This window comes from Dermacentor variabilis, chromosome 6 (assembly GCF_050947875.1).
Source record: "Dermacentor variabilis isolate Ectoservices chromosome 6, ASM5094787v1, whole genome shotgun sequence".
In the NCBI taxonomy this organism is placed as follows: Eukaryota; Metazoa; Arthropoda; class Arachnida; order Ixodida; family Ixodidae; genus Dermacentor; species Dermacentor variabilis.
The window spans coordinates 172,497,221-172,569,020 of record NC_134573.1 but is presented as its reverse complement, the minus strand read 5'-3'; the positions used below and the strand labels follow the sequence as shown (position 1 = coordinate 172,569,020).

Here is a 71,800-nt window from a genome sequence, read left to right as displayed (position 1 = left end):
AGAAGTGGCTTGACATTTTCAGAGTTGTATTCTGCACATGCTATATTGTAGAGGCACTATAGTTGTCAAAAACTGTTCGTTTTTGTCAATCAACCAGTAAATTGTATTGTGCCAAATGGATCATGACAGGCATATAAATGTGGGACAGCAGAACCATAAAATTGTAGGAGGGGTCCTTGTACTGAACATATACCTGTATCGTTCACATGCATGAACCTAAACAAGTGTATTATTAAGGAAAAAATGCTAAGTAATACATAATAAATGATGATGATGAATACGTCGTGAACCTAGAGCACATTAATGAAAGTGCAGAATGTGAACATGAAGCACCATATTGAAGGCTTTAGGCATTTCTGATTGCTGTTTTTCTTCTTGAAGGTACTGGAAAAGCTGTACTGCGAAATGTGGGCCCGCAACTATGGCATTGGCGCCCTCATTATAACGCCAACACGGGAGCTGGCTTACCAGATTTTCGAAGTGCTCAAGAAGATTGGCGTGCACCATGACTTCTCAGCTGGTCTTGTAATAGGAGGAAAGGTAAATGCAAGAAGGCTAGACGTACATTGCCAGTAATTTTGTTGTTCCTATGCATTCGAAGAAAAGGTATTGAACCTGTTGCTGAAAATGTGGTTTCCTCACAATGTGTCCATATTTTGTGCAACTGAAGGGTGTAGTGTTGCACTTCTCTGAATGGGGGACGATCATGTAACATGCCCGAGTTGCTAGGAAGTGTATTTCTTTTCCTGTCTTGTATCTCCTGAAAGCTTTTTGAATTACTAGATGCCTGCAGCTTTCCTTCCAGGAACTGAAAGTTTCATATCTATTCCACTTGCTTATTCTCAAACAGGCAGAGCTTGCATTTATATTGCATTGTCACAACCACTTATCTGCTTGGTTGCTGGCGTGCCTGGCTTAATGGTGTTTGTTATTTATTACTACAAGGCTAACTCACAGTCCTTGGGCAGGAGTGGGCTATAAGTAAATTTCAGTCCAAGCAAGTTTCTGCAGAATGAATTATTGTAAGGGAAGGCAGGATTCGTCTACAGCACACTGGCACACAGAACAGCAAGAACAACAAGAACAGCACCGACACCATTTGATGTCCCAGCTAAATGTTTTGCTGCTGCCTGGTATTGAGTAATGAGACATATGTATTTTGGATTTCCTCTTCTTTAGGACTTGAAGTTTGAGAGCAAGCGAATGGACTCGTGCAACATTGTCATTTGCACACCAGGTCGCCTGCTGCAACACATGGATGAGAATCCATTGTTTGATGCCACCCAGCTACAGATTCTTGGTGAGTGATCTGCAACATTCAATGTGTGTGTACAGAAGTAACCATTTTGAAGTGTCGTTATAGACACCCTGTGCCACAGCTTTCCACAGTTGATAGCAGTGCCAGAACACACAGCCAAGAGAGGGGAGAAAGCAAAACTGGCCAGACACCATTCAGAGTTGTGATAACACTTTGGAATATCTATTGCGAGGCATGGAGTGCTCGATATAGACAAATATTAACGTATGTTCAACATGTAATGTTAAGACAAGTGATGAAGCATGGGTGCATCTCTTGGCATTTAAGTCATTTAATTTTCTCCAAAGTCCCAGTGGTTGGTGTCGGGAGCACTGGTGTGATAAATTAGTTGAAGAACCCTCTGGCCAGTGCAGTGTGTCTATAGTAAATCAGGTCCTGCATATACTATGCTAAAAATTTTGTGTAGTGCAATTACAATAAAATAAAATGAATAAAAAACAGCCTTATTCGCTAGTGTTCTTCAGAACTGTGTAATGGTCTGGATAGCTTGCCAGCAGAATGCAAGTGTTGTGGTGTGTTCACACTCCAATACCACAACTTTGTGTTTTGCTTTGTTTTCAGCATTTTAAAACATCTTTTTTACTGCATAAGATGCTAATTGCAATGCTACTGTGTGCGACTTAGCAGTACGTAGTACACTTACTCACATGCTGCAGACAAACGTGCAGCAAAAATGCATGTAAAAACTGTTCTGTGTATTTTGGCAGCATCATACTCACAATTGCTTGTTTTTGAAAGAGTGTGCAATTTGTGTTAAATTTTTGGCACCAAAATGTCAGCTGCACTTTTTCATTTATTTGGTTCTTCCAGACAAAATTCACGCTTGTGTTTTTAATACTAGCAATAACGTGTTCTGACTTCTTTCAGTACTGGATGAAGCAGATCGCATTCTAGACCTGGGTTTTCAGCAGACGGTCAATGCAATTATTGAAAACATTCCACTCGAACGTCAGACATTGCTTTTCTCTGCAACACAAACCAAGTAAGTGAAATACTTGTTGCCATTATATTAGTGGGTGTTACTGCGTAGATTTAAAGCCTGTTTTTCCATTTTCTCATGGCTTACATAAGGCAAAGTACTTTTTTTAGCTGTGCGCTATTCAACAATTAATTTTATTCCTTAGGTCAGTCAAAGACTTGGCAAGGCTGAGTTTGAAGGACCCAGCTTATGTGTCAGTTCATGAGCATGCCAAGTTTACAACACCTGAAGGCCTCAGACAGGTATGTTGGTCAATTTGGTCATTACAAGTGCTTTTTCATATCATACTTTCGGCGTTTTTGTTTGGGTGCTTAAGCAAGTTAAGCTGTATACTGCACTTTCAAGTAGTACATATTCCTATGGTGTCCTGTTTCTTCTTGTTTTGGAGATGTAATGGGTGGCCAGCATTACAGATCTTATCAACTTCTTTTAAACTTGCCTTGTGTTAGTTCACTTTTTCTTGTGCATTTGGCAGGGATACATATTTTGTAAAATAATGCGAGAGTAAATAGTAGGTTACAATGTAGAATTTTAAAGGAGCAAGGCTCATTTGTTTTAGTTTTGGTACTTGTACAAACTTGCATCTTTGTTCTTACTTAGATTAAGTACAATTTAGGGCTTGCATTCTGTTTAACGTATATGTAAAATCTGTGATGTGAATCCTGTTTTGTCTTTCCTGCAGAGCTACGTTGTATGTGAGCTTCATAACAAGCTGAATCTACTCTGGTCATTTATACGAAACCACCTCAAGCAGAAGATTCTCGTCTTCCTGTCCAGCTGCAAACAGGTATTTAGCAGCTTGCATTTGTTTGTTTCATTTTCACATTCTCTTTTTGCCTGTTGCGTGGCTATAGTAGTTCCATGCATTCATTGCTACACTAGGGTAGTGTAACAGGTAAAAATGGAATTTTACTCTGCACACTGCAGTTACAGCTGACTTGTTCTAAAAATCTCTAGGTTTATCAGATGACGAAGTCATGACAAGCATTATTCTAATGTGCGAATAGTAATTAAGGTAAACCTTCTTTTGTGCTGAGCCAGTTCTCACACGCTTCTCTTCATTAATGTGTGCAATCGTCCTTTAATGCTTGTGAGACCAGTTTAATGAATGATTATTTGATTAGTCTAGCTTCAAAGCTTTAGGCATGCCATCTTCTTTGGACAGGATTGAAGGTTCGCCACACGAGAAGTGATACGCACTTGCGCAGCCACTCCAAAATGGTCTTAAGCCACCGCATCTTTGACCAGAGCTGCTGCTGAGTTTTGTGGCAGTACCCCTACAGTATTCTTGCCATTTTAATGCATGGACAATGAGCAAAATAGTTCTCCTCACTGTCTAGAGTTTTGAACATCTGGGATTTAATAGAGGCTGCGTAGCAATCTCCAGTAGCGCCTCTTGTCCTGCACTCAGTTGTTGTGGAACTTTTGAAGAGGGTTTTGCGTGTGTTTGCCAAGTTTTTCATGCATTTAATACCAGGTGCTCTAGCGCAAACAGGGAAGTTTGTATCAATAAAAACATGAGTCAGTCCTATATAATGTTCACGTGTGCGTGCCATTTGGGCCTGATGACCTGCTATGTTCTTACGAAGCGATTAGCCCAGGAGGATATCTTGTCAAGCCGCCTGCTATAAATTTCTTGTGTAGTAGCTCATTATATCACTGTTCTGCACTGTCCTTATCCTTCGCTCTGCTCTGTTCAAGCACTAAGACAAATTTCTGCTTAAATCTGCCTCTTCCCGTTATACAGTGAGCTAGGAATTGACTACTTGCACTTTCTTTTTTTGTCTTTGCTGCTACTCAGGTCAAGTATGTGTACCGAGCCTTCTGCCGTATGAGACCCGGCATGACCATCCTGGAACTCCATGGCAATATGTTCCAAATGAAGCGCATGGCCGTGTATGATGAGTTCTGCCGCAAACAGAGTGCTGTTCTGATCGCCACTGACATCGCAGCACGGGGCCTGGGTAAGAGGTTGCAGGTGTTGAGCCCTGCCTGGCTGGGTTGTGCAGTGAAGGGCTCGTCGTATAGTATTCCACTTACCAGTTCATCATATTACTTCATTCTTTCCTCATTTCTATCCCTAATAGCTAATGTACCTTGTTAGGCTGAATGTATGCAACCTTCAGCTATAGTTGGATACAACTTATGTCTGTAGTGAAGCCCTATCCACGCCTTCATAACTGCCAGCCACTGTTTCTCCGTGAGGCAACAAATAGTTTGTACTTCAAACTTTCCCTGTCACCTAAATAAGGGGGTAACCACAAAAATAACATTAAAAGCGCCTAATTTTGTACGTTTTCACTTGTCTATTATAGTGGAATGGTGAAAGCCTAATTCTTTATTGAACTGAAGTAAAACGCATACTTTGCTTCAACTATTTATTGTCAAGTTTCACTTCTGTTGGCAGTGAAGTTTCACGAGTAAAACGGGGTCAGCAGCGAAATGAACTGTACCGCGGACTTTTGGAGAGTGAAATGCTCAGACTCCATACACTTCGTCCATGTCTGTTGCACACGTCATCACTTCCACCAATGAAGACTTTTCAAGAATAGCAGATGCTCCAGAGGTATCAAGTACGACACCATTTTGGAATCGTCGCATGGCGACATTTTTGTTTACTTCTGTGTTTGGCTGGCGGAGTAACAATCCTGCACTGTCCACGTGCATTGGTTGCCAACTGCTGTTTTATTTAAAAGTTGTATCCTACTATAGACTGAAATGACATAGTACCCGATCCCAGATATAGTCAGGGGTGTGCGGATGTAATAATTGTTCGAAAGGGTGAATTAACTTTATAGCTCGAGGCAGTTGGTGAAAGTTTTAACTTGACTGCACTAATCACAGCAGCCTATTGTCTATTTAAAATGTGCTTAATTGGTGGTGCTGACTCACTGATTTTACTAAATGTGGTATACTATTTTGTGCACATTGAATTGTGTTTAGCTAGGCCCATGCGACATTGGGTATACCGGAAAATTTAATGTGTGTTTGTTGTGTACCATTTGCTCTGAGGTGTGCAATAGTGCCTACTCTGTAATTACAATACTGCACTGTGCAAAATTTCTTGTCATGTTCTTTTCTCTCATTCTTATAGCATTTAGGTTTGCATGAAAATTGTTTCATCTTTTGCATACCTTTAAGTCAAACTAGTTATGTTTGCCCTCTTCAGATTTTCCAGCCATCAACTGGGTGGTCCAGTTTGACTGTCCTGAAGATGTCAGCACTTACATTCATAGAGCCGGAAGAACAGCCAGGTTTGTGCTAGTTGATTAACTTGATTAACTCATTGAATGAATGGTGGTGAAATTTTAAATTCAAAGGAGATACCTCTCATCAGTTAGTTGAATAAATTAAGGAATTAAAGCTGCAATTTTATATCTCAAAGAAAGACCTGGGACATTAGTGATGCCAAGGGCTATAGAATCATTTTGACTATGTGGAATGATTTAATACACACTAGAACTTCAGCACACATGAATATTTGAATTCCAATTTAAGATCTGATTGCTGCAAGCAGGAATTGAATTTACAAGCTTGTGTTTGGCAGCATGATTCCATAGCCACTAAACCACTCTGGCATGTGTCCATGCCAGCTACGAATTGTTGCTGTACAACTGTGCTATCACATTTGAAGCCTTTTCTATTTATCTTGCTTTCTTTTCTACCATTTTCTTTTCTTGCCCCATCTGCTGTACTGACTCGAATACTTACACATTTTTTAAATGCAAGTTAACCGCTCTTTTCTGTGAATGTGAATACCACCTTTATTTGTGGCCATTGCAGCACAGCTGTGAAAAGGATTTTTCACTGCGCCTCGTACGTTTTTCGCCTGCTTTTATTTTTGTAGCTTTTTGTATTTGTATTTCTTTGTATGTGGAATGTCTTTAAGAAAGCCCGAAGGGGACTGCTTGCTGAAACCGATGTAGGAAAAACGTGTTATAGCATTAATTGCTTATATCCTTGCAATCATACTACCCACTCGCTTCTTTTTCTTTTTTTTTTTTTGAGAAAGGAATTCAGCTGATTTGCTGATTTTACATAGCACAGTTGATTTTTTGTAGCCTGAATGTATTTAACATGTTTTGTTGGTGTGCCTGTAGGTTCGAGAAAGATGGCGAAGCATTACTGATCTTGCTTCCGTCAGAAGAGCCAATGGCGGAGCAACTGACACAGAACAAAATACCAATATCAAAAATACAGTGAGTACGATGAGCTTAAATTTTCTAATGGTATGTGTTTTCGGGACAAAAGGATTACGTTGTGCACTTTGCTCTGATGAAATCTTACTCTGGTCATAGAAAAAAAAAGCAATGTGTCTCAGAAATTGCTGTCTCCATCACTTTCATCATACTACTTTGTAAAGTAGAAAGCCTCTGAAGATTTTTCTTGTGGTTACTGCCAGGTGCTTGCACTGTTTGACCAAAAAAATATTCATAGAGGGATAAAGGTGGTTTACTAGAAGATCTTGATAAACTTGTGCTCTGCGCTGTTCTTCTGTTCAGAGTCAATCCCAAGATGTTTGTGAACGTACAGAAAAAGCTGGAATCCATGTGTGCCAGAGACGTTGCACTAAAGGAGTGTGCACAAAGGGTGAGTACATTTATATGTACACATTTTTCTTCAGCTTGTCATGCCTTTTGAAAAATAACTTGATTTCTGCGAGAGATTTGTTTCATCTGTTTCATTGTTTACAAATTTTCTTTTGCAAATGGTTTTGTGGTGGACTATGTATTATACAGATGTTATTAGATATACATAATAGATTAAATATTCTTTTTTTATTATATTGACGCGTGGACTTGTTTATCCTTTACGGGTGAGCGCTTTTCACCGTCCAACAAATGTTATCGCTCAGTGCAGGATGTGCCCGCATGTATCGGAAGTTTCTAGAATGTTATCAATGGTTCTCTTATCACCAAAGCTTGTGTAATCTGATTGCATGTGTGACACAAATTGTGTAGAACTTTCAGGAAGACACGCGGGCACCATCGATTACTCTGGAACCTTCGTTGAATCGCATATAAAAGCCGATGCGCTTGACCGGCAGATCAGATTCTCGACAATCGCCAACTGTGTTCGCCGTTGTTGCCATTCTTTGAGTGTAGCCTGTTTTTAAGGGCACAAGTTTGCCCAATAAAACACTAGTTTCCTGATTCCCAGGTTTGCTGCTTTCTTCACCATCACTATTATGTGGCAGTATAATAGCATATTTTCTAGCATATTCAGGCTAAATATTTGTGTTCACATTGTGACAGGGCGTCAAGGGCAATCTGTGTCCCACAAAAATATAATTTTTTGTAACTTCCCTCTGTGAGGTTTGTAACTGCCTTGTCTTCTTTTTTCTCTCTCCCACCAATGCAGTGCTTTACAGCTTACTTGAAAAGTGTATTTCTCATGAAAGATAAGACCGTGTTTGACGTCACCAAGCTTGACCTGGATGCATTCGCAAGGTAAGACTTGCAGTTCATGAGGTGGCAAAGTGTTTGCAGTTGAAAAGCTTCCAAGAGGCTGACAGCGGGGGGGGGGGGGGGGTGCTTTACATATAGTTCTCTGAAAATTGCGAGCTGATAGACTTTCAACATTTACAAATGTTATTAAAACTGTTCTTTCCTCATTTTCTCAATATAAACTATCTACATACATTTTACATTGCTTGCAGATCATGTATATAACCTGCTGAACCTAGATATGTAGCTCTGAATGTTACATCTTCCCAAGCCTCTATAATATCCTGTTGTTTCATCAGAATGCACTGTAGATGGCATCTTATTTAATCAGTGATGCTGTTACATATTTGTTTTTGCTTGTGTTCTCTATTCACTCCTGTTTGCTCAAGTTTTACATATATTTTTTGTGCTGTACAATTATTTTCAAGCTAGTCTATGATACTGATTAATAAAATTCCAAATGGTAATATGTACCATGCATTATAGTAATATTTACTTTATATGTAGTAACAAGAAGTCATTGTTGTCTCTTGCTATTTATTTACAAATTCATTATGCTGCTTGAATATTATGACATCATGTTTACTATGCGAGCTTCTTCTAGCATGCCATACTCACTTGCAAAATATGACCTGAAAGTTGCATTAGCACAGTGCCTGTGCTCCTTGCTGATAAAGCTTACATTCTTTTATGGCCACACAGACTTTAATCTGAAATGTATAATTTTTACAGCAGCTTACATTTATAGTTGCCATGTATGTGTAGCATACATTAATGCAGAACCTTTTTTGGATCAGCAATCTTCTTCTGGTCCCTATCTTTTGCATTTCAGTTTTGTGCATTGCATCAGGAAATACTGTCTCGCCGGGCAGCCCCCACTGTTGAACTATTGATAGCAGTCTGTTTAATTTGCTGATATGAGTATTTCTGTTTTGCATGTTTCAGGTCCTTAGGGTTGGCCATGGCTCCCAGAGTACGCTTTCTTCAGAAGCACCTGAGAGAACTTGAGGCAAAGGAAGCCAAGCAAAAGAAAATCATAGAAGAAAAGGCAGCAAAGGCAAAGAACACAAACATTCAGGCAGGACAAGATGTCTCCACAAAACCTGTCTCACCCATCAAAGGCCCTGACACTGAGCCATTCCAGTTTGACATGACAGATGAAAGTGAAGACGACATTTTCACAGTCAAGAGGAGAGTGACATACGAATCTGATGTAAGCAATGTGAATCTTGTTGTGCTTGGTAACTTAACTTTGGTATTTTTAAAACCAGACTGATGCAATGTTTACTGGCTGCATACTTATAATTAAGATCCACTTTACTAGCTCACAATGTTTATGCCATTCAACTAATAATATTAAAATATTAATAGTGTTGTGTTCACTGCAGCTGGAAATCTCTGTACAGGAAATATAAGGGCGGAAAAGACCGAGCAGGTGAATGGGAATGTTCCTTTCTTCCATTTGACCTTTTCTAATGATTTTAATAATCACACTAGACCAACTAACCTGGCAGTCTGCCCTCATCTGTACCACAAGAATAGGAGTAATGTTTAAATTATTACGTTAGTGCATTTGAGCTCATGTAACTCTAGTTTTTACTATTCTTTGTAGGAATTGTGAAGAGTGGCAATGAACTTCTAATGTGTGCTTGTATCAGTACAAATTGTAAAGTCTGGATTTACTTTTTCGTTTCTTTGATTTTTGCAGGCAGCTCTGTAGTATTGCCTGCAGAGAGCGTGTGTGTCACATGATTAATGCCACATGATTAATGGCATCTTTCCTTTATTTAAACGTGCAGGAACATCAATTGCAATCTGCACTGCAAAATTATATTGGCTGTTTCTGCATGGGGCTCTTGTATTGCTCATTCAGCATTCTTGTCCTGTAGTGGGTTGCTGTGGTAGTGAAGGAAAATCAAGCTAGGAGTGCTCATTTCCTATATGTACTGGTGACTACAGAGAGGCTTGTGGTTTTTCATTGGATGTTGACTGTGTCACAGATGAAAAAAAAAAATACATAAAGGTTCTCTTATCAATGAAATTCTCTACATTGGAAGATGTTGACAAGTGTTCTACTATCCCAGTGAGATTGCACTTGTTGCTTGAATCTTTGCCTCGTCATGGTTGTTATGAAGCTGCTATGGCATTGTACTACTGGGAACAATGTAGCTTTGCTTCCCATTCATACTGCTCATATGCTCATATGCCAAGATTTTGGTGCTCTTCAAGGAAACTACAGGTGGTCAAAAACACTCTGGACCTTTCCTCCACAATATTATTCATAGGTCGGCCTTAGCTTTCAATTATTGTTTGATGTGCAAGCATAAAATAACAGCCACAAAGAGGAAAGAGCTTACTGACAGTAAGTAGCATGCGAGCACAACTTCTGATGCAATCATTCACAAGTTTTAAATCCTTGTTTCTTCTTCTTTTTCTTTTTTTGCAGGATGATGACAAGGATGTGGCTGCTGTGGTGTATGAAGAGGACACAAAGAAGAAGAAGAAGATTATAACCAAGGTTGCCCTGGCCAAGAAAGTGCTCAAGAAGAAAGTGGTGCCAAACACAAAAGTAATCTTTGATGATGAAGGCGAGGTAAGAATCCCGACAGCATTTATTGCCACTGTTTCTGTAGGGCCAGTGTTATGATCTCCCAAGAGAAGGCCATCTGCTTGTAGAGAATGTGAACACCTTCAGTGATGCTACAAAAGTCTTAAGCGTTACTGTAACTTCTGGATTAGTAGTTAAAACTTGAATCTCTTTCATTTTCATGTTCATAATAAGCAAAGTTGGGGAAATGTGCCTATAATGACAAGTAAACCATTGTATTTTCGCGAATATAGCGTGAGATTTTCTTTTTTTGTTAAATTATTAGCTCAAGAAAGCACTTTTTGTTGTACTGCCAACCAAGCTTAGAGATTGAGCGACAAATCCCCCAGTTATTAAAGTCTAGCTCAGTCACCACATATCTGAACTATGAAGGAAAGCCAACTTTTCAATTCTGCAAAGCAAACACTGAAGCATATGCACAAGAAGGGGTATGTGCCTGCTAGGAAGTGAACTTGGGCCTGCCTTTACAACATCAGGTACCTGCAGATGCAGCTACCCAGTGAACACATTTCTCGACTCTTTTGGCATTGCATCATGGTCCCTCGGGAAATTTATTGTGCCGTGTTACTTAACTATGCAGCTCTCCTTGTTTTGCATTTTGTTGCATTAGTTATATCTGCATTAAGTTTGTACCTGTCTTGCAGTGCTGCATTGATATGCTTCATTGATTGTGCAAGGTTTGTAACCTTGGTGACCTAAAATACTATTGTAATCATCCACAGGCTGTTGAAGGCATCAATGTCCAGAAGGCAGAAGTGGTCAAGAAATTGCTCGAGGAGGAAAAAGCACCCTGTGGTATTGACCTAGAGATCTCAAAGAAGATTCTTGAGGAAGAGGACAAATTCGACAAGGAGCGCTACCGAGAGCGAATCAAGACAATGCACAGGGTATGGCTTGATGTGTCACTATAGTTTTGATGCAAGTCCCTTATTCCATGGGCTTTCTTTATTTCGAACTTTGTTAAATTTAAAAATATTTTTGAGTCCCTTTGAGTTCAAATTAATAAGATTCGACTGTACTACGTGTGACCTGGAGTTAGCTGTGAGTGCCACATGATTTTCATCTGCTCAAGATTTGTGTAGCTCTTCACTGGGACTTGCAAGAGAAGGAAAGCGCAGACGAGGATGGCAGAGAACTAGGTAATGTGATGAGATGAGGAAGTTTGCAGGCATAAGATGGGGTCAGCTGGTTCAAGACAAGATCATTAGTGATCGCTGGGAGTTGGCCTTCATCCTGTAGAGGACATAAATCGACTGCTGCTCCTGATAGTTACTGGGAGTGCCACAAGTAAGCATAAGTTGAATCTGAGTCCTTGTGCACGAAACCTTTGGCAACTCCACTGCAGGTCAGAGTAGTATGAATTTGGTTTCTATTCTAATTTGGATATCGTAGCTGAAAAAGAGGACAAGCGAAATGTAGGAGCTCAAACCAAATGTCTGAGTCCGTGGCTCCAGATGAATGCAATTCATGATTACATGGTTATTTCTGCCTGTTAACTTTTCTCCTAGTCATTGTTGGCAATTTGTTAGATGCAAGGGGTGTCTGTTAAGACCAGTCTTGTTTGCAGTTGACATATCACTTTTGGGAAACTCTCTTACAGGACCGATTTATAACCAGCATCAAGGGCAGTTTTGTTGTCATAATTCTTGGCTCTCTTTGGCTGCTTATCGCCCTTAACACTTTTTTCTTTTTTTGGTTTCAGATAAAGCGATTGAAGATGCGACAAGAGCGCAAAGAGCAGAGCGGCGAGGCAGGGGCAGAATTGGTATGTGCCACTTTGTCTCTTCTTGAACACTGCAGTGACTGCTGATTAAAAAATATATAGCAGAACCTTATCGGTAAGCTTTTAATGGGACCGGGGGAAAAAATGTGCCAGCCAGAAAAATGTAACCGTTACGAAGGGCGCAGATTGCTACAGCACAACGTCAGAAACAGCCCAAGTGGCTGGCAGGGCAGTTATTAGTTGTCTCAGTGTTTGTACTGTGACTAGGAACCATGTGTGTGTATAATTAAAGGACACGCACAGTGGTCCATGACAGTGAACCGCGAATTGTGAAATGCAAATAAGATCCTTGCCGGCCCCAAAGAAAATGTAGCCTTGTAATTGTTCCTGGTAGGTTTTAATAGATGCACACTTTTTAGGATACCTTGCGAACTGCTCTGTGCATTATTTGTCCCAATGTTTGTGCATCGCCTGGCTTGTGCAACTTTTATAGTTTGCAAACTTTGGTCCCTTGTTGCAACGAATCGGTCGCTTGTTGCAATATGCGAGAGCCAATTTCTTCCTGCACCGTTATATTGACATGGCGGCCACTTTCAAATGCAACGTAACAGGCAGGAATATTACAGAACATTCCTGTATCAAATGGGAACATAGTAGAGAGGAGTCAGTGGGATTTAGGTTGGGGCCCCGAAAACCTGATTTAGCAGCCAGGAAAATGCAACAGTGAGAAATGTATCAATGGGGTTCCACCGCATTTGTGTGTTTATTGTGTGCATGTACACCATATTGTAGAATGTTAGGAAAACCAAGCTACAAGGGTACTCTTTGTTCCTAACAGGATGCTGGCAGCGGAAGTGAACATGAGGGTGAAGAGCAAAGTGAAGGAGAACAGGGTGAAGACGAGCAAGAAGCTGCATCTGATGCAACAGATGCAGAGGAAAATGAAGGCACAGAGCCTAGCTCTGAAGATGATTTGCCCCAAAGGTTTGTGCACTGTTTCTTCCTCGCATCTCTGTCCTCCGCATGCGTGTTGCACAATGCATTGTTTTTACTTTCCTTGCTCTTGTTATTTCACTTTGCACCTGCAACAAAGTTTATCATGACATGTGTTCAAGATGAGGTATGGCCACCTTTTTTATGAATGGGGAAGCACTTGTTGATGTAATTATGCTGTTGGATAGGTATCCTTATTGCTTTGTTGCATGAGCAACAATCATGTGTTAAAAATATAGGTGGTAGGGAGTGGTGATGCTGTCTTTAAGTTCTAAATATCTTTCGTTCTCTGATATTTTCAACAAATTTACTTCACATCTAATTCGTTTGGGTCTGCTAAATCTATACCTTTTTCTTTCATGATATCAACTTTATATTTTCACTTTTAGAGGAAAACGGAAGGCCAGCCAAGATGCCAAGAAGTTAGCACCTCGGAAGAAACTAGCAAGGAGACGGCCACAGTATGCAAGCAGTGGCAGTGAAGAGGATGATGACCTTGGTCCCATGGATACTGGTCTTGACTTGGAAGGGGATGAAGCATTGGCTCTGCATATGCTGTCTAACCGGTAATTTATGGATCTAAATAAATATTATTTCTAAGGTTTACACTGTAGTCTATGTATGAAACAAGACTGGCATCGCCGAACACTTTTCCTATTTGCACTGAAAGGCATGTGCCTTGTCTGATACCAACTTGCTCATGACAAGCCTGAAGCAATGCTTTCTTTTCAACAAAGCTGCATGAACTCATATAATTCAAATGCTAATTAAATATTTGTTTCGCTGTGCGATTCCTATTTACAAAAGTAATCTCCTATCTTGATGCTGATAGTGAAAGTAAGTCTACAAGATGGTGCTCAACAGTTACTCAGAGTTTTACACCGAGTGCAACGATAGTTTGTTCTTCTTGACTTGTATCACTGAATTTATTACCCCTGACCTCGATAATTTATTTACCATAGTGTTCAATCCTTAGCCAATTCAGATGCATTGTCAGGATGCCCTCTGGATTTTCATAATTTAAATACACTATAGGATGTTGGCCTGTGATGGTCTGAAAGTAGCCCAAGTGGATGCCAACCGTGTCTAGTCCCTGTGATAAACAAAACGGAAGTGACGCTGACCAAGTGAGCAAATAGACTTTATTTCGGAGACCAAGCTGTTGATGCCCGAAGGTGGGTGTCTACCTTATTCCAGGTAGCCATGGCCCTGTTCTGATAGGCTGGACCTGTTCATCAGCCAAAGTGAAGAAATTATTTTAAGCTTAACATTTTGGCCTCCACATGACATTGTTCACAGTCAGTCCCTGTGACCTTGTTCTGTGAATCAATTTTCAGGATTGTTTCCAAGCATTGACTGAGTGGTATTGTATGCACTACAGAGAGAGAGAGAAATAGAAAAAGCAGGGAGGTTAACCAAATGCACGTCTGGTTTGCTAGCCTGCACTGAGGGAGTATGCACTACAAGGTGGTAGAAAAATATGGTGGTGCCTTGGTTTGCAGTCACTGCCTTACTGGTCCTATGTACCAGCTGCTGGTAGTTGGTTCCCTTTATGCTGGTAGGAAGGCAAAAGGCACCTCTTTAGCTAGGAACATGGGGCCTTGCACCTGTCGCTAGCGGAGTCTCGTTGAATGTCCTATGAGAGAGTCTTTCCTTTGGGAAAGAGGAACAGTTCAAGCATGGGATGAGTGCCATGAGCGCTGGGGGACAGTTATGTGATCCATTAGCCGATCTGCATTTGACATCAAGTCACTGAGCAAATTGAGCTCAACTGTAGTAGTTGTAATTGTCATGTGCTCTCAAAGAAACCATTGGCTCCCACAAGCACCCAAAGGCTCTGTGCTTTGTCCTGTTGTGCATGGCTTTAGTTCGAGGTCTCTTACCTAACACATGGGAAAGGAGAACTAGTTTTTCTCAACTACCATCACTGCCCCGAATTTGATGAGGTTTGTTGCTTTAAAAGAAAAGGTTAAAATATAATAATTGTTGGAATCCAAGCTTTAATTTAGGCCGTCAATTTTTAAATAAAAATTGCTATATATTACAACATTTAGAAAAACGAAACTATCAAATCTACAATTGTTGCTCAGCAATCGGAAAACGATAACAGAATTCTGAAAACTGCATTTATTAATACATATAAAGTGGACGAAATTGGCATATTATATGCCTCTGTGAAAGATATTACTATTTTGGGAAGAGGACTTTTACAAAGCTCTTGTAAACATTGTAACAAATCCATGTGGGCTGTAAGTTAATATACTAAATTTGTCTGCTTTAGATGCGCTAACAGATGCAGTTTACAGAACTGTGATATCTTTCATTTTTGGGTGCAAAGCTAAGAATTGTTAACTAGATGGTTCTATTTTTGTTTTCAAAGCTTACCGATTTCCGGAAATTAAAAAAAAAATTCAGACTGAAAATCAAAATTCCGCTTGCTAAAGTCACTAGATCCAAGAGGTTAGCTCAGAAAAGCATTTTGGCATTTTACATGTATTTGAATAGGCGGCATCGGATTTGGGACGGAGCTAAAACTCCAATCTGAATACATGGGAATGGAAAAATCTTTTTATAGGCAACCACTGAACCGAATTTGATTAGGTTTATTTCATTTAAAAGAAAAAGGAAAAATCAGATGATTGTAACGAAGCAGAATTTTTATTGAGGCCGTCAATATTTTGTATGAAGATTCTTAAGAATTCAAAAACGAAACAAAAGTTTACGAAATACGATATCACAATTCTATTGCACGTAATGTGCACCTAAAGTGGGCAAAATTCGTGTACAGGGACGTGCATATTTTGCTTAATATGTATGAAAAAAAAATTTTGCGCTTACCGCTGCATTGTTCGTGGTCAAGTTTGCCGAAAGATCGCATTTTTGAATCTACGTTGTTCAATGTAACACTTGACACATTTACTTACCTGGTTTTTATGAAAAATATGGAAAGTTGCCTTCGTTTATTGGAATGCTAGCTGCTTCCGAGATGGGCGACTCGCATAACAGCCGCAGCTGTAGCTTAAACTTGTGTCGCCGCAATCTGGCAGCTGCAGAAAGCAGCCGTTCAGGGAGGTTTAATGTGTGGGGGCGTTCTTTCAGGCTTTGAAGAAATCTTTTATGTAGTGCACATTCAGGAACAGAAAGGTGGATCTGGAAATTTTCTGGACGGTCTATATTCTACTCATTGATTTTTCGCTGTAAATATAATATTTAATGAATTTGATAATGTATAATTATCTAACTATAGGCGAGCTACAAAAGACAGTCTGACGTGCTCCAAGCCACAGCAAACGACATCACCTCGGTTTTGTCCGGCTACGTGCCACTTGCATATTCTTAAATTTTGGCCAGTTACATGGGACAATGGTATATGCGGAAGCGGCGCGCAAGACTCTTTATTTGCGATTTGCGGGCACACGTGTTCGCACTGAGCACTTCTAATTCGTGTTCTTGAGGACAGTTTGTAACACGTGGGCGGGAATTAACTCTGAAGTTCTGCAAACCTGGAGAACCTATTCCGATTTTAGCGGCGTCCTGCCTGGTCGACTTTTGTTGACGACGGATGTCGATATTGGCATTCGTTTGTTGTCCGAGCGCGTCGGTGTCGGCGCGGTACAGTTTCATTTGTGGCGAGCACCGGCGCCCATTTCCTCCCGCGTACTCGCGTCGTCCCGTTCGCCCATTGCGGTCGTGTCGCCGTATCTGCACCGTCGAGGCGCGCTGCTCGTGGCGTCGTGGCAGATAGGGCTTGTTAGTACGGCATATATTATTTTTTAGCGCAGGCTGAACGACAAGCACAACAGAAAGGCACATCTGACACACACAGCACTGTGTGTGTGTCACATGTGCCTTTCTGTTGTCCTTGTCTTTCAGCTTGCGCTACAAAAAAATATGTCGTGACAAAGCCCTCTCCCTTCAAGCGACGCCTGGCGCGCTATCGCAGCGGCAGGTTTTCCGTTTGATCTGCTCTGCTCCGTCGAGGACCGAGCCAGCAAGTGCGACGCGACGTCACGAGCGCGCCTCGCGCCCGTTACGTGACGTCGCAGCCAATGGGAATTTGGGTGCCGTTCCGCTGCTACAGACGGCGCGGCTCCCTCGCTCAATGAGCCATTTGACGCTTTCACATCAAAAATGAGCTTTTGTGCCTCCAGCGCTTCGTTTGCGGGAAGACGTAGATTATGGCACGCGGCATTTAGAGCGGTAGTCGCATGGCGCGAAAGCAAAATTACTTGTCCGTGTACCATCGTGAGTTTCTAATCAAGAGCGATGCCGTCCGGTATTAAAGATTGCACGCTGCACCGTAAATGACGGAGGCCACATGCAGACACGGTGGCGTCAAAGGCGTAGTCAGAAATCATTTTGCAGGCGGGGGGGGGGGGTTATTAGGTAATGCGAGGGGGGGGGCACGTGCCCCGTTTGGTTGCTCCCTCCTTTCTCCCCCCCCCCCCCCACTCCCGCCCCGGTTCCCCGGTCCTGGGCGGCGTTGTCGCTTTGGTTAGTGCCTCGCTCACGCACTAGCACATTCGGAGAGGAGGCCCGGACCCCCCTTGTTCCAAGACATGCCGGCACTTCAGTGCTGACAGCATTGAGCGTGCGGCAAGACTCCCTCCCTACTTTAGGATTCTTTAATGGGCCTTTATAGTAAGTCTGTGTATAAACACATCGGTGGTAAGAGGGAGAGGGGAAGATTTCCGTAAACACTGGTGGACATCCCCAAGGCCAGAAAGTTTGAAAAACCCTGGTCTCCAGGCTTACCTGTGTGTAGTGGCACCTACATACTTCCGCTATCTATGAAAGATGAGTCTAGCTTCACCCAAAGTGTTGTACACCAGTTTTGTATGCCTTGTGCGACCGAATTCATACAGCACGAAAGGAGCAAGACACATTCATGTACCCAGGAAGGGGGGCGGGTGGTCTAAAAGAACTGTGATTGTTCTGCAAATATATATGTATATCTATAATTCTTCCAGAGCTAATTTAAAAAAAAACGCTATTGGAAACCATTTACACTTTTCCTTGTTCACTTGTTCTTGGCAGTGCTCTTCCTGTGCGAGTCCATTTGATGTGGTTCCTTGTTTGTCAAGTAGAGGTCTATCTCACAGGCGTACCTGTTAGATACACCTTATTTAATTTCTCTTTTGCGGGTTTACGCGTATTTATGGCGAACGGTGGGCATTATTCACATTTGTACTAGTAAAGGTACCCCCCCTCATTTGCATAGAAAAGTTACCTTGTGTTGCCGCCCCCCCTCCCCCCAACCGGAAAAGAGATTCTGGGTACGTGCCTGGCAAGACAAGTTGTTAAACGTGGCAAACAACGATGTCAAGTGTTTTATTTAATGATGAGGAAAAAAATTGAGCAAGCGAGAACAAGATAGCAATAAGCCAAGGTCGTATTTAATGTCAGATCACCGGAGAACAAAATTTTGGAGACGAAGCAGGAGGAGATACACGAAATGACTCGGAAATATAAATTTATTACAGTAACGTGCCTAGTTAAGCCACCATGCGTGCGAAGCAATTAGTTGCGGCTTCACTGTGCGACTCTAAAAGCTGGCATTGACAATGTGCAAGGGCGCCTTGCTGCCACTATAGTTCAGTAACTGTGATGACTTGATGGCTGAGCTTGGAGGTGGATTGGTAAATATTACATGAAGGGGTAGCGGGCGCCTCAAGAAGAATTTTCTTTTGTGTTCTCTTGGCCTGCGAGAGATCGACGTTCCGACAAAGATTCCTTAAATGAAGAAGACTGTTATTCTGAACGAGTCTCGTCAGAAGCAGGAGGCCATGTGATTCTCTCGCTCTTCAGTGAGACACCTGCTACTCCTTGCTCTTCTCAGCGTAGCAGGCACACCACGCCTGATCTCCGTCGGCACCACGCTTGATCTTTGCCTCCCAACCCTGCTTCAAGTAGTTGAAGTCGTCGGCCGAGAATTCCTGTGGACATGGCCAAATTGAAACCAAAGTTATTTGTCGTGCAGAGGTGCACAAAAGGCTTAAATTCTCAGACGAACGTGTGCGGTGACCTTTGACGAACGTTTGAGCGATAATTCACGTATTGCTCTTGGAGACAACTCTGGAGCTAAGCCATTCCCCGGATAAGCGCTTTGTTGTTCTTGCAGCTCCGTTGCTTGTTTTAATATGTTCCTTTAACGTCTCTGATTCTTGATGGCGAATCATTTGTCATTGTGAACTACAGCATTTTAAACTAGTTCGAAGCGTATAGTTTACTTGTGCACTCATTTTCTCTGCAAAACATTACCGAAAATAAAGTAAACCTCCACGAGTGGAGATGTCGTAATTTCTGAAACTGCACCTGCTAGGGCGTCTAAAAGCCTTTGATTAGCTTATAGTTTAGTTCGCAGATCGAATCTCGGCACATTTTGATGAAGACCAAATGCTAGAACGCCCATATACGGTGCATTGGGTGGACCTTAAAGAAACCGAGATAGCCTAAATCGTAGCCCCCCCTCCCCCCCACGACGGCGTGCCTCATAATCATATCTTGGTTCTGGCACGTGAAACTCCAGAATTAAAATTTTCATTGTGGAGTTACAAAACTAAACTCGCAACATGACTTTTCTGAAATACTAAAAATTGGCCTATATATATATATATATATATATATATATATATATATATATATATATATATATATATATATATAGAGAGAGAGAGAGAGAGAGAGAGAGAGAGAGAGGGGGGGGAAGTGCAGGCGCACGTAGAAAAGCAAGAACAAACATTTATTTTCGACGTTTCAGCGGGGGCCTGGCCTTCATCAAGAGTCATCAAGATGAAGGCCGGAGTCCGACCGAAACTTTTGTGATTCTGCAAATTTATTTTAAGTGGATATGTCTTGCAAGCTCACCGACTACATTTGTAAATTACATTATGTGCCTTAAAGTAATAATTTAAGAGTTAATTAGTCTTTTTTTTAATTAGTTGAACATGTGTTTCGATTTATCGTCCCAATAAATTCCGCCTCTTCGTGCTATTCACCTCACAGAGAAGAATTATGCTATCTGTGACAGGCGATATTTAAAAATTTCAGTAAAACTTGAAAATGATCACCCCGTATATCAGTGTAGCATTCGATCACAGAATACGGCAGCGAAGCAGGAAAAAAAAGATGAAGCACGTATGAGCGAAACTGGACTCAATGTGGATGTCACACGGCGCACTTTTTATCGCTGTCGAGCTCGATTCGGATCGAATTTCTCGGCCGCGAATGGCTCCTTTGCGCAAGCTGCAGGAGGGAGCCAATCGCGGTCGAGAATTTCGATCTGGATAGGGCTCGATCGGGATAGAAAGTGCGCCGCGTGACGCCGGTATCACTGACGTTCGGCCGCGGACCGACCTTTTCGGAGTTGGACCGGTCTCTGCGGCGAAACTCCGACGAAGGCCAGTCCCGCAGCCAGAACGCCAGTACGGGCCGTGAACCTCACGGGATACCGAGCAAAGCGGTTCCTCTCATCCCCATGCTTAGGTGGAGTGGATAGCTCGAGAGTTACCTTGAGGAAGTCGTCCTTGCTGCTCTCGAGCTTTTCCAGCTCCCGTCGGAGGTTCCCGACGGTCTCTTGGCTGATGTCCTCGGCCTGAACGTTCACGAAGCCCGCCTTTTCAAGGAGCTGCGCATAACAAGCGGTGCGGTCACGATAGTTCGGGGCCGCAAGCTCATCTAGAATGTGTGTACTCTTTCTGACCTATGACGTACGCACTGCGCAGGCTACGCAGAGAAAATAACTTAAGAGCACTCTTGAAGATCTACCATCGTGCAAGTCTTGGGTGAAAGTAGAGCGAGATCGTTTTGGAGAGACGTACAAAGTTTCAGCGGGCTATAACGAACGAGAAATGTCTTCTCGATGATCAAGGTAATGCATTTAGGCTAGTAGATGGTATTTACGGTCACCGCGAGGAAAGGTGTGGGCGCGCTGGCCTCCGAGATCGCCTGATCTCAGAAACCATTATCTATCCACTTTAATTGGATGCAATCGCTGATGGTCTTTGCTTCTCCTCGACGTGTTTCGGTATTCCGGCATACATTTACAGCAGCTATGCTAAAACACTTGTCTTGCAAATTTTTTCAAGTGTTAGTGGTGTCACCGCGTTATAGGGTGCCTTTGAAACAACGCATTCTGTCGTGTTTGAAGCCTGTTCGATACTTGCTATGCCTGCGGGTGTAACGTAAGTAGGGCTGGACAGAGATGCTCTAGGATAACAGCGTGCAGACTCGTGCAGACAGTTTCTGCAGGCATGCAACGTGCATATACCTTTCCGTATTCGGATACGGTGAGAAGGTTGTATTGCCGCTGGGCCACGTATGTCTTGAATTCTTCAGAGTAGTCTTCCTTGTCCCCACGGCAGTAGTCCGTGAAGAATATCCTACCTCCTGGTGCCAGCCATTTCTGCATGTAGAGTAACAAAGCTGGAAAATTTAGGAATGCTTACAGCTCGGAAGTTCCGATCTGATTACACGGAAATGGAGAAATCGTATACTGCTCCTGGCCCGTCGCGAAATCGATTTTAGAGTACTTTAAATCTGGACTTAAATTGCTGAAAATCGTAAAAGTAAGTAACGCAAGCGTCGTGTTTACAACTCTAAATCGGCTGTAAAAACACAGAGGGGTGGTTAAGCAAGGGATGTATTGTTGACATCTGACGTTTTCAGTTTGATAACGCACAAGGGTATATTTTCTTGAATATCCTGCGTAATGTATAGACCTTAAATTTCTATGTTTAGACACACGGGACCTGAGAGACTTCCGGGTATGGGAATATGAGACCACAATATATATATAAAAAAAGAAAATCTGTATTCTTCAAAGTATGGTGCTGAAAACGTGCGAGTATATGTAATGCTGTGTGTTTATTTCGAATGTGAGGTCCATTTGTGTTTTATCTCGTTGGTTCTAACTTAATGCAAGCTTCCTAGAATTATTTTCTGCAAAGATTTGCAAAATATCTGTTCCTCAGATCTCGCTAAATAGGGTATCAACGACTTCTGTATTATTCAAGGAATACCGCAAGACCAACCTTATCGCTCTGCCCACCCTAAAACAAGAGCTGCAAGTTAAGCACCATAACACTAGCTTTTTCGAGCTTCAACCTAAAAACCTCGCCACTCTTGGTCTGGAGCAGGCATGGCAATAATGTTGGTCATAGGCACTGACTACAGGGTGTGGGCCCCGGGGCCCGAGCCCCCTCCGAAGTTGGCCAGGGGGGGTGGGGTGGGGGTTATGCTGCTGAAGGCTACCCCCCACCCCTATAGTGTCATTACCAGAGTGCTGTTACCCATATTATTTGAGATTTCTTTTGAGTTGCCCTTCCATTTCACTTAACATTTCATTATGGCTAAAGGCTTGCTGCATCATTGTTGGCGCGGACAATTACGGTTTTTAATTCATACTTTCCCTTTATTTCTGTAAATCCTGACTATAGGAAGACAAGCGCAGTAGAAGCACCAGCGGCGGCTACTTCATCCGTATTTTTTCCACTTCAACATTTCTTTTAATTTGACTGTGAACACCATTCACAGACACAATATATTTAAATATATACACAGGACAAAGTTTAATATATTTGTTTTAAAGAAGAGGAGGTAGCCAACTAACAATTATTTCTAATGGTATGGATAGCCTATGCCCAGAGAATGAATATGTCACTGTATGTTCACCTCGCTTCTAATTTCTTTCTGTGCTTTTCTGACCCTGCAAAAAACCTGCAGACTCCTGTTAGGCGTGTGAAATGAACGTGAATGATGTGTGCTTCAGTATCGCTTCGTTTTCTAGAAGGCAATGCTAATGATACATGAAAAAAGATAACTCTTCTAATGATTTAAAACATTTGTTAGTGATGTAAACATCGGCACTTGCATGCAGAGGTCATAAATATATATAATTCACTCAGTAACTGAAATGAGGCCAAGCCGGATTCACTCGAGATCAGAATCAATACCAGGCACGTGCAGCAGCGCTTATATTTAACTCAGAAAAAAAAAACGAGACTGTAGTATCGCCGAAAAGGCGAATCAGTATTAGTGATAGCCAAGTATATGCACACATGGGTGGGATTCGAAAAGCTGATCGGAACCCAGTCCTTCCCCCGGGTTTGGGGATGTGAGTCCCCATACCCGGGGGAAGGGTATGGGGTCCCCCCACCCCACCCTCTCTTGGAAAAATGAAAACTTTCCGACTATGATGTTGGTCTTGCGGCATTCCTTGAATCATACAGAAGCCACTCATACCCTGCTTAGCGAAATTTGGGGAACTGATATGCTGCGAATATTTGCAGAATATTTATTAAAGGAACCTTGCATAAAATTAGAACCAGAGGCGATAAACAAAAATGCGCCTCATATTCCAATTAAGCACATAATAAGATGGCACCAATTTCGCTACAGATTTAGAATGTCTGACAGATGAATGTTACTGCTAAGTACAGTAAGAAATTTACTTGATTGGAACACATCAAATAAATACAGGCGTTTTTTAGGTGTACAAAATTTTGAAAAACTCTCTGTGGCATATAGCACAACTCCAATCCTAGATCTAAATTACTCGATGAAGCGGCCAGTACTTCTACGAGAAATCAAAATGCTTAATTGATTAATTAACATATGATTACGCCAATTAGCGTTCTAATTAATTAGTTTATGGCACATATTTAAATGTACGAATTACACCCGGTGAGTTCTCAAGGAGTGTCCACTCGGAACGAATTATCAGGAATGCACCATGCGTCGGGATATTAATTTTCCAAGTATCCGACGAAATGCATTGGTGTTCCAGTTACCTTTGTGCTTCAATGCATAAAATAGCCTATTTTTTAAAAAATGTAACTGCAAAGTCAATGCATTTCGTCGCACAGTTAGAAAATTAATATCTCGAAACTGGCGTAGTCCTGATAATTCGTTCTGAGTGGATTTGCTAACTCACTGGCTATAATTCGTAGATTAAAATATGTGGCGTATAGTAAATAATGAAAATAAGAATAAGCGTAGTCATGTTATTCAGTTAAGCATTTGCTTTTCTCATTGAAGTAATGACTGCCTCATCGAGTAATTTAAATCGAGGGTTAGAGTTGTGGTATCTGCCACAGGCAATTTAAAAAATAAATTTGGTGCGGCTAAAGATAACACCTTATATACAATTAGTAAACAATGGGGGGAAATACATATTCTCTCTTGGCTAACTTCGCTGTCAAAAATGCATTACCTGAAGTTTTCTGGGCGCATGAACACACTGCCTTCTGAGCAGGGATAAAAAAGGGGTCCATATCTGATGAAAATGTGCTCATATCTCTTCGCCTATCTAATGTGGCTTGCACTGCCGGGTTCGTTTTCCCCACTAGACCAGCATTTGCCTCACGCTACAAGACTTCGCTCAAGCGCTCTTAGCAAAAGACTCGTTACTCGAAGTTCAACCAGTTCGACCTGCTGCCTGCTTGAGGAGGCAACTCAAGTAAACCCTACCGGTGGTGTCCACCGCCGAATTCAGCGCCGAAGTGCTCGTGGCACCGCGGAACGGCCAAACAGTGCGTCACTCACATGGAAGAGCGCAAAAAGCGTGTCTTTGTCGGCGATGTGGAGTAGGGCGTCTCTGCTGTAGATGAGGTCGAAGCTGGCTTCGGGGAACTCCGATTTCGTGACGTCAGACATCTTGAACTGGATCTGTTGTGCGATAGCAAGGAATCAGATTAAAAATAAGGGGTAGTTGAATAGTGCAAAATTACGAAATTAATTCCTTGGCCAACTGGCAAGGTGCGGAAGACATGGCCTAGAATTTGCTGATCACTCAGGTCAAATTTTCGTTTAGCTGCCGGTTAAAGATGTATGTATACGGTCAAATACTGATGTTTGGTACTTGTTTTGACGAGGTCACTGTGTGTTCTTGAGATGTGCCTCTACGGAGATAAAAAAATAAGAGCTCGCTTAAACAAAGGCAACCATTTCCGCAGTGGCGAGAATATGACCACCGCGTGTGCTAAGAGCAGAGCGGTTTTTGTCACCAAAACGTCTGCTGCTGCTCAAAACGGACTTTTTTATGAATACCACTGCTGAGTAGGTAGATAAATAAAGGTAAATTTAAAGGCACGGACTAATATTTGGATTTTGCTAGTTTTTGCACATCTTTCTATTGTTTTCGTTGGCGGATGAGGTAAGGAGGGAGTATCAGCAATATTGTTGAGCTGCCAGTTATAAGGATCGATTAAGTACGAATTCCGAATATCGAATTGAATACACAAAATGTTTCTGCTGCTGTAAACCTAAACAGAAACCTTGCAGATGAAAGGCGGTGCAAAATATTATTTCCTTCAATATACGCAACGTTATTTGGAAGTCTATGCGACTGAGAAGCTTACAGCCGAGCGAAAATGTGTGCGAATATACGGAATATCCAATAGTCTTTTACAGTTCGAAGGGTATTCGATTCGAGAACTCCATCCACACGGGAAACTTAGCATATTTGTCAAGGTCAAACATAGTATGGAATGCAAGTCGCGTCAGTGTAAGGTTGCCGAATACTCATACTTGCTCACCCTGTTGTAATTCCACCGTAAGAATTGACCCGCAGGTTTCCACCATGTCCTGTCTACGTCTTTTTTTTTCGTTCTTTTAATTTATTCCACAGCAGGAAGCATTGCTGCTTTCTCGACCATTACGTCTCTTGCGAGCGCACGGAGAAACTAGTGCGCACGATTGCTTGCTGTCATATAATTAAGTTTGCTTCGTCTCTGGGCAGCTTTCAGATTTATCCGTTTTCATGAAATTTGGTTTCGCTTTCAATATACATCGTTATGGTTGTTCGCAGCGTCGCAAGGTCACGCCACCGGCGCTGCTGGTTTCGAATGCATCATTCGGTACTCCTCTATACGGTATCCCATCTAACGTTAGCGAAGCTGTTAAAAGAGAGAAAAAGAACGGTGCAAGATACGGCTATAAGACCTACGGTGTTCGCGGTCATCAGACCTCCGACTACCGCGAACACCGTAGGTCCAAGTCTTATTATCAGATATTGCGCCGTGCTTTTTTCTTTAATAGCTTGGCTAACGTTAGCTGGGACAGTCAGTATAAAGCATTACGGGAAGCTCAAGCTGACCGGTAGTCAGCTTGTGCTGATGCGACTATTCCCACCAAAGACCGAATCGAATCGAACACTATTTGATTCGGTCTTCGAAGCGAATAGTCGCTATTCGTAAATGAGGATACTTTTTGAATACTTTTCGTATATTTCAAAACGTCAACTGCGCCCAATTAAACATAAGATTTGACGGTAAATGTTCACTCCCGGGGGGTAGTATAGACATAAAACGAGAACTTGCGTAGTGGAGCGGGTTACGTTGCTTAGGTAGCCATAGTTTGCAGGCTGTACATAGGAAACTACAGAAACTACATAGGACACTATTCGATGCGCTATTCGAAAGTTCCGAATATTCGCAGACCCCTAAGCTCTTGGTGTATTCAACACATAAGCCCCGAGCAAAACCTAGTAAGCGAGTAGAGTGTTGAAGTCTACAAAGTGGCTAGCGTTTGATGCTTCCTAGACGTAAGCGTAAAGACATAGCCACGACGTTTTAAGTCTTGTAGGCGATTACAAGCCTGCTATGGCGTTTGATGTCAATTATACGTAAGCTAATGAGGACGTATGGTTCAAGTTCAAAACGAACAATTGTCAAGGAGATTGATGTAAAGACCGACAAGTGCCTGACAAACCGCGAAACCTTTCTGACCTTTGTGAAAGCGTTCGTTGCCATTTCACGCGTGATTTGATCTGCCTTACTTGCACTGGACCCGTGTGGAACTTTCGCTGTTCGAAAACCTGTGAATAATCGAAGCAGCACCCGTTTACTGGAAACCCTAACAGTAGTAGCGGCTTATGTTCAAATCTGTCACGAGATGTTTTGGTGTTCCGAGTATTGCTGTGTCGTAAGGCACACCGTGTTACGCGAATTCATCACGTTGCGAGGTCGAATATCTGAAAACTTGGAGGCATAACAGGCACATTATTGTGCTGGAGAAATAAATAGTCTTTCTATTTTACCGCTCAGTTCTTCAACGAACACGCACACACACGCGCACAGTGTTGACATGTAATATATGATTTCAATCCGTCAGCGTCATAAAGAGACAATAACAGCTTATTAACAAAAAGGCATTTTGGGGTCTAGTTGGTGCATATTTGTTAGCATGATTTCGCGAAGGAACCCTAACCACAAGTTGGCGGAACGTGCGCTCGTCCTGTCAGTGTGACCTTGTTTTCTTTAGTTTCTTTTTTTTGTGCGGACAATCATATGCTAACAGCTAATTAATTCGCATGAAATTGCGACAGGGTTGAAAAGCGTTGGCTAGCTGACAGACGGCATATAGCAATCTAAGTATATTGTAGTTTGTTCAGAGTCGCCAGCAAGCCTAATGTCAACCTAAACAGATAAATACACGTTCCTCGGTATCTACGGTGCACTACAGCTCCGCCTTGCTAAATCTTATAATACGCGTATCAATGGTTTGCATAATGATGGCAAGTGATGCTGATTCATGGTGATGCATGCGATGAGCTCTTACCTTGTCTGCGAGGTGGGGCCTCTGGGCGAAGTGTTCGAGCGCTATAGACATCATGTTGACGGAAAGGTCCACTGCCACGATCCGCACGTCGTACTTCTGCATTGTGAAAAACGGCGGCGGCAGACGAGGCTTAAATAAAGTGGACAAACTAATTATTCGAATGCAGTACGCTCCGCTTAAACGGAACTCGAAGGGAAAGAAAAAAAAAAGGTTTAGTTTATCAGAAGCTTCGTTTATGCGAAGGACGCAAAAATCACGAAAAATCGCTTAAATTCAAAAGCGTCGAGTGTTTTAATTCCATTGCGGCGAAAAAAATGTTATTGTACTATGCTTTGGACTAGCACGTACATCTTCCGTGTCGCAGAAGGCATTTGTTCATGTGCTCTCGCTTTTTGAATGTCGCCATCACGATGCGCCAAGGGACGCGAAAACTAGCCAACGTGAACGCTGCAGAGCAGCCGCTATTGCCACTATAGTGCAACTAGCTGATTGATTTGATTTTCTTGACTATTGACGCGAAAGCGTCAAAGTGTTCATGGAGCGAAAAGGCCGGCGTCTGTACCAGAGAAACGGTACCTAATTTACCATTGGCTACGACGACACGTCACGAGCGCGCCTCGATGGAGCCGAGCGGGCGAAATGGAACACCTGCTGCCGCAGTATGGCGCGCCAGGTGAGGAGGGCATCACTGCGTCGGTGGTATGCGCCCTTGGCACCGAAGGCTGCTGCTGCTGCTGCTGCTGCTGCTGCTGCTGCTTGCTGGCACGGGCAGCACGTACCGCTATGGTGCATTTACTTCACCATGTAATTAACAAGTTTGCCGACATACTCCTGTTTCATATGAAGTATGGCGGCTGATGACGTAGGTGCACTTTCGTTTCGACTTCCGTTTAAGCGAAGTTCCCAAAAAGAAGCGTTCGGTTTTAAATTAAGTTTGTTGCCATCAATTTAATTGTTCCTGCGGGTGCCTAACAAATGTTGGTACCCTCGTCTCGTTCTACTGTAATTTTTTTTACCGTATTATTTTTTACGTTTTAACGAGGCAGACGATCGGGCCGAACTCCGACTTGGCTAAATAAATATACGTGAAACGCGGATATTCCCTAACGGCGACCGCTGAAACGATTCAAGTGAAATTTGTTGCGTTTAAGCGTAATCGTGTATTGCGGGATTCAAGTGTCGTAGTGTTCACAACACGTATAACATATGACTGTTTTTGTTGTGAAGTTACTTAGCTCTAAGTCTTTTGTTTCATTGTCCTTGGATTTAGCGAATTAGGTTCATTTGAAGATATTCATTATTTTTTTTTATTAGTACCTCAAAGGCCCCATTGAAGGGGTATTACATGAGGGGGTGGAATTTCAGCAGTACATCGCTTCTATGGACGATCTGAATGACGATGAGTCGATCTGGTCAGCGATGGTGTTTGGCGGGTCATTCTAGTCCCTTGATGTATGGACGAAAAATGATGACAGATGCGCAGAAGTGCGGGCAGTGGGAAGGTAGACGGCCTTCCCGTGGTTTGTGCGATTGGAAATGCGATGTGCGGGGCTGATAATGAAGTTCAGAGATGGATGATAAAAGAATTTATGAAACAGACACAGTCTGAAAATTTTTCGGCGGTTCGCTAAAGTTGTGAGATGAGATTTACGTTTTAGTTCCGTTACACTTACATGATAGGAATAGGCTGAGAAAATGAAACGAGCTGAGCGATTTTGTGCAGATTCGAGAGTAGTGGAAAGGTTATTTTGATGAGGGTCCCAGATCGCGCATGCATATTCTAATTTGGGACGGATAAGTGTTAAGTAAGCAAGGGATTTCACTGATTTCATTCGAGAGCAATACCAAAATGCTCAGGCCATCTGTGACTGCAGTTTTATTTTTTAGACACAATTTAATCAATTTGGTTCAACGCGTTTCCTTGAAATTAGAAGATTATTGCGTTTCACATGGCTTTGAAGAGAAAAATCGGAGTCATGCTAGGGGCGTAACCTTGTGAGGATCGTTCTGTTTGATTCTATTTTTATTTCTCTCTCTCTCTCTCTCTCTCTCTCTCTCTCTGTCTCTTGCGCCGCTTTCAATAATCGACGCAGCGGTGGCGTATACGAGTCAATGCAACACCTCCAATGACTTAGAATACACGCTGCCCGCAATGCATTTATTAGGGTGAAGCCAGCCGTTGTTTTTAAATTCAAGAACAATGGGTGACTGAACATATTAAAAATTTCGAATACGAATGAAATCCTTCAGTTGCAAATGAAAGCCTTCGATATTAGCCAAATATGCTGCTTGACAACAATTGTTGCGCTGCCCCTGTCATGAAAAGAACACATGGTTATAGCCCACCGTCCGCTGCAACTGCCCGTTGTAATTCAACGAGGAACTGTGGCACCTTTATAAGCTGCACAGCGTAACTGAGTTTCGTATAGCATTGCATACGTATTAAAGAAATAAGCGACAGTTTCTTTTTTTTTTTTACTGCCTTCTTCTGCGCGTTTCTTTCTCCGTAATTATAAAAGAAAAATATTCAGTATTCGATTTGAACATTTCACTACTCTAACAGCCGCTTTTCCCACGCAGAACCATGAGTAAATCACAACACATGAACATTTTAATCGCCTACACAAGCTTCAGCTGCAGCTTGACCAAGCTTTAATCGTCAGCCAGCCTCTTCTTGAAACGCCACTTTGCAGGCTGCGGCAAGCTTCCTGTGTTGTCATGTTTAAATGTTTTGCCCTTTTAACTGTTTTACTTACGCTATATTGCTAAATACAATCATTAAATTTTATTCATATCGGTTTAGCCGTTGCCCTAGGAGAGAATTTCTTCGTTTCAGAGGTATTTGAATGCAGAAATCAGGGCCCGTGTCTACAAAAAGCTCTCACGCTATATATAGGATTGGTCGTAACATCAGTATCCAGCCAATCCTGAAGCTGGACATGTCATTAGCGAAGGCGGCGGGCCAAAGGCAAACGTAACTTACAAACGAAAAGATTTGTGAATTCGGCCCCAGAAGCCAAACGAAAGCCAACGTGAAGAAAGGTGCACGAATGTGGAAGCAGCCTCTGGGGCGCGTGAGATCTCGTTTTGCAGCGCCAGGAAGCATTATAATGCTTCGTAGCATTGCAAAATTCTGTAGAATTAATAGTGGCATAATGAATGAAATACACCTCGACATAAAAAAAGAAGAAATCAGGTGGTCGGGCGATACGCAATATTGCATCATCAATTAACGATAACAAAGAAACGGTTGATCTAGGAAAGTGTATATATATGGCGTGACATGTATCGGCCCCTTACCTCGGCCATGTAGAAGTCGTGGCCTCCGACGCCGCAGCCGACGTCCAAGATGCGATCGCCATCCTTGACGCCGGCTTTCTTCACGCCCCACTGAGAGAACATGAGAAAGTTTTGATGTCATGTATCTGAGGGCACCGGGCTCAGGCCTTTCTTTCTGGTTGCAGCTTACTATGTAAACGTGCCGATTTTTCTTTCATGATTCTGCATTTAAGAACTGGAAGGATGCAATTTATCGAAAAGCGCGCCAGAGAATGAGTTCGAAGCGTTTACACTTCCATACGAGCTGGTCCACTGAGAACACGATAGTGCACTACTTATTGTGGTGCCGCGTAGGCAGGGTACCACGTGCGGGCCTGTTATATGGCCCGTGTTGCTGAAAAAAAAAATCAAGTGTCTTAACCTTTTACTTTCGAAAACGCTTGCGTAAACGAAGTTCTAGCCCTGCGACGCGTCATTTTCTAGGATGCTTGTCTTTTGTCCTGCTATACGCAGCCATGCTTTGTGCTTCGACAACATTTGAAAAGCTCTATGTAGACGAACCGCAGTGATGACAAAAAGAAAACGAAAAGCTGCCTGGCTGACGGCGGTGTAGTGGCAGACGTTATCGTGGCAAAGAGATTCTAAATCTTCGGCTTCCAGCACACAAATTCCGAAGCAAATGCTACTGCACATTTCACGAAAAGCACAGACCAGCGCTCACTCCAGGGACCTCATACTTCCGCGCTCACAAATTTGAGTGAACTGAACGCCCATTTTCCGCTCCTCCTTGGTTATGTTCAATGAAATCAAATCCGTGTCTTCAGCCTCTGGCAACACGCCAAAGGATTTCTCGCCTTTCCTTTTTTCATAAGCTGTATTGCCACCCTACTCTTCCTCCGAAATTCCTGTAGCGGCCATATTACTTGTGTCACCGTACTGATCATCAGTTGTTAGAACTTTTGCATGTAAGACGACACGTTTTTTACGCTTATATTTGCCACGTACGTTGAAGTAATGCAATGAACTTCCCTCTGATATTGTTTCCATTAAAAGCAATGAAAATTTTCGAAAAGCACTAGCTAATATGCTATATAATAGCAAGCATTCGTACGAACTAATGTTGGTTGTTTTTATGTTACTTATATTATGCCATGGGCTGTATTACTGTTTTTAACAAACTTTCAGCTAACATTGTATAACTTAAGAACATTGTGCATAAGCTCTTAATATATTTTCTCCCGAGTTCTTGTGTAACCCATTCCCCTCTCTAATGCCTAAATGCCTTGAAGGTAAATAAAGAAATATTTTTTTTTGGCGCGGATCCCTTCACCCCTTTGATGCCACCTTGTGTCCGTCATAGAGAGCCTTCATTCGAGTATGTCCATGTCGAATGTACCAGGTGGCGAACAGGGAGCTTGGCAATTGGCTCATAACTCGACCTTTCTTATCTGCTGCAGTGTTTTTCCCCCTCAATATTCGCGTGTCCCTCCGCGTCAGAACAACGCCCCTGTTATGTCTCAAACGCCGGAGTGCCAGATCCCGCCCATAGGCTTCCGCTCTGAAGCCAGGTCATCGCGAAACGTAATGCGCATTTTCCAGCTGTACGAAGCCGAGCCGAGTCCACTTTACCTCAGTGGTGGACAGTCCGCCCGTGCTGACGAAGGTGTTCCCGAAAATCCACTCGTAGAGGCGCACTCCGTTGCGCGAGTACTGCCGCTGGTCCAGGAACTCCTGGAAGCTGTGGAAGTCCTTCACGGCGTCGGTGCGCATCTTCTTGGCCAGGAAGCACACCTGACACGGGTTCTGCTTGTGCTGCGGGTACAAGATACCAGGCGTACAGATACGCTTTCACCGAGAGGTAGCGTGCATAATGCCTCAAGCATACCACTGCTACGGAAAAGCATGGCGGTTTCCAGGGAGCGAAAGACCAACGAAGAAGGATTCAGCACGGGGACAATTCTGATTTTTAAAAATACAAGTATCCATTCGAAACGCACAGATATGCCACCATTGACGTAGTAGTTCTGAGGAAACCCGCAATCAGACATCCACCCGTTGGGGTGGTTGTCTGATTTTCTCTTTATTCATTACTTCTCTCCACCTTGCGGGTTTCCGCAGAACTACTACGTCAAACTTTTGCCTTTGCTTCGTGTTGTCGACAAATTGGACTTCGCCCTGCCATCTGCTAGCCGCCTGGTTAGCTCAGATGGTAGAGCGGGTTCGAGTCCCGGACCAGGAAGAATTTTTTTTCAGCTCTGAGGCTTTTGTTTCGAGGAACCCGTATGGGTTTCCTTTGTAGCAATTGCTACGAACGGCTGTATGTCCGATTTTCCCTTTATTCATGCCATCATTGAGTAACCTCTGAAACGATTTGTATGAAATGTGTTGCACTTAGAAGAAAAAAGTTTAATCATGGTGATTGTTGGAAGTAGACTTATTAGTACCTCAATACTATTTTGCGGATATCATGGAAAATTGTGTAAAAGAAGAGAAGCAGAAAGTAGCAAATTTATTCGCTTTGCGTTCAAAAAATATATATCGAACTTCTGTAAACTATATTCGTCCATAGCGGATGATTCCACAATGCATTAGCTTACAGTTTGCGTGAAATCGTTACTTTGCTTATGCGACTGTTGCAAAGGGTATAATATGCGCAAATTATTGGTACGTTTGTCACGTGCTAGTAAATGCAGTGCACAAAGTTGTGATCAGGAAAGCATATAGTCTATAGGGCTTGTGTATCAAGTGTGTGAAGTTTTTTTTTAATTATCGGCAAATAATATTTTTTTTACATATATTGATAAAAAAGAAAAAGAAAACTGCATTACACAGTCGGTAGAACCTCACTTTTTGTTTGAAATGCCGCAAATTCGTTCAAATCAGAACTTCGGTGGCCAAAGATAGCATTTCTTTGAGTCACGTGTGTTTCAGTTCATCTATTTAAGTTCATAAAAACGGAGTAATACTCTTATACCGGGGTCACACGGGGTACTTTCGGTCGCTATGAGTCAGCGATTCGGAATAAATTTATCGAGCACGATTGACTCCTAAGTGCAAGCACCGTATAGGAGCCAATCACGATCTAAAAATTCGATCCGGATCGGGCTTGATCGCGACTGAATATGCTCGGTGTAACTGAAGTTCAGCATCCACTGAACTGATCGTCGTGTGGATCGCTTCTTTTCTGAGAGAGCACAAGAATCTACCGGCTACTGAGGGCATATTTTGACTCACACCAATGAATTCTGCTAAACATAGGAAAATTAAAAAGAGAGAATTGAAGGATCATGTTTACAGTTTAGTTGTACATTTCATTAAAACATTTCATCAAACCATTATCCTGTTAACGGGACATTTGCGACGCTCACCTGAACAACGTGATGACCTTGCTTAAGCTGTAAGCTAGTGTACCACTGTTTCCCAGCTTTAGGCTCCTTGATAGAGATACAGTTTACAAAATTTGTTGTTTTTTTGTGCTGCGTTGCAAACTTGGTGTTTGTTACCGATTTCCGACAAATCTAAAAAATTCGCTATTCCACCCTAAAGGCGAAGCACCGATTGTGATAGCAAATTAGTAGCTAGCTGCACGAAGTAAGGATAGTAGATTTATCGGCCGTATAAACTTGTAAACGTTCGCTTACTAACTAAATTAGCAATGATAGAATGTGTAAGAATGACTCAACGAGGACGTAGAAAGAAACAGACACACAGAGACAACGCTGTCTTTGTGTGTCTGCTTCTTTCTACGTCCTTATTCAGTCGCGCTTGCACATTCTATCATGGATACAAACCAACTAGCCCGCCAACGTGTTTTAACTAAATTAATCAGCACAATTTCACGCGTGCACAGGTAAACATGAACACATCTCGCTCGATGAGCGCTGAAACTCTCTGTCAGAATTCAGGAGTGAGGAATCGCGGCAGCAGCAAGCGAATTGGCATTCATGCATCTCTCCCTTTAACGCGAATGAAACGTCGAAAGCACAGCGCATACGAAGCTACCGGCACTACGCGCGCTCTGCAAACATCGCAGATCGCTTTGAAGATGAGGCCCGCGCGGGCGCGAGCTTTGGCCACGTTGCAGATTGCTTTCGACACACGAGCGCCGGCAACGCGTCCCTACGGCGTCCGCGATTCGCGTGGCCAACGCCGTAGAAGACGCCGCGGTTCTCTCCACTCTGTACGAAGCGGCGGGCGAGGAGGCCATCGAGGCACCCTAGCAGCCGCCGGAGAAAAACGCCCCTCCTCCCTCGCCTGCCCCCCACCCCCCTCTGCCTCTCGCACGATAGGAGAGGGCACGCATCCGGGTCGCGTTCCTCGCTCGCGCACGCGAGATTGAACCGCGCCCGCCGGCTGACCCTCACAAACTTTCACTCATGCGGAACGTTATGGCGACGGCGACGCCGACGGCAGAAATGCGCCTGGAGTGTCCATATAATTGCTATCGCAATAAAAGAAAAGAAAGTGCAGAAACAGTCAATGATGATCGTCATTGTCAGAAATACTCTCATAAACCGTTGAGCTGATATATACACTTAAATTTTTTGCATCTAAGAGAACTTGGATTTCGATACCGACCGCAGGAAGCAAAATTTTGATTATGGCTTAGAATATTTCAGAACTACGCCGAATAATTATAAGTTAGCAAAGAAACTGAAGCGCAAACTTTACATATCTGTAGACCTGTACCAAAAACAGACATTGAAGTTTTGAAAGCTGCATCTGTTACAGAAACTAAAACAAACAAATGTGCTTTTTAGGTTTACAGCTTACTTGAAATTGTTGTAATGCTTACAAGTGGTTTGCGAAAGCCTTAATCACAAATTAGCGGTACCTTTTAGAACGGTGTACGATACACCAATTTTGTCCGTTTAATATGTTTCAGTATATAGGTGGTGTTCACGGAATTGTGATTTCGTGTTTCTATTGCTTTGTGACATATTTGGAAAGTTATTCTTCAGTTTATCTTCTTTTAATATTACGATTTTCAAAAATTTTTGTAAAATATACATGACTTCAACAATCGGCGTCCTGCAACAGGTAGATGTTGAATTTTATTTCTAGGTATGCAGCAAGCTTCATCAATATCGGTGCAGTGGACGCCTACAAAAAACTGTTTCTTCGTCCGCACGTATTCAGATAGGAGTGCCTGAAGTAAATTTGAGGTAATTAAAAACGCTCTTGAGGTAATGGAAGGTACTCCTGTTTACACAGCCGCAAACACATAAGGTAGGTGATACTGCCACGCCGATTATTGCTTTAAAAAAAAAAGAAACTCTTCGACGTCGTACTGGCAGTAGGCGAAAATCTGCTCATAATCAGCTTACACGTTGGCCTTCAGATAAACTGACAAGAAAAATAAGAGATGTGAAGAGCGGCTGTGGTCGCCGTGGTCAAGAGAGGCGTCTATGTGGCCGACTGCGTAGCCTGCTCAAACAGTGGGCTTCACTACACGACAATTCCAGCAGTCTGCACTCGCGAATGCAAAACAATCCTAACAGAAAAGGGCAGCAAACGAGAAATATGCGCAACTGAGATCCGACCAAAGCAAGCGTCAAGCGAATGAATCACCTTGACGACGCGCCGACGACGGTGCGACCAATGGCAGAGCGGAGCTTTCCGAAACTGGCTCGCCGTCCAGACGACGAGATATGAGTGTTAGGTCGGCGGCGCCTGTGCGGTAGACTAAAAGCGGCAGCGACGAGCAATTTCTCAACCTCCGGCCCGCAGAACAAACTTGGCGAGTTACATCCGCAAGTATGAGGAGCTGCGATTGCCTGTGGGGAAGCCGCCGCTGTCAGCCTAGATAAACGAAGGCAGACAAGTGGAGTATGAGGCAGGGAAGGCGCAGCTGGTCCGCCAGGTTTCCAAAGCTTAGTCGCCCCTTTTCGTGGGCACACGACGCTGTGCGCGAGTTCATGGATAACTTCACCGCCCCCCTTGCTCTCGCCACGTCCTTTCTCCAAAGGCCAAAACAGGAAAAAAAATCCAGGCCATTGTTATAACCAACAAAGCACTACTTAGGAAAATGGATAAGCGAAGTGCAGCGTATTATCGTTATCATATGTGGCCGACGCAATCTTTTGGTCAAGCGAGGTGGTGACGGGATGCTCCGGAGCTATCTCCGGCGCTGACGATACCTATCTTAATCCACAAGCGTAAATACACATCGTGCAGTGACTCCTCGATCGAGAAGCTGAAGGTCACATACATGCGATCGCGCAGTTTCTCAATCAACATGCTGATGTTATCTCGCCTTCCTTTTAAGAGTCTGATGACGAGACGCCGTACGTGATACTTATCGACCGGCAATTTCAAGTCAGGTGACAGAAACGGGGCGGTCTTCGTCAGCACTACAGAAGTGGTAAAGATGTCACGCGTTCCTCTGTAGTGATAGACGATAACGTGACGTAAGAGCTCACGCGGTTCAGGAACCCCGGTGGTCAGAGTCGCACATTCCGTAAAATGCATTCCAGTAGCCCGAATGCGATATGAGATATGAGGTGCTCTCGCGAAAGCAACAATAACCACTTCTGAAATGCTCGTTGGCTTTCGCAGCTGGCGCAGGAAAAAACACGATCGACAACATCTACGTTTGCCTGTCCTCGCTGCAGATTGGCCGAATTGTATCCTGATCCCATATTGCCAGTATATGCCGCCATAATGATCTTTCTAACCGAATTGTTCTGTTCGAATAAAAGTTTGATGCAGACTGCTTCGCTCATTTCTGTGCCACACATGATGGATATCTTTCAAGCCCAAGCGGTTCGGAAGTTTTGACCGTTTTGATTAGGGGTGTCCGAAGACTCGGAATTTCTAATACGAATCATACAGTCCTCTCTTTCGTTTGTGTTCACGAGATTTAGAATAGTTGTCTGATATAATTTGAGGAATAACAAGAGTTATTGGAGTCTACAGAGAGAAAGACTGATTAATGTAACGACTGTTTCGAATGATTCTGCTGCTCTATATAGAGCTGCGGTTGCCAAGGGGCGTCATGCCTTGAGCAAACGAGTGGAAGAGATGACTTCTGCTCGATAATTTCCTCTCATGCAGTAAGAACACCTCACTTTGACGCCGCCTATACAAATTGCGCGTTTAGTTTAGCTTTCAGTACCGTGCTGTTCTTTTGTTTCATTACTGTCATTGGTGCATCAGGTAGACTCACCTTTCAGCTGTGAAGGGCATTACACGTATCAAATGACGTAAATGAACTTTTACCCAACGGATTCCACGTGACTTCTATATTTTGCTTTGTTTAGGAATAAAAAAAAACATTCGATATTCAAAGGTTCTTTTTTTCTCAAATCGTACTACAGTTTTAATGCGTCTTTCATTTTCACATATTCTTTTCTTTGTTTTACTATGCTTTTTTCCTGTTTGAGGGAATATTCGATGCATACAGCCGCTCGTTAGTATTTTGTAATGTGCATTGTTTTAGCCTAAGGGGTGATAAAGCTCTGTTGCATTTTCAATTTTCATATCTGAAACATCCTGTTTTTTGTTAGAGGTTCGATGGAGGCCGATCCGCTCATTTTAGAAAATAAAGTAGACGCATGCGAACGCTGTCCAGTAAACGTGACACTTATTCGCCGTGAAAACCGACGCATATATATGGGAACATAGCGAAGGGCAAGACCGACGGCCTTCGCTAATATGTCCTTGCTTGAGTAGCGTACATTTGGGATTTCAGGATATCCGACCATATAGGGGCCTAGTTTCCCATTATTCTACATGTAACATAAATGAAAGAATATATGACGATTGTCTGGCACCTCTTTATAAAAATGCTAGCGTAACAACGTGTGTGTGTGTGTGTGTGTGTGTGTGCGTGTGTGTTCGGGCCATGTTCTTTATCGTACTTGGCATGCGCTTGTTACGTAATATGGACCCTGAATGCCATAGCTGATAAATCTACTGCGCTGGCTTACGCAACAAAAAAGGCGCAAAAAAAAAACTGCTGACGCAACAACCGCAGCAGGAGGAGGAAGAGGAGGAGGCGCCGCCGTATGCAAATTACACTCAACATACGCCGTGACGTGTACTCCAGATGCGACGTGTCTCGAGTGCCGTCAGTGTACTTTCTTGTCCTTTTGCACTTGGTGACGATTGCATAAACGTGTGGATTTTCCCGACGAATGTATGTGTTTGATGGGAAAAACATTATTATTATTATTATTATTATTATTATTATTAATTAATTAATTAATTAATTAACTAATTAACATTATGCCTTTTGCAGCGAGAGCCAGCGAGCCCTGCTCTGAACCGCTCTTTCACTATGCTCGGAAGGGAAGCGCACTTCGAGAGACCAACCTTGATGTATGCCTTAACATTGGCCACCTTCTCAACGACGAAGCACTCAATCGGATTGCCGACTGCATTGGGGACTTTCTTGATCATGTTGTAGTAGTCGGACAGCCTCCTGTAGAAAGTGGGATTGGTTCTCCGCTTCACGTCACCTTGAGGAAAGGAAACAAAGTCGCGCGAAATGTTTTGAACGCCTAAGACATAACGCCACATTATAATGGCACGACTTGGATGTGGTAACTGAAAGTTTACGTGCAATGTCTTCTAACTTTATTGATAAACAAATTATTAGCCGACATCTTATCTGCTTGTAGAGAACCAGTGCCGTAGCCAGAACTTCTTTTGGGGGTGGGGGCGGGTGGGGGCGGGGGGGGGGGGCGGGGGCGGTAGGAGGGGATCGAGGGTGGATGAGGACGGAGTTAGGTGGTTTTAACCTCTACAGTTTTCTCTTGTTCTCTCCTAAACTTACCGGATGGCTTAAAGCATGATTCCCTGAGGAAGAGCAGACCGCCATCCCTGAGCCAGGTGATCCCTTTCTCGAGCAGTCGCAAGCATTCCTCGTCGCTCAGGTACATGTAGAGCCAGTTACTGAACACCACGTCGAAACTGCATAAAAGACGGCGGCGTAGTTCAGAAAACCTATTTAGAGACCAGCTTAGCCAATCGCTCCAGTATTCGCGTTCTCCTGGTTAAAATACCGCTTTGTGAAACAAGACCAGCTGACTGCCATTTTGAAGCGAGAGAGCGAACGAGAGATGGCCAGATTTGTTCACCGAACTTTCCAGTTGTCAACTCTGCACTAAGAGAAGGGGAAGCGGTGCGCAAGAGTAGGTGAAGACAAATAACTTGTCTGACGACTACGGTATTTCATACTGTCCCGATGACTTTAAAACACACACACTAATACTTTTAGAACTCGGGCTCTAGCTCGGGCTGACGTTCGAGTATTCTGCTTTCCGTTAGAGCACGATGGCCAAGCTTGTCGAGCGTGGAGCGGAGAGCTTTTCTTTGCGTACGGATTGAGTACAATCGCACGGACACACAGACACACACACGTTAAAACACACACGCACGCACACACGCACACACACACACACACACGCGCACACACACACACACACACACACACACACACACACACACACACACACACACACACACACACACACACACACACACACACACACACACACACACACACACACACACACACACACACACACACACACGCACGCACGCACGCACAATTACTTTCATTACCTTCTGGGCCGACGATCTGTAGAGACGATATTTCGGTAGTGTCTGTACGCTAAATGGAATATCACCCAATCACAGCAATTCATCGGACATTGATTGTCTTTGTACGGTGCCAAGGAAACCATAGGGAAAATGAACTGTTTTAATGGGTATCACACGTCCACCTCAATGACCATGGGTGGCACTGGCTAACACTTCCAGAGCTTGGTTATAAATGCATGTACGTGTATGCAGAAGAAAGTGAACAAAGCGAGAGCTGTCGCCGTAACTTAATTGGTAGCGAATTTCATGTGTCACGCGGATGTTGTGGGTTCATCCTCCACCCTAGGCAAAGTTGTCTTTCCTTCCTTTTTCGTTACGACTTTCCTTTATTACTAATATTAAGGTCATCGTAAATTTAACCATCATGTGTAGCTGATTATGCAACTAAATATCAGTTATTTCTGTTATGCTTACCTTGGCTTCATGTCACGACGAACATTATATGTCACATGCAAAACCTTCCCGGAATCGGGTCCCTGCTGCTCTCACCGGCAAGGTTAGCTCAACATAGAGCGTCATCTACGGGGTCGTTCCCACATTCAACATGCGCTACAGGACGTGTTTACTGCCTTTATAATCTGACTCCACTGCTGGAGCGAATAAATAGCTTCCCCCGAAAGCTTATATGGCGCAGCTTTCTTATAGACCACATAAGGCCCATGCATGATCTGGAGAATTCCACCAATACATGGTCTCCGCGCCTGGAGCAAAATAAATGTGTTTCCCTCTCTATATCTCCTTGGCTTCGATGCGTGTTTGTTGCCTTCATGTAGTTGTTACTAAAAATCGAGCCCATCAGTTCAATCTATTGTTATTGTAAGACCGAACTGCATAAGTCAACGAACAATCGCGTCAACCTTGTGTCGAAGTTCGGAAAGCACGCCGATATTACGTTTCACTCCAGTAGACATTCAACTTGTAAGACCGATTTCTTTAAGTCTATAGAAGTTTCTTCAAGCAGAGAGGCGTTTAATTGCACGGAAGTTCCTTTGTGGCTAAAAATTTAAGAACCCAGCTATGGCTACCAGATCCAATTTTCATTTGGAATTAATGTGAACAACGGATGTGCTTTCATCAGAAAAAGAAAGATATGCTGCGTTATCAGACTAGAAAGTGGACAAACAAAATGCATTAGTTCACGGTTTATGGGAAATAGTTGACTCGTCGATCCGAGTTCAAAAAATTCCATGCCAACAAATTATTGGTATATTCCTGAGATATGGCGTAATATACAAATTTCGTACACTTTGGACGTCCTAGTCGATCTGATTTCCTGTAGTGTGATATCCGCTTTCATGGCAAAGTTAGAGCTCCAAGTTTGGTGCACAGTTTTTCTTTTCAGATTCTTTCTTTCTTTTTTTTAATTTTCATTGATTTTTTGTAAGCGATTAGTGACCGAACTAGAAAACCTGCTGTCAATTCATTGTCGGAAGAGCTTAACTTTGTGCGACAAACTTACTTCATTCAAATCTGTCCAGCAGTTGCGCAGAGCATTATTCCTACTTTGCACGTATTTTAATGTGAAAGGCGGATTTGGCTCATTTTAGTTATTCCTGCATCCTCTGTATAAGAAGTACTTCAAAGGCGAACATTGAGCGTGCTGTGACCAATGTCAACACATGGACAATTCAACTGCACCACATGCAGCAAACTTTAAGTTGCAACAGGACAATTCAGACATGCTTTGATGCAGCTGGGCTTACCTCTGAGCCGGTAGGTCAAGTTTCATGACGTCAAGCTGGACGAACGAGACATTGTCTAGGTGCCCGTTCCTCTGGCGGTTCGACTCCACATACGCAGGTATGAAGTCTACAGCCGTCACGTGACGTGCCTGGGCGGCCAACTTGCCGGTGAAGCGACTGCATATGTGTTGTGCCTTCATTAAAACTTCGAATCGAAAAGAAAAATGAGCAGACTTCAGCGATTAATGCACCTCTGAACTCATTTACCGCGACAGCTGCAGACTTATCCAATGGCTCAGACAATGTGCAAAGCTCATAAATCGAGGTTGAAAAGCAAAACAGTTATTTGACCATACTATTACCAACAGCGTGAATATGAGACTAGGATAATTTCTCCGTTTGCGTCTTTATCAAGGATCAAGGCCGGTCGCCGGCAAAAATGTCAACTATCTTTCAGAGCGCAGCTCTTAGGCGCCCGTCTCTGCGTTGAGCGTCGGCGTCCCTCGTAACCGAGTGAATGGGCACAGCGGAGGATGAAAGAGCGAACGCGGAGCGCAGCAGGGGATGAAAGACGGCGATGTCGAAGTGAGCGCGAGGAGGAAAGCGGAAGAGGAGGGTGTGGCGAAAGCGTGGGAAGAAAAGCGTATGCTGCCGCGCAAGACGGGCTCAGCGGCGGCGTCCGCTACGAGATGGCGCCAGAGTAGCGCACCGTCGTCTGTTCACCGATGAGGGCGGCGAGCGCGTCCGCCGATACCGTTCATAGAAACAGAGCGCCGTATGAGCCGTCTGCCGGCTGCTGCTGCTATGAATCGCGACCACGCGCTGCCTCTCGTGATCTCCCGATTAGCGAGGCAGTCGCGCTACACTTCACTCCATTTGCAACGTGCCGCACGAGACAGATTGTCCGCGCCAGCCAATATATCGCGAAATGAAAACACGGATAGAGCTGCGCTAAAGTTTCCCATTAGGGAGTATATCGTAATCGTCGGTGAATTTTTGTTTTCATTGTGGACACACTCAAATGCCAATACAGTTTTCATGAACATGAAAGGTAATTAATTGCAACGAGAAATAATCTCCCATATATATATATATATATATATATATATATATATATATATATATATATATATATAAAGTGTTGCCGAATCCGAAATAATATATGTTTTTTTTACTCGCCATCCCGGCCCTGCGAAAGTCGATGTCCAGCGAAGCTGTTGAAACCCATTAATACAAGTGCTGAAAGGGGTATGCAATGTTTTGCTGCTTTATAGAGTAATGGTAGTAATGACAATTTTGACAGCTTGTCGCATGCGACAGCGGTGCTGCAATAACATTGAAATCAATTTACTCAATCAAGATTGAAAAAAATCGCAGTTTAGCCCGAAAGGCGAAACATCGATTGCGATAGCGAATTATTAGACAGCTATACGAAGTAAGGATGGTAGTTTTATTGGCCGTTTTATGGGAAACATTCGCTTACTAACCGAATTAAGAAGCATGGTGCTGGCGCGCACAAGCAAACATGGACATATCACATTCGATGAGCGCGGACACTAGCTGTCAAAACGCTGGAGTGAGGGAGCGTGTCAGCAGCAGAGAGCGAATCGATTTCGTGCCGTCTATCGATTCAGCGCAAGAGCGGCGAGGATACAGCGCGCACAGAGGTATGCCGACCACCTAGAGGCTAACAGCTTCGCAGTTAAAAAAAAAAAAAAGAATACACGTGAAAAGTTCTCGCGAACGTTTCGGCTGTGGGCCCTGCCTTTCTCTGAGCTCAAGCTCAAAATATATTTTCACCTGTGTGTCAAACTCTTATATAAACGAGAAGAAAGGGGGTTAACCGAGGGGCCCGATTTTTATTAGTCATATCATTAGAAGTAATTTCCCCTATGTTGTCCTTGGTGTCAGTGTTTGTTGGCTTCTCATGATATAACCTCTTATATAAGGATGATGAGAGAAAGGGTTAATATGTGCACAGGTATTAAAGGACACATTCTCGCCTGTATTCACCCGCGAGGACGTCACTTAATGGCCAAAGTACACTTCCAGCTGTCGCCATGCCGCAGATAATTGTTAGCGAGTCCGGTATCACATCATTACTTAATAATCGTAAGGTATCATCTGCATCTGATCACGTTGGATTCAACAACAAGTTACTCAAGAGTACATCACAAGGCATTTCGGGAATCCTGCGCGCTCTTTTTTTCACAAACTTTGTCATCGGGCCAAATTCCCAATGATTGGAGGACAGCCAAGGTCATACCAATTTTTAAATCTGGTGATCGCTCATCACCACTTAACTATACCGGCCCATTTCGTTAACTAGTACCGTCTGTGAACTACTTGAACATGTCATACATTCGCAAATGATCACATACCTGAAGAACATAACATAATCTTTAAATATCAGCACGGCTTTCGTAAGGTATATTCATGTGATGGGCAGCTAGCTGGATTTACTAATGACTTGCTTTCATGGATTGATGCTGGCAACCAAGTTGATGCCATCTTCGTAGATTTTTCAAAAGCTTTTGACCGTGTTCCTCACCACAGGCTACTACTGAAACTAAAATATATTAACATTCACGCAGAAGTCCATTGCATGGATAAAAGATTTCTTGTGATATCGAACTCAATTCACAAATATTAATGACTACAACTCCTCCTCTATTCCGGTTACGTCCGGTGCTCCACAAGGGAACGTGCTTGGTCCTTTGCTTTTTCTAGTCTATATTAATGATTTGCCTAACTGCATGTCGTCTTGAATAAGACTGTTCGCCGCTGATTGCGTTACCTACCGTAACATTTCTACTGACACTGACCATGAAGCACTGCAATCAGACCTAAGCGCATTGAATACATGGTGTTCAGACTGGCAAATGACCCCAAATTGTACTAAAACTAAATGCATACCATTTACACGCTCCTCATCTCGCATTCCAACGTCATACTCTCTTGCTAATAATAGTGTTAAGTTTACTGCCACGTATAAATACCTAGGAGTCAATGTTCAATCTGATCTAACATGGCATCATCCCATCAACGTCACTCTTGCAACTACTAACTGCACATTTGGATCAATCAAACACAGACTAAGGCAAGCGCCTTCAACACTTAAAAAAACTCGTGTATGCAACATTAACCATGCCTAAAATTTAATATGCATATGTCATCTCAGATCAGGACCAGAGCTACATCGTACGTAACCTTGAATCCTTGCAAAGCCGTGCTGCACGTTTTATCTTTTCAGATCATTCCCCGTACTCTGTTACATCTTAAATAAAAAAAGCGTGCCGAAATTGGATTTCCTATCAGTACGACGGAAACACACGCGCCTATCACTCTTTCATAAACTTTACCATCACGAGCATTCGCATGATGACTCCTTTCCGTCACCCTCTGTCATTTTCAATCGCCGAGACCACCCTTTTAAAGTAAAACGCCCGGTGTGCCACTCAGCTCTTTACGCGCAATCATTTATACCCAGAACGACACACGACTGGAATAACCTACCATCAGGCATTGCTACTGAAGCTCACCCCGATAAATTTCAACAGATGCTGCGTACGCAGAACGTACGTATCAGAACGTGATGCCTCTGTGCAATGTGAAAATGTTCTTTTTTTAGTTGTTTTCAATATTGTATTTCTCTGGTACCTTCGCTATTAGTCTGCTATTGTTTACAATTATTCTCTTTTGAGTACTTTTGATGTATTCTGAATTCTAGGTGCTTCAATTTTTTTGTATTCTTTAAAATTATGTCCTAATTCTCTTTTATCCATAATTTGATTCTACTACACTGAGTCGTGTTTGCGTACATTGCCGCGTTTGTTGAGTTTTTCTAACAAATTGTTATAAGTGTATGTTCGCGTGCACCCCCCCCCCCCTATGTAATACCCTCTTCCAGAGGGCCTTAAATAGTATTTTGATTGATTGATTGATTGAATGAATGAATGAATGAATGAATGAATGAATGAATGAATGAATGAATGAATGAATGAATGAATGAATTATGCCGCGTAGTCTTACAGGTCTTTGTCGTATACCGCTCATTTTACAAGTGTGAAATATGCGAGTAACTGCGCGACTGTCGGACTTCCACTTGTTTTATAACTTGATCTGCCTTATAGCGCGTGTATTTGTTTTACTAGTATTAATTATATTACCTTATTCTATTCACAGTGACTTCACAATTGATTGAACCATCAATCGACAGAGGTAGTTTTGTGCCCACTTCTGGCCTGTTGCATGGATTGATTGATTTTTTTATTGATTGATTGAAGGATTGCATTTTTTCATGATCGATTAACCGTACGCGAGTCAAAACCCGCAAGGTTCGTACTTTCAGGTTGCCTGTCAAGGAGTATGTCCAAACCGGGAAGTTGGCATTTTCTTTTTTTTTTTCCTTTTCTAATCAGAGCTATGCAGTGCTTCCTTTCACGTCACTTGTGCAATTACAACGAAGGAGGAGAAGGAGACAGGTTGAGCTATCAGCACGACAGGGCAGCACGATTCGTTGAAGCTGCCTGTTACAACAACCGTACCTGCCGAGGTGGCGTGATGCATAGAACAATGGCAGCCACGCCCTCTCCCTTTTTCTTGTTTTTTGTACAGTCGGACGATTGTAAGGATGGCGAACTCGATCATAAAGGATATCTGCCGTTTCACAATCGCCATCAAGACAACCGTGAAAACATCTGACGTGACACCAAGCGAAGCGCGACAGCACGCTCTGCACAAGAAGATAAAAAAAAACGGAAGTCGAGAAATGTGAACAAAAAGAGAAGTCGTGCATTGTTTAGTCTAAGTGTATTTAAGCTCTCTTGTTGTCCCAAGGCGCCTCACGCCCGGGACTGAAGACGGAGGGGCCCGCCCTGGGCATGTACCGGCGTAAACTAATCGCTGAAAATATTCGCACGCGTGCCTCTCCCGGGAAAAAGAAGAAAGACTATAAAACGTATTCAACGTAAGAAGGAACCGCTCGTTATGTCACGACAGCAAATGGCTCATCGGTTGAGTGAAAGCAAAGTCATATGTGTTTTGATTAACTTCCCGGCTGATTCTAGTGCATGACATTGTATGACCAACTGGATCCTTTCTTCTATCAAACGGGTTTTGCTTGTGGGGGTTCATATATGAAAGCTCGCTTGCAAATAAACTTCAGTTGCTAGAGCACGAGACGTATCATCGTGTTCTGTCTTTCTGTCCTTCGTATCGTTTATTTATTTATTTATTTATTTATTTATTTATTTATTTATTTAATCAGATACTCTCAAGGTCGTGAGGTGTTAAGAGAGGAGTGGTAGCGTGAACAAACATAGAATGTATACATATTGACACAACTATATTTGGCACAACCATAATGCAGCGAGTTGCGCCAGTGGGGACGACGCTGAAGTAGCGCGGGTTTTTAGGTGAAGCGGGAAAACGAAGAGACGGTGTTGTTTGTTCCCTTGGACGACTGATGAGGTGCGTTTCTTGGCGGTGCTGCTCCGCATACTCGTCGATCCCACGTCGTTACAACGGGTGGAGGTGCGGGGTATTCTTCATGATTGGCACCCCTTCGTGGAGCCGACGATCGAGCCTGGAATCACCATCGCGCATCGAAACACCGGTCCACCGGTTCAGTCGTCGCCTGCTAGGCTTAGCGCCCGAGTCCAGTCCCCTGCAAGAAACTTCGAGAAATCGTTTGCCTCCTACAAATAACATGGCCACTGCAGCTCCATCGCAAGTAACACTACAGAATCCTATGGACCCGGAGAGCTTTCATGGTGATGCCTTTGAAGACGTCCAAGATTGGCTAGACCAGTTCGAGCGCGTCGCCCAATATAACCATTAGACCAGCTCGGCGGACAAACTCTCGAGTGTCTATTTCTATTTGAACGAAAATGCTCGTACGTGGTACGTAAACCGGGAGAGGAGCTTTGCCACGTGGGACGACTTCCGCGCGCAGCTGCTGGATACCTTTTCAAGCATTGACAGGAGGGAAAACGCGCAGCGTCTCCTTGAAATCCGCATTCAAAAACCCAATGAGAGTGTTACTATGTTCTCGGAAGACATGGCCCGTCTTTTCCGTAGGGCAGACCCAGACATGTCAGAGGAAAGAAAGCTGCGATATCTCTTGCGAGCAGTGAAGGAGCAACTGTTTTCCGGCCTTGTGAGAAATCCACCGACAATAGTGGCACAGTTCACAAAAGAGGCTACAGCCATTGAACGGGCCCTGCATCAACGATACCGCCAGCATGACATGAGAAACTCAGCGGCGAACACTTCGGTACTGGCTGCGAGTAGCGACATGTCTCTGCGTGAAGTTGTGCGCGAAGTGGTGCGAGAAGAGCTTCGGCAGCTCGGCTTTGTGGTTGCGCCTACGGAACCGACGCCAGCGTTATCTTTTGTTGCTGATGTGGTCCGGGAGGAAGTCCGGCAAGCTTTTTCAGCACCAGACTGTGGGAACGTTCCGCGGCGCCTCACTTATGCGGAGGCTGTTCGCCGTCCACTGAACGCAACTTCAACGCCGTTGACACCCATAACTACAACACCACCTACGCCACAAACAGAGCCGACATCGTCACCCTCGTCGACTCTACCGACCCCGCCGATCATGCCAGCACAAACAACGCCGTATTTTCGACATGCGCACGCCACTCCTTGGTTCCATGGAGAGTTACCGCCGAACTATCAGCGTTGGAAAACGGATTTGTGACGCACCGTCGACCGTCGACCAGTGTGCTACCATTGTGGTGAAGCTGGACACGTCTATAGAGTTTGCCACAAATGGAACAACTATCGCGCCGCTCAACATCCAAGCTTTCCTGCCAACTATGCTTATTCTCCGTACGACGGTCGACGCACTTACAACGACGCTCCTGTGAACAGTCAGCCACAAAATACGACGACGCCCCGACCACGTTCTCCATCTCCGGCGCGCTACCATTCGCCGACTTGTCGCAGTTTTGCCAACGTCACTAGGGGCAGATCCCCTAGCCCTCGACGGGGAAACTAGCCGCAGCGACCTCCGGGGGTGAGGTTGCCAATACTCTAACTTCTCCACATTCCCCGTTATCGACGAACGACGACGTGAAGACTACATTGACGAAAAAGACGCCCAGTACAACGACGAATAAGACGAATACGACGGATAGAAGTACGAAAGACGTAACTGACATCGTTAGCGCCGAGCTCATCGTTTGCATTGACGGCCACGAAATAGCCGCTCTGGTTGACACTGGCTCCCATTTTTCAATCATAAGCTTGCAGGTCGCCGACAAACTAAGGAAGGTGAAGACACCATGGCACGGGCCCAACATAAGAACCGCCGGAGGTCAGTTGATGACACCTGTCGGGAAATGCACGGCTCGACTCTTAATCGCCGGTTCAACTTTCGTCGCCACCCTCGTCATCCTTACTGAGTGTTGTAAGGAACTTATATTGGGCATGGATTTCCTACGTGAGTATGGCGCCGTGATTAACATCCGTGACAGAAGTGTCACGTTTGCCACGAGTTCGAATAATGTCACCCATGGGAAGCCACAACAACCTCGCTTACGTATTGCTGCGGACGACGTCATTATTTTGCCGCGGAGTTGCTCTCTTGTACAGGTGCGCTGTGACAGCCTGCAGAATGGGACTGGAGTAGCTGAACACATCAGTGCGCTAACACTGAATTGCGGTGTCTCCATTGCCAGAGCACTTATCAATGTAATCGACGGAAGTGCCGAACTCTTGCTGACGAATTTTAGTAAGGAGCGCCGACACATCGTTAGAGGCACTGCTGTCGCCTATTTCGACGAAGTGACACACATACAAGACTGCCACTTAGCGCAGGAGTCGGCCTCTACAATCCACACAGCTGCGCCTATTGTAGACGTTAATCCGACGTTAACGGCCGTTGAGCGGAACCGTCTTCTTGAGCTCATCAATCAGCACCAGGGCTGTTTCTCCTCTGCGTCAAGAGTTGGTCAAACGTCACTTACCAAACACCGGATCGTTACTGATGTCTACGCCAGACCCATCCGACAAAACCCTTATCGTGTGGCCCCAAAGGAACGCGAAACAGTACAAGAACAAGTGAAGACGATGGTGGAAGATGGCATTATTCGACCATCTAATAGTCCTTGGGCATCACCTGTAGTTTTAGTGAAAAAGAAGGACGGTAGCCTGCGCTTCTGCGTCGACTATCGGAAGCTCAATCAGGTCACAAAGAAGGACGTTTATCCACTGCCACGTATTGATGATTCCTTGGATAGGTTGCGAAACGCGTGCTACTTTTCCTCAATGGACCTGAAAAGCGGTTATTGGCAGATCGAAGTGGATGAGAGAGACCGTGAGAAAACAGACTTTGTGACGCCTGACGTACTTTATGAATTTCAGGTACTTCCTTTCGGTTTGTGTTCGGCACCAGCAACATTTTAGCGTCTAATGGACACTGTGCTCTCCGAACTCAAATGGCAAACATGCCTGGTGTACTTGGATGACGTGATTGTCTTTTCCGCAACGTTCGACGAACACTTACGAAGGCTGAAAACTGTTTTTGAAGGGATACGCTCTGCCGGTCTCACTTGGAAGCCTGAGAAGTGTCATTTTAGTTTTCATGAGCTCCAGTTCCTCGGTCACGTCGTCAGTAGCCAAGGAGTCCGACCTGATCCGGATAAAATTGCCGCCGTCGCTAATTTCCCTATTCCATCAGACAAGAAAGCCGTGCGACGTTTTCTGGGACTCTGTGCATATTATCGGCGATTTATTGCGAATTTCTCGCGCATCGCATGGCCGTTAACGCAGCTCACACGAGAAGATATGCCTTTTACTTGGGGCGAAGACCAGCAGCGGGCATTCCAGGAGCTCCGGCAACGCATGCAATCGCCTCCCGTATTAGCACACTTCGATGAGGAAGCCCCGACGATATTGCATACAGACGTTAGTAATGTCGGTCTAGGGGCGGTGCTAGTACAATGGCAGGGCGACAGCGAAAAAGTGATTGCTTACGCCAGTAGGACACTATCCCGAGCCGAAGCTAACTACTCCACCACTGAAAAAGAATGCCTCGCAATGGTATGGGCAGTTCTGAAATTTCGTCCGTATTTGTATGGTCGGTCTTTCACCGTCGTTAGCGATCACTATTCCCTCTGCTGGCTCATTAATTTGAAAGATCCTTCCGGCCGGCTCGCACGCTGGAGTCTTCGACTCCAAGAGTTCGACTTTGTTGTTGCATACAAGTCGGGAAAACGGCACGCAGACGCCGACTGCCTTTCTCGGTCCCCTGTTGAGCCGGCAGCACAAGACGATGACGAAACGGTCTTTGTGGGACTCATGGATACTGCCGATCTTTCACGCCAGCAACGGGATGACATGGAATTGCTGCCACTTATGATTACCTCGAAGGACGAACCAACAGCGTGCCGAGGCTCTTTGCAAGAGGGGTGACATCATACTGCTTGCGTCGCAACGTTCTCTACAAGAAGAACTTCTTGCCTAGCGGCAGCAACTACTTACTGTTGTTCCATCATCGCTCCGACGTGAAATCTTACACGCCTGCCACAACAAGCCGACTGCTGGGCACTTGGGCTACACTCGCACATTGGCACGGATTCGGCAAAATTACTACTGGCCGAGACTTACTGCGGTCGTTAAACGTTACGTTTAGACATGTCTGGATTGCCAACGTCGTAAATCGCCATCCGTCAAACCAGCCGGCTTACTGCACCCTGTTGACGTACCGGCCACACCATTTGCACAAGTAGGCATGGACTTTCTGGGCCCCTTCCCAACGTCTACTACTGGTATTAGGTGGATAATCGTCGCCACGGATTATCTCACTAGATATGCCGAGACAAGTGCTCTGCAACGGGCAACAGCAGATGAAGCGGCACGATTTTTTCTGGAATCCATCGTTTTAAGGCATGGCGCTCCCGCAGTAGTCGTCACGGACAGAGGTACTGCGTTCATGGCCCAGTTTTTAGATATCGTTCTACGTCTAAGTGGTACCGCCCACCGGAAGACAACGGCGTATCACCCTCAAACAAACGGACTGACAGAACGACTCAATAGGACATTGGCTGATATGATAAGCGTGTACGTAGATGTAGAGCATAAGAACTGGGACGAGGTTTTACCTTATGTCACGTTCGCATACAATACGGCTCGTCAAGAGACCACTCGCAAGACGCCCTTCAGTCTCGTATACGGCCGTGAGGTTACAACAACATTAGACGCAATGCTGCCTCATGAATTTGACGACAACGAGGCGGGTGCAGAAGAGATAACACACCGAGCAGAGGCAGCTAGGCAGCTTGCGCGTCTGCGAATCCACGAACAACAGGACTGTGACGCCAAACGCTACAATCTTCGGCACAGAACCGTCACATACAACATCGGCGACAAAGTGTGGGTCTGGACACCTATTCGACAGCGTGGGCTCTCTGAAAAGCTCCTACGCAAATACTTCGGGCCCTACATAGTTCTCCGACGCATCAGTGACGTCAACTACGAAGTCGTTCCAGACAGTTCTCACTGTTCAACGCGCCGACGGCATTTACCCGAGGTCGTTCACGTGCTTCGTATGAAGCCGTACTATGAGGACTGACAAGACTGCGCAGTTCTTTACCGCTGCTTTCCAAGCCTCCATCATCGGGACGATGATCTTTTCTAAAGGAGGAGCAAATGAGACAACTATATTTGGCACAACCATAATGCAGCGAGTATGCGCCAGTGGGGACGACGCTGAAGTAGCGCGGGTTTTTAGAAGTGGGAAAACGAAGAACACGTTGTTGTTTGTTCCCTTGGACGACTGATGAGGTGCGTTTCTTGGCGGTGCTGCTCCGCATACTCGTCGATCCCACGTCGTTACAACATATATATATATATATATATATATATATATATATATATATATATTCTATGATGATACTTAATGAGGGGCGGTGAACAGAAGTTTAAAGTTTTCATTGAAGTAAGAAATTTTTTGAAGTACGCATAGTCGGGCTTGGCGGCGTCCTGCTCAAAGGTAAGCAGATATAACGTTCTTTTTTTTTTTCATCTGTCAAACATTGGAATGGCGCGAATAGTTAGAGAGAATGAAGCGCGCAGAACGATGCTGAAGTGATTCCAGGGACGTGATTAGTTATTTAGTTGGGGGATCCCAGACAGACGAGGCATATTCTACTTTGGATCGGACTAGGGTCTTGTATAGTAGCGATATTAAGGATACTGGGGCTTCGTAAAAGTTCCTGCGAAGGAAACCAAGCATGCGATTGGAGTTGTTAATAATGTATTCGACATGCACCTTCCACGAAAGATTATTAGTGATGTGAACGCCTAGGTACTTGTACGAAGTCACTGTAATTAGAAGGGAACTATTTCATACTTCGCCGTTTTCTCCTTCGTCATTGAGGTCCACGTGAACTTTTAAGCTACAGAGGCCGTGCCTTGTTATCTGAAGTCATCGAACAACTGCTTGCTGAATGCGCTGTTGTTCATCGTAAATGCACTGCTTATCACCCGCAGGCTAACGGTACCACGGAACGCTTTAATCGAACTCTTGGTGACATGCTCGCCATGTATGTCTCACCTGATCACTCTAATGGGGACATAGTTCTTCCGTTTGTCACCTACGTCTACAACACCGCGACTCAGGCCACTACCGGATTCTGACCCTTTTACCTTCTTTACGGCCGTCATCCTTCGCACACAATCAACACCATTCTGCCCTACCGGCCGGACCCATGCGAATGCCTGCCGATCTCGGAAGCCGCCAGACACGCCGAAGAATGTCGCCAGCTGGCCCGGCGATTCACCTCGGACGACCAGAACCGTCAAAAAGCCGTTCACGAAGCCCAGAACTCAACACCCACTTTTCTCCCGGGCGCCCTCGTCTGGTTGTTAGTGCCACACCGCACGCCTGGGCTCGCTTCAAAATTCCTTCCGAAGTACGACGGGCCATACCATGTTCTCGAGAGAACATCACCCTTTAATTACCTGGTTGAGCCGCTAACGCCGCCGTCTGACATGCGACGTCGTAACCGCGAAGTCGTTCACGTTTAGCGTCTCAAGCCGTATCACCATTATGCCGTCCTTCCAGAAAACTAAGTCGCCAGGGTGGCTCCTTGATCGCCGCGGGGCCATTTTAAGGAAGATAACGAACATGAGTGCAGAGTCAGCAGCATCGGCTGCATCAAGCGCGCAGCAGAGGCTCGAGCTATAGGGGACTGTGCTCGGTGCATCCTAGAACCGGCGGTCGCTGCGAACTCCAATAAATCTTTATAATATAAGATTTAGGACTAGAATCGATAGCACACCATGTTATTCTCATTGATTGACACTTGTTAGTGTTCAGTTTCATTTGCCAAGTGTCGATCCAACGAGAAATGTCATAGAGATCAGATTTTATTATGCAGGCATCAGATAAGTTAGTAATTTTCCTGTAAAGTACGCAGTCATCAGCAAATAATCTTATATTAAAGAGAACTGAAGTGGGCACATCGTTTATATAAGTGAGGAAAAGGAGGTGCCCGAGCACGAAACCCTGAGGAACCCCTGACGCCACTGGACAATAATTGTGTGTGCTGCTGACGTCCAAGACGAAGCTTTACCAATCAGCCAAAATGTCAGTTCTGCTAAGCATTTCTATGTTGCTAGCAGTAATGTGTACCTTGGCTAATATAAGTATGGAAGACACAGAGGAGTTACTTTGTGTACGCAAGATTTAGGGCAGTAAGACATACTGAACTTTCTGCGAGAGCCGTGCTCCGTCCAGCCCAGCTTTCTCTTCTTGAGGGCCCCTTTTTCAACCGCGTCAGAAAGTTTGCTTACACACTAGAAGCTCTAAAGTACTTTTCAGGAAGCGTTCTACCGAAAAATTTTCAAAAAGGGTTTAGCAGTAACCGAGATAGATGCAAATGTCAAAAACAATTGTACGTGGAGGCAAGCTACCTTCCCCGCAAACGAGGCTCTCTCTCGTTGCCTCGGCTAGCTAGCGCTCACAAGCGACATGCTTTTCCTCCCTTCTACCACTTTTGTTTCACGTTCGTTGTCAGTCGCTTCGTTCTTATCTTTTGTTTCAATGTTTTGTGACCTCTCCCCGTTTCCGCTGCCAGAAGGCGGCTGGCAGTATTACATAAATAAAAAGTCGCAATTTCGCCCGAAATGCGAAGCATTGATTGCGATAGCAAATTAGTGGACAGCCATGCGAAGCAAGGATAGTAGTTAATCGGCCGTATAAACTTCTAAACACTCGCTTACTAACTTAATTAACAAGCATGGTGTCAGCGCGCACAGGCAAACATGTACACATAACACTCGACGACTCTGGACACTCGCAGTCAAAAAGTTCGCGTGAGGAAACGCGGCAACAGCGGCGAGATAAGGAACCTTCATGCTGTCTATCGCTTCAATTGCAGACTGAGCGGCGAGAACGCAGCAGACGCAAAGCTTCCTCCCTTGCGCGCGCGAGATTGATCCGCGATCGTCGGCTCACCCTCGCACGCTTTCACTCGCACGTGCCGCAATACGTACGGCGCACGACGACGGTGTTATCACCCTTGGGGTTTATACGGAACACCACGGCAACGGCAAAAATGCGCCTAGAGTGCCCATATAATTGCTATCGCAATAAAATGTTGGGCGCGAGCATTTTTGTCATTGTAATTTAGCAATGGAAACAAATAAATAAATAAAAAAAAGAAAGATCCAGGCGCCCTTCCACTTTGGTTACTGTGCTGTGCAGTGCGGTGTGCGTGCGTGTGCGTGAAAAGAGCGCGTTGGCTTACGTTTCAATTTTGAGCTGTTTTCGCGGCGTATACTCTCCTGAGCAAAATTATACTTAGGAGGGTCATGGTTTGGGCTAGTTGGTTTTCCATGAGACTGTGTGGTGCAGCGGGTGTGTCCTCTGTTCCGCTTCGCGCTGCACCACGCAGAATTATACGGAGAGTCCAGAGATTCCGCGATAAAGCCGATTTTCTCCTTGAAATTATGGTTGACCCGCCTCGGTATAGCTCGGTGTGCTTTGGTCTCGCGCTGCTGAGCTCAAGGCTGCAAATTAGATTTCTACAGCGGCGGCCGCATATCGATGGGGGCGAAATGCAAAAGCTGTCGTGTACTTACATCTACGAGAACCCCATGTGGCCAAAGTAATTCCAGTATCCCGCCACTGCGACGTGCCTCGTAATCAGATCCTAGTTTTCGCACGTAAGACCGCATAATTTAATTTTGAAATTGAATACTGTTGTCTAAACCTGGCATTGCGAGCTTTCTAGTGAATCCGTCAAGTTGAGTTTATCCGTTTGAATTTTGAATGCATTCATCTTCTTCGGCGAACCCTTAGCCCATATATACTTGTGCTCACTGCGCTTGTTTGTTTTTGCTGTGCCAAAGTCATGGTGTGACGCCCGTATACTACACTGCGTCTTCCCGAAGTACAGCAAGAACGCTTCGACGGATTTACCGAATGTTTCTCGTTTTTTTTCCTTCTTTTTTCTCTATACTTACCCGATTCCGGAGCCCAGCTCGAGCACGTCCTTTCCCGAGATGTCGGGCAGGTGCGAGAGGATCTCGGCGCTTTCCTCTACGTTGAGCAGCTGCGCACGGGCGTCCAGCATCATGCTCTCGAGGCTCGGATCGAAGTGCTCCCAGTAGCGGAGCATCGTGTCGCGAACGTCGCCGCCACCTGTGCACCCGAGTATAGAGGCACAAACATGCCGCCGCAGTGTCCCAATGATACATCATCATCATCATCATCATCATCATCATCATCATCATCATCATCATCATCATCATCATCATCATCATCATCATCATCATCATCATCATCATAACCATCACCACCATAACCATCATCATCATCATCAACAACAACAACAACAACAACAACAACAACAACAACAACAACAACAACGTCATCCTACATCTGAAAATTCAGACATTGCAACTAGCGATAAAAAATTGACAGAGGAACAGAACGAGACAAAAGACAGGATGCGATGATGGGTACTTAAGAGACTCTTTAATTCTCAGAAAACCGAATTCATTTTATGCGCGTACGTAATATTGATTTGTTATGACAGCGTGAGTATTCTAACACTTCCTCTCCGCGTCCCTTTTTCGCATTGCAGAGGCAGGGACGTGGTCGGTGAAAGGTTGTCGTGAAAGTTATAGTCTTAGCTAAAGTCATTTATGCATTCTTTTTGTTCATTTGAAACGCGCGCTCCCCCATATTTTTGTAGATATGTTCCCTTTAGATGGTGTGCTGCTGTCATACGAAGTGTGCTTTGGAGGAACGGTGGCGAGACGCCTTCCTGCGAAGGGGCAGCTGCGCGGAAGAAAAAATTTAGTGCCCTTCCACTCTGTGAAGAAGGATGACCAGCGAAGCTGTGAATGTGGGCGAGCTGCGCCGTGGGTCGGCCCGGCATTGCACCATCTTCGGGATCGGCCCACGTGTACGAAAACTTGTTGGTCTCTGTCCACGGAGACGAGAACCGCCAGAAGCTAGACATAAACAGCTTCGCTGTAAGAACGCTGTGCCACCGTAAATTGTGCAGCACGCCGCAAGCGGCAAATAGAGACGGGAAATATTTGGGCCCGGGCGCAAGCCGAGGCGGCCGGGCGGCTCGAGCAGCGCCCATCGCCTGTGTAAGTTATGTTGTGAGACTGCACGCTGGTCCCAGTGCCGGGCGTGCGAACGTTCGCGGCGGAGCAGCTATAAAACTGAGGTTTCCAAAAAGCGATCGCCGGCCTGCCACCGATCGACGGTAGCACGTGCCTCTGTTGCATGAGAACCTCGGAGGACATCTGCACGCGTGTTCGTGGATGGCTGCACGATCCCAGACACGGGGTCGGTGACAGTCGCATGCGCGGCTACCTCTTTGCGGAGGAGCAAGGAGTGTGCCGTCTACCGCGTACGCGAGCTCTGCCGCCGGAGAGTTGGCTATAGCCCTTTGCCGCCGACCGCCTCACGGAGGAACAGCCCGAGACCCCAGTGGCGATCTTCTGCGATTCCAATGTGGCGCTCCTCGGCCAGCAGCGACCACAGGGAGAGCGCGGGGGTTGCTCTCCTGTCGGTCCGGCTGGCTGCATTGCAAGAGGCGGGGTGCATCTGCACCCCGCGCATGTACGTCGGTATAACAGGCAACGAGGAAGCAGGTGCCCTGCTGAAATATAGCCACGCCCCCATCTCCCGCCGTCACAGAGGCCGACTGCACTAACTTTAGACTGCACCAGGCAGCGGCACCTCCAAGCCTGCTATCCCGATAGGCACGTGTCTCGGGAGAGAATGGTGCGCATGCGTGTTGGCTGTCGATGGACTGCGCGGCTCGGCGCTATACGATGGGTTGAGTCTCCTCTCCGACTTGTGCTTGCTGGCGGCGACGCCGAAACTCTGGAACACCTGCTCCTCGCGTGCTCAGCAGACGTGCAACAACACAGCCTGCTCCTTCAGGAATTCCGACGACTCGACTTTCCGACTCGGATCAGAGGGCCACCCGTTGCGAAAGCAGGGTCCTGCTCTTCGTAGCCTTATCGAATTCCTGTACTCGACGGGGTTCTCCTGCCTCGTCGTGCCTTCCCCAAGCGAACACCTTAGCCATACTGCATCGCCCAGCTGCCCGCCACGGAGACGGCCCAACCTGTCCACCTGATGCTTGCCATCAAATGCCGAATCTACCGGACGACTCCATCCCGGGCTCTTGCCGACCGGCCTGCTGTCTCCCTGCGGTCTCTCTTCCTCCCTGTCCTGTCTGTCCAATTTCTACCCCCTTCCGCCTTCCGCCTTCCTCTTCTCTGTTGGCGCTGAGCTGGCTGAGCCGTGCTCCCGGAAGGGCTGCAGAAAGCTTCGACTTTACCACATTCCCCACAAACCGCCTTATATAGGCAGAGCTGTTAGATAATTCAGAGACTGCGGACTGTTTCCCGAGTTCTCTATTGCTGCGACGGTTTGCCCCGAAGTCTGCTCAGCCGGCCCAGCCGCTTTCATTTTCGTATTCGCTTTCCTCGTTTGTTGACTACTCGCAGTGTAACAAGTAGTGTATCTGTTTACAATTAAGTCCAGTTTAAATTATTCTCGTCGAAGATCATCGAAGATCCTTCAGCCAAAGTACGAGAACAACAACAACAACAACAACAACAACAACAACAACAACAACAACAACAACAACAACAACAACAACAACAACAACAACAACAAAACAATTATTATTATTATTATTATTATTATTATTATTATTATTATTATTATTATTATTATTTATGCACCACAAGAAACAATACATAGTAAGCGGGCCTGTCGAAGCCTAAATGACTTGTGTGACCAGGCCCGGCAGCGCCGACAACAGCGATGAGGTCAGTGTATGTACATACATGCGTAACTTTAGTGCCGACAAAACATTGTGCTAAGAAAAGGAAAATTAAATACATGTTAATACAATGTAGCGTGAACATATCTTCACGCTTATATAGATCAAAAACAAAAATATTAATACATGGTAGTCCAACCTAGTGAACATTTTTTTCATGCTTATATAGAACAAAAAACAAAAATTAAAAACAAGTTATGGCAACGTAGTGAACATTTTTGTAAGCTGGTATAGATATACAGGTTAAGACAACCAAATTACTTCAAATAAACACATACCCATACATAAAAAAACTCGAATGCAAGATGACATTTTCTTTAAAACCTTTTTTGACTGAACCGAGAAAAATTCGTCAGGTAGATCATTAAAGTTTTTGGGCACATAGACGCATCGCCGTGCCTCGCCATACCTAGTTGATGAACGAGGAACATTGAAACGAATGTTGTCCCTCAAAAGTCGAGGGGCTACATATTTTTCTCTGAATTGGTCGTTCCAAAAATGACGAAGAACAACAGTTTGTTTAAATAACGATTGAAAATGAATTGTCACCTGACATCTGGCCACAGCCATAGGCAACACTTTTCAATATATTTTTTAGTAAACTGTCAATTCTCGTTTGACATCGCAATGCGCAGAAAGCGAAAACGGTGATTCCGTATCGCAAGATGCTGTATGCGAGTGCATGCACTATGGTTTTCTTTACCGATAATGGCGTGAAACCTTTTATATTAAAAAGCAACCAAGCGACACTCCTAAGTTTGCCACACAGATAGGCCAGATGATGCTGCCACGACATGCTGCTACCAATAATAATAATAATAATAATAATAATAATAATAATAATAATAATAATAATAATAATAATAATAATAATAATAATAATAATAATAATAAAAGCACCTCTACGTCCAAGAAAGGACAACAACCGAGCGGAAGAAAAACTCTGTCAGTGAGTACTCCTCGCGATATTCGACACCTGTTTTTTTTTTTTGGAATATTCCTATTTTATTCGAAAATTTCCCTATTCTGGCGCCCCTGTATGCGAAATTAACTGAGTGCAAAAGTTGATGATAAATGTCTCGGGAACAGAAGCGCCCCCCCCCCCCCCCTTCTGGACACATATATACCATAACCTCGATAGCAAGGAAATTCATCAAGAAGTTTTGTTAATTATGGGTTTACTTCTGTTATTTCTCGCGAAAGTTGTGTCCTCCAATATGTATAAACTGCCCGTAAAAGCAGATATTGCGCAGCTACCGCTATAGCGTTTTCATTGAAGTTACCTTTAGTTTAACTTTGAAGGCCCTGTATGCGGCCATGCCTGCTTATACTGAGCGCAACGCAAACTACAATATATTTAAAAAAAACACTGCAGTTTTATTACTTAGGTGAAAACAATACCGTGCAAGAAAAAGGCGTAGAGCCACGTGATGTCTGATCTTGGAAACGCATAGCCACCGAACAAAGTGCTGTCCCTTCATTCAACCCGGTTCACGAAGATAAGGATGGATATATCCGCCATATGCAACAATTTTTTTGTTTATTTTGCCGTCCTAAGGTCACGTATGTGCGTAAAGTCCCAGAAACATAAAAAAAAAGTTGCTAGACAACCGGTGACCCGCTATATATATATATATATATATATATATATATATATATATATATATATATATATATATATATATATATATTCGAATAAATTCGGGACCGCAAAAAAAAAAGAAAGAAGAAAAAAGAACGAAAAGAAATGATTTAAAAATTAGTAACGTCGAATTCAGTTTCCGCAAAAGACAGGCGCCAATCTTGTTCGCATTATCGACAACCGGCAGATAGCTGACCGGTAAATTCCTGAAGCAAACTGTCAAGGCTACACAGAAGAGGGACGAAGAGGTTGTCGACCAATTACCTTGGTTCATGGCGACTTCCAGTGAGAGAGACAGGGCTGCCCAGATAAGAGAGAAACGAGATTCTTGATCGAGCTGTCAGGCACCCGCAGTCTGCTGGCCGTTGAGAAGCCAGCGCCGTTATATATACAACAAACCGAGATTCCGATCTGCTCCGCGAAGCGGTCGATAACTGTGTGCACTCCTGAAGAGGACCGAGCAAATAGTCCGACCGTGATCGCCGACCGTTATCTCGACTCGCTTTTGCTGCTGTTCCTGTTACCGCCACTACTGCGAGGTTGTTTGATCGGGCATTGTTCTCGCATCATTGATGATGATGCTCGCCTGCACAATGGCACAAACCTACTGTGGGGGATAAGCCACGAAGATATATATATAAAAAAAAACGAACGTCGGCTTCGCTCTCGTTCACCTGAAATTCCCTACTTCATGCTTCGCGCTGATAGCTATAGGTTTCAATGTCGAGGTGGAACGTGCCGGAACTGCACCCTTGCAAAACTACGTCTGTCTTCAGGCTTATCCGATAACTTCTACTGGCAGAGCCGCTAATTCATGCGCAGCTATATGCGACCTTATGCATATATGTACATAGGTATAATGAAAACAGTCGACGTGCATGGCGGTGTAAATGATTCGATGATTATATGTTGATTCTATCTCTCTATTTTGTCTTTTTCGCAGCGAAGATATTTATGGTTAGTGTTTCGTGAATTTTTTCGCGTCCGTCAAAAAATCTGCGTGTTCAAGAACTCAGCTGCCGAATTTGATGCAAAATCGCTTTATTCTCTGCAATATCGTATACGTCTCATCACTTGGATATCCATGTTCAGTAGATTAGTTATCAATAGGCACCATTTTCAACATCACTAGACTCTCAGGACAGACAGAAGACAAAGAACTTTATTGATGTCCTGAGGAACCAGCCGGCAGAGACCCGTCGGGGGCCCCGGCTCGCCGCTGGCTGCTCCCATGTTGGAATCGGGAGGCCAAGCCTCTCCGCTCTTTCACGGGCCCTGTGAATGGCCGTGGACTGGATGTTGAGTTCGGTACTTGAGATGGCCTCGTCATAGTCCTGTTCGCTGGTGACTGTCGTATCCCGTAATGCAGGACACTGCCAGAGCATACGAGCTAGAGTGCTAACCTTGTCCCCACTCTCAGGAACAGACAGACAGACAATGAACTTTTATTGAGGTCCTGAGGGACTAGCCGGCGGAGATCCGTTGGGGCCCCCGGCTCGCCGCTGGATTCCATGTCGGAATCGGGAGGCCAAGCCTCTCCGCTCTTTCACAGGCCCTCTGGACGGCTATGGACTGCAGCTTGAGTTCCGTACTAGATGTGGCCTCGTCCCAGTCCCGTTCGCTGGTGAAGGACGTATCCCGTAACGCAGGACACTGCCAGAGCATATGAGATAGAGTGCTAATCTCCTCCCCACAATCCGGGCACTGTGGGTCAATTTCTGGGTAAATCCTGCTTAAGAAACCTCGCGAGGGATATGACCTCGTCTGAAGCATCCTAAGCGTGATCGATTGAGATCTGCATAGATTTGGATGTAGAGGCGGGAAGCGCCTGCGTTCCTCTTTATAATGGGAGACGATCTCATGAAAGGTTAATAAGGGGTCGCTGTGGCCGAGCTCCTCCGGATCCAATGTAGCCCCATCGCCGTCGCGGCGCGTTAATTCTCGCGCACGGCGGTGAGCAATTTCATTGGGGTTCGGGCGGTCCGGCAGCACGTTGTCGCCCATGTGAGCTGGGAACCATATAATATAATGCACGGGGTCACAATTAGTTCTGGACTTGTTTTTCAGAATCACCTCCACCTGTCTCGCAACCATTCCCGAAGCGAAAGCCCTGACGGCCGCGCGTGAGTCAGTGTAGATATACGGCCTTTTTGAATCCTGCATCGCCAGCGCCACCACCACCTGTTCTGCCACGTCGGCCGTCACAGCGCCTACCGAGGCCGCAGATAGGAGCTCGCCCTTTTCGCTGACCGCCGTGACCGTGAATTTACCGGAGCGCCCATATTGAGCTGCGTCCACGAAGGCTTCCATGCCGATCGTTTTCTTCAATATCGCCCTGGCACGAGCTGCTCGCCTGCCCGCATTATGTTGCGGGTGAACGTTTCTAGGGAAGGGACTGACGACGTAGGTCCCTCTGGAGTTCTCGTCCAGCTGAACCACCTCGCTGTGACTGTAACGCGGCTGCAAGCCCGCAGCCTCCAAGAGGCGCCTACCGGCGCTGGAGCCCGAAAGCCTCGTGATGTGCGCCGCTCGTTGCGCCTCTATGAGTTCGAGGGTCCTGTTATGAACGCCGAGCTGCATTAGCCTGTCCGTGCTCGCCGTGATCGGAATACCCAGTACCTTCTTGACGCTTTTCCGCATCAACGTGTCAAGCTTGTCCCTTTCAGTCTTTGTCCACTGCTGGGCCGAGACCACATAGTTGATGTGGCTCATAAGAAAGGAGTGATGCACCCTAAGTAGGTTGTCCTCGCCTAGGCCCCCCTTCTTATTGGAGACTCTCATGATTAATCTGAGAATATTCTCGGTTTTGGCGGTCAGATGCGCAATGGTTTTAGCATTACAGCCCCTGGCATCGAGCAACAATCCTAGAACTCTAATCGAATTCACCCTGGGGATCTTCTGGCCGTCCCGCGTGTATACATCTATGGGGATCTGCTCGAGCGGCACGAGCCCCCGAACCCCCTGCCTTGCCAGTCTGTATAATATGAGCTCTGACTTGGTCGGGGAGAGTTGGAGACACGTGCCCTCCAGGAAGGACTGGGTCACGTCCAAGGCCTCCTGGAGCGCCTGTTCCACGGCCGCCTCCGAGCCTCCCGGACACCAGATCGTAATGTCGTCGGCGTACAGCGCGTGTCCCACGTTTGGCACGGCGGCCAGCCGCTTCGAGAGTCCGTGCATTGCAATGTTAAATAGGAGGGGGGGGGGGATCACCGCCTCTTGTGGCGTGCCTCTGTTTCCTAGCGGGAATGGTTCTGATTTGGTCTGCCCCACCTTGACGACCGCTGTCCTGCCCCTCAGGAAGGACTCCACAAACGCGAAAAATCTACCTCCCAAGTTCAATGCCGAAATCTCATTTAAGATGAAGTCGTGCGACACGGTGTCGAAGGCTTTCGACAAGTCTAGTGTAAGAATGCCCCTGACGTCTCTAGTCCTGTTGTCAATAACCTGTCTTTTTAGCAGCAGCATGACGTCCTGCGTGGAAAGAGATGGTCTAAACCCTACCATATTGTACGAGAACAATCCCTCGCGCTCTGTGTGTTTTGAGATCCTGTTATGTATAACGTGCTCGGCAACTTTACCTAAACATGACGTTAGCGAAATGGGCCGGAGGTTGTCCAGGCTTGGGGGCTTTCCAGGCTTAGGAATCAGTACCACCGTCGCCCGCTTCTACGAGTCCGGAACACTACCTTCCTCCCATACCTTGTTGATTTCCTTTCCAATAGTGCTAATGGACCGGTCGTCCAGGTTCCTCAAAACCCGGTTGGTTATGCCACCCGGCCCAGGGGCCGACCTACCATTGAGATTGTAGAGCACCTCCCTGATATCTGCCTCAGAAAACGGATCATCGAGCTTTGGGGCGTCCTCCCCCACATATTGAGGGCATTCCCGTAGTTCATCCTTTCCTACCGGAAGATACTTCCTTGCCAGGTCTCGGAGAAGGGACGTATCGGAATGACCTTCCTGTTTTTGCTTATGCACAAGTCTATGTACGGAGAGTCTCTGATTACCCTTGGTCTGTTTATCATCGAGCAGGTGCTTAAGAAGGTTCCATTTCCCCCCCGTGCGCATTCGCCCGTCTGCTGCCGAGCAGGCTTCGTTCCATTGTTGTCTGTTGAGCTCCAGACAGTGTGCCTCTATGCTGCGATTAAGCTCCGCGATCTTCTTTCTCAGCCTGCGGTTTAGCCTTTGCGTTTTCCACCTCTCCAGCACAGACCTCTTGGCCTCCAGGAGATGCGCCAGGCGCGCGTCCATCCTGGGGGTCTTAAGGTCCGTGGATATTTCCTTGGTGGCCCTTTCAACGTCTCTCTTGACCTGCGCGAGTAGATCCTCCAGTGCACCGTACTCCGACTCATCTTCGTCCCGTATCTTTTGTAAGAGATCCCAATCAACGTACTTAAATATCCTAAGCGGGGCCGCTCTGATCCTGATTGATAAAGCCACAATGTGATGGTCGCTCCCTAAATTTTCTTGCAAGTTAGTCCAGGCTGCGTCAGTGTTTCTAACAAACGCCAGATCTGGCATCGTGTCCCTCGAGACCGAGGTGCCTATCCTCGTGGGAAAGCGGGGGTCCGCCACTAGGGTCAACGCGCGGTCTTCTGCCGTGTTCACTAAGTTCACTCCCTTCGCCGTTTGTCTATTATAACCCCAGGCCACGTGCGGGGCATTGAAGTCCCCTGCCACTATCAGAGGGCTGTCACCCGCTATGGCGACTGCCCTGCCTAGAAGTCCGCGAAAACTCTGCCTCTGATCTGTCGGAGGGCTGTACACATTGAGGACGAATATGCTCTGTTTGATCCTGCCACTAGGGATTATCTCAACCAGCTGCGCCTCCAATGTAGTGCTAGCATCAGCTCTGCCTATTGTGATCTCGTGCTCTTTGAAGGAAATTGCCTTCTTAAACATAGTGATCACCCCTCTCCTACCGTCTCCTTTCGTCGAGACAACGCGGTAACCCGAGAAGGTCGCCTCCTCACAAAGGGTCTCCTGTAGGAGCAGGACATGCGGTTTGTCCGCTTGTTCTTTCACAAACTGTTGTAGCGAGGCCTTGCGCCTCTTTAAGCTGGCGCAGTTCCATTGCCACACAAATAGTTTGCCTGTCTTGTCCGCCATTGTGTCTCTATTTAGTTAGCATCCCCTTGAGCGCGGTGCACTTGCCCGACGCCTCGGAATCCTGATGTGCTTTCTTAACCTTACCGGCCACCTTCAGTCTGCTTACGTCAACAAGTTTAGCCTCCATTACCCCATTCTGCGGTTGAGGGTAGCAATGGCCTCAGACTGTTTCTTGATGGTCTCGGATTGCTGCTCGATAGCTCCGGACTGTGTCTTAATCGCCTCCGCTAATCGATCGAGGAGTTCTGCAAGCGATCCTTTCGCGATGGTCGCGGCGGGCATGGAAGCCGATACGGACGCCTCCTCCATCAGCTCCACCGCAGCCTCGGTCGACTCGGGAGGGGGCGCCTTACGCTTTGCCTGACCCAGCACTGGTTTTTGCGCTGGTGCGGGCGACGTGCTGCCATGACCGTTCTGTGCTTTACGAATCGATTCGAGGTCTGCCCTCAACTTACGCATTTCCGCCTTGAGCTGCGCGTTTTCCTGCTTTAAAGCCGCAAGACGCGGATCCTCCATCTGCTCAGCTGGCAGTGTACCATGCGTTACCTTCTTTTTAGTCGTCGTCTACGTGACCTTGTCCACCCAGGTAGGCCCCTCCTGGATGCGAACACTGGAGCGCGAGCGTCCCCTAGAACGGGAGCGCGCTCTGCTGACGGGGCGCCCGCTGGATCGGGAGCGCGCTCTGCTGTCGGCGTGCTCCCTGGATCGGGAGCGCCCTCTCGTTGCCGAAAGTCTACTAACTCTATGGCCGAAAGGCCCCGGGAAGGAACCGCGCCTGCCACGCTGGCATCACGTGATCCTGCAGCCACTTGCGCCTCCCGGGCGCGCTGCCGCCTCCGACGCACGATGTACGGCACCTGGAAGCACTGGCTGTACCTGCGGTCGGCCGTCGGGTGCGCGCCTCCACAGATGGCGCACTTTGGGTCGGACTGATGATCTTCTGGTGGGGAAACCACAACCGCGGCATTTCCTTTTGTTCTCGCCTTTAGGGCAGACGTCTGCTCTATGGCCGAGCTCTCCACACGTGTAGCAAACGTCTACTTGCCTGCGATACAGGGCGCAAGGCAACATGACCGTCGCGCAGACCACGTGATTCGGCACCCTTTGTCCTTCAAAGAGCACAACGATCGTGGGGGTCTTCTTGAGTCTTCGTACTTCGAATGCCTCGTGGTTTCGGTGGTTGACAATGAGCGCCTTTAGATCGGCGTCGCTCATCTCGGGGTCCATCCCCCGCACCACTCCCTTGCAGGTGTCATCCGATGCCGCCACGTATGCTGCCACGTCGAAGGGCCCCTCCTTCGTGTGGATCCTCTGGATCTTGGCGTAGGCGCGCGCATTCGCTTCATGCGGCGTGGAAATAACTAGGATGTTCTGGATGCCATTGGGGCACACCGTGTCATCCCGCACTTGCGTCGGCGCCAGGGCCGCCGCCATGGCCAGCGCCCGGCCGAGGTGTATCAAATCCGACTTCTTTAAGTCCAGCCCCCCTTGAGGTCGGACGATGATCTTGAATTGCTCCCTCGGTAATCTGGGGAGCCTCGAGGCGTCCACGATACGCTTCAACGCGCTCCGTGGTGCGGCAGTGCGGCTGCCGCGTTTCTCGCCTTTTTTCTTCGCTTCGGGCCCCGGCATCCGCGGCTCGCCCGGCCCGGTCTTCTTCTTTTTGCCCAGTGCTGTTACCCAGCCTGAGCACTCCGCATCCTCCGGACTAATATCCATGCCTTCAACAATCACCACGCTTGGACTGGAGGCCATAGCACCGCGTCTCGCCGCCACTCGCCGAGCGTCTCGAGCGAGCGTCTCGCCGAGCGGCCACCGCTCTGCCGTTAGGCTGAGCGCGTTAGGTTTAGCGGCGCGCCAGCGTGGTCCACCAGAAACAGCTCGGCGAAGAGTCACAAAAGCACCCACCGGTGAAAGTTCGGTGTCCTCCGGTTCCTTTCGACCAACCGCGTCGAATACTGCAATTGTGTAAGGTGGCAGCCGAAAGAACCTGCCAAAAACATTTAACAAAGCGGGAGCCGATATTCAGCCGTCCGCACTGGTCGGCTCTTCTTCTTCTTCCAACTCTCAGGAAGATAACTTTTTTTGTTTGCTTACCGGGGTATGAACCATTGCTTAAGGGGGTATGAGCCATTCCTTGGCTTACGTGACGGACAAATTTCTCGTTGGGTGGGCATAGAAATGCTTTCGCATTTAATGACAGAGGTTATACGAGAATGTGTATGCGTGCCTATGGTCACGATGACCTCCGATCAGACAAATGCATATCCAAGTGATGAGACGTACAAGCTTTTGCATACAATGAGGCGAATGATACGAATATGGTCCTACTAAGGCCGCCGACTAAGGCACAGCTATCAAGAAAATGTATGTGTGCGTTCGTGTGCCACCGATTAGGATATATGTATGTGTCCGTGCCCCACTGTTCAAAACAAAATAATTGTGCGTGTGTCTTTCACCACTCAAGAGGAATAAAATTTGCTCTTACCTTTTATCTAAATTTTGTGTCAATCGTCGTGTGTCAAACAGCTTCGCTGGCAATTCACCTTCACGGCAGTTGAATGGCGCGTGATTTCTTTAAATGTTATTCACAAATTACATATCTTATTGGTATCGCATTGCACGTGCCAACGCACGTCGACCTTGTCTTCCCTAGCGTAAACATTTAGTGGACCTTTTGTATTATGGAAGTGGTTGCAAGATAGAAAAATCTCTAACACACACACACGCACACACCCAAGCTAGACGCACGCTAGCGTTTTCCAGAGAAGTGAATGGACCTCGCTTCACGCACATTCTAACGGGCTGATCATTTTTCATGCGAAATCCAATTTGCGCATGCATGTCCATTAATCAGCGCGTGAATTGACATCAGCAGAGGCGGTAGCACGGATAGTGATGAATTCATCTAGCCGTCGGTTTCCAGAGGAGAGCAGACATGGCCGCGGAGACATTATTATTATTATTATTATTATTATTATTATTATTATTATTATTATTATTATTATTATTATGCGAACGTCTGCCATGGCTCGCACCCGATAGACCAAGAATCGGGCGGCAGGAGCTAGCTAAAGGAAGGAAACTCTTATTTGAAAACGATAAACGCAAACTAAAACGAATACAAAAAGGGGATGTTGCAATAACTAGACTAGTATTTTAACGAGCGCAGTCTCTCTTTCTTTCTTCGGAAGGCCATCAGCGTATATTACTTCACTTATTGCGTAAATCTTTGTTAGTACATGCATTAACATCGACTGCGATGTATGCGCCGAGCCATCACTGCAAAGAAATTAGTGGACCTGGCTGCGCCGATCATTGTAACAAGCTTTAGTTTCAATTTCCTCCGCAAAAGCCTCTTGCACATGTCCGTTTATTCATCGCATAAATCGGTGTCAGCACGCGCATCAGCATGGAAAGTAATTCAAACGCCGAACCAACGCATTTCAAAGAGGGGATTACACTTGGCTGGGCCGAAAGTATGTTGGGCTAAAGGCTTGCCTTTCGTTTCGCGAAATGAAATCTGCGCATGTCCGTTTATTCATCGCGTAAATCAGCATAAGCATGTGCGTGGGGAGCGATGTTTGCGGGAAGAAAAAGCGCTTTGGAGAGAACTTTTGGGGTCTGGCTGAGGCGATATATTTTCAAGGGCTATATGCTTACCTTTTTTTTTCATTTTTTTCGGTAAAATCAATCTGCGCTTATACGTTTAATTATCGCGTAAATCGGCGTCAGTGCGTGCGTGGGGAGCGATTTATGCGAAAAGCAGCGCTTTGGAGAGAAATTTTTGGGACTGGCTGAGGCGATATATTTCCCTGGGCTATAGGCTTACCGTTTTTTCATTTTTTCGGTAAAATTAATCTGCGCTTATTCGTTTAATTATCGCGTAAATCGGCGTCAGTGCGTGCGTGGGAAGCGATTTATGCGAAAAGCAGCGCTTTGGAGAGAAATTTTTGGGACTGGCTGAGGTGATATATTTTCGTGGGCTATAGGCTTACCGTTTTTTCATTTTTTCGGTAAAATTAATCTGCGCTTATACGTTTAAATACCGCGTAAATCGGCGTCAGTGCGTGCGTGGGGAGCGATTTATGCGAAAAGCAGCGCTTTGGAGAGAAATTTTTGGGACTGGCTGAGGCGATATATTTTCGTGGGCTATGGGCTTACCGTTTTTTCATTTTTTCGGTAAAATTAATCTGCGCTTATTCGTTTAAATATCGCGTAAATCGGCGTCAGTACGTGCGTGGGGAGCGATGTATGCGAAAAGCAGCGCTTTGAAGAGAAATTTTTTGGACTGGCTGAGGCGATATATTTTCCTGGGCTATAGGCTTACCGTTTTTTCATTTTTTCGGTAAAATTAATCTGCGCTTATTCGTTTCATTATCGCGTAAATCGGCGTCAGTGCGTGCGTGGGGAGAGATTTATGCGAAATGCAGCGCTTTGGAGAGAAATTTTTGGGACTGGCTGAGGCGATATATTTTCGTGGGCTATAGGCTTACCGTTTTTTCATTTTTTCGGTAAAATTAATCTGCGCTTATTCGTTTAAATATCGCGTAAATCGGGGTCAGTGCGTGCGTGGGGAGCGATGTATGCGAAAAGCAGCGCTTTGGAGACAAATTTTTGGGACTGGCTGAGGCGATATATTCTCCTGGGCTATAGGCTTACCGTTTTTTTCATTTTTTCGGTAAAATTAATCTGCGCTTATTCGTTTAAATATCGCGTAAATCGGCGTCAGTGCGTGCGTGGGGAGCGATGTATGCGAAATGCAGCGCTTTGAAGAGAACTTTATGGGCCAGGCTGAGGCGATATATTTTCTTGGGTTATAGGCTTACCGTTTTTTCATTTTTTCGGTAAAATTAATCTGCGCTTATACGTTTAAATATCGCGTAAATCGGCGTCAGTGCGTGCGTGGGGAGCGATGTATGCGAAATGCAGCGCTTTGAAGAGAACTTTTTGGGACTGCCTGAGGCGATATATTTTCTTGGGTTATAGGCTTACCGTTTTTTCATTTTTTCGGTAAAATTAATCTGCGCTTATACGTTTAAATATCGCGTAAATCGGCGTCAGTGCGTGCGTGGGGAGCGATGTATGCGAAATGCAGCGCTTTGAAGAGAACTTTTTGGGCCAGGCTGAGGCGATATATTTTCGTGCGCTATAGGTTTACCGTTTTTTCATTTCTTTTCGGTAAAATTAATCTGCCCTTATTCGTTTAAAAATCGCGTAAATCGGCGTCAGTGCGTGCGTGGGGAGCGATGTATGCGAAATGCAGCGCTTTGAAGAGAACTTTTTGGGACTGCCTGAGGCGATATATTTTCTTGGGTTATAGGCTTACCGTTTTTTCATTTTTTCGGTAAAATTAATCTGCGCTTATACGTTTAAATATCGCGTAAATCGGCGTCAGTGCGTGCGTGGGGAGCGACGTATGCGAAATGCAGCGCTTTGAAGAGAACTTTTTGGGACTGCCTGAGGCGATATATTTTCGTGGGCTATAGGCTTACCGTTTTTTCATTTTTTCG

At 45.3% G+C, this 71,800-nt stretch overlaps 3 protein-coding genes across 3 annotated transcripts in view; 1 reads left to right on the top strand and 2 right to left on the bottom strand.

The window, feature by feature from the left end:
* The window catches only part of LOC142585794 (putative ATP-dependent RNA helicase DDX10), a 15,314-nt gene extending 1,640 nt beyond the window's left edge, over window positions 1-13,674 (top strand). Inside the window, exons 4-19 of the mRNA XM_075696805.1 lie at window positions 382-540; window positions 1,180-1,300; window positions 2,186-2,300; window positions 2,443-2,539; window positions 2,980-3,084; window positions 4,099-4,261; window positions 5,467-5,551; window positions 6,398-6,496; window positions 6,800-6,887; window positions 7,659-7,747; window positions 8,690-8,957; window positions 10,191-10,337; window positions 11,075-11,239; window positions 12,055-12,117; window positions 12,914-13,059; window positions 13,458-13,674. Of these exons, the coding sequence (XP_075552920.1) occupies window positions 382-540; window positions 1,180-1,300; window positions 2,186-2,300; window positions 2,443-2,539; window positions 2,980-3,084; window positions 4,099-4,261; window positions 5,467-5,551; window positions 6,398-6,496; window positions 6,800-6,887; window positions 7,659-7,747; window positions 8,690-8,957; window positions 10,191-10,337; window positions 11,075-11,239; window positions 12,055-12,117; window positions 12,914-13,059; window positions 13,458-13,638 (2,091 nt within the window). The 3' untranslated portion in view covers window positions 13,639-13,674. The remainder of the gene's footprint in view (window positions 1-381; window positions 541-1,179; window positions 1,301-2,185; window positions 2,301-2,442; window positions 2,540-2,979; window positions 3,085-4,098; window positions 4,262-5,466; window positions 5,552-6,397; window positions 6,497-6,799; window positions 6,888-7,658; window positions 7,748-8,689; window positions 8,958-10,190; window positions 10,338-11,074; window positions 11,240-12,054; window positions 12,118-12,913; window positions 13,060-13,457) is intronic.
* A 4,850-nt stretch (window positions 13,675-18,524) lies between these two features.
* On the bottom strand, window positions 18,525-61,602 carry LOC142585793 (uncharacterized). The gene is made up of 12 exons (XM_075696804.1): window positions 61,443-61,602; window positions 56,679-56,856; window positions 42,219-42,374; window positions 39,686-39,822; window positions 39,223-39,368; window positions 32,536-32,718; window positions 30,928-31,017; window positions 27,628-27,723; window positions 24,613-24,735; window positions 21,338-21,472; window positions 20,579-20,695; window positions 18,525-19,004 (listed from the first exon to the last, which is right to left on the bottom strand). The coding sequence occupies exons 1-12, from the start codon at window positions 61,450-61,452 to the stop codon at window positions 18,888-18,890; spliced, it is 1,488 nt and encodes a 495-aa protein (XP_075552919.1). The 5' UTR covers window positions 61,453-61,602; the 3' UTR covers window positions 18,525-18,887.
* A 3,242-nt stretch (window positions 61,603-64,844) lies between these two features.
* On the bottom strand, window positions 64,845-66,287 carry LOC142586366 (uncharacterized). Its single transcript, XM_075697616.1, has one exon. It carries the CDS (start codon window positions 66,285-66,287, stop codon window positions 64,845-64,847), a length of 1,443 nt encoding a protein of 480 aa, XP_075553731.1.
* Window positions 66,288-71,800: the final 5,513 nt, after the last annotated feature.

Coding starts and splice junctions, on each gene's coding strand:
- LOC142585793 (XM_075696804.1), bottom strand. Junction 42,375..56,678: donor GAGCTGGGCTCCGGAATCGG/GTAAGTATAGAG, acceptor ACACATATGCAG/TCGCTTCACCGGCAAGTTGG. Junction 32,719..39,222: donor ATGTTAAGGCATACATCAAG/GTTGGTCTCTCG, acceptor TTGTACCCGCAG/CACAAGCAGAACCCGTGTCA.
- LOC142586366 (XM_075697616.1), bottom strand. CDS start 66,287: ATGGCGGACAAGACAGGCAAACTATTTGTGTGGCAATGGAACTGCGCC.